Source organism: Mesoplodon bidens, assembly GCF_964165515.1.
Source record: "Mesoplodon bidens genome assembly, chromosome: X".
Classification (NCBI taxonomy): Eukaryota; Metazoa; Chordata; class Mammalia; order Artiodactyla; family Ziphiidae; genus Mesoplodon; species Mesoplodon bidens.
Genome location: NC_138163.1, coordinates 88,349,939 through 88,422,027, shown reverse-complemented (window position 1 = coordinate 88,422,027; position 72,089 = coordinate 88,349,939). Strand labels below are relative to the sequence as shown.

Sequence of the window (72,089 nt, the reverse complement as noted above, 5' to 3'; positions counted from 1 at the left end):
TGTCTTCCTGCTCACTGATCCGTCCTTCTGCCTCACTTAGTCTACTATTGATTCCTTCTAGTGTACTTTTCATTTCAGTTATTGCATTCTTTAATTCTGTTTGGTTTTTCTTTATATTTTCTAATTATTTGTTAAAACATCCAATTTCTCACTCTGTGCATTCATTCTCCTCCCACGTTCTTTGATCATCTTTACGATCATTACTCTGAACTCTTTCCCGAGTAGATTGCCTGTCTCCACCTCACCTAGTTCTTCTTCTGGGGTTTTATCTTGTTCCTTCGTCTGAAACATTTTCCTCTGTCACCTCATTTTACCTAAATTGCTACTTGTATTTTTATGTATGTGGTAGGTTGTCTAAGTTTCCCGATCTTGGAGAAGTGGCCCTCTATAGGAGACATCCTATCTGTCCCTGCAGTGCACTCCCCACTCATCCCCCCAAGGGCCAGGGACCAGCTGGTCCCAGGGTTGTGTCTGGCCTGTGTTTGCAGACTTGATCTGCAGGCTGTGAGACTGTAGTTTTCTTGCTGCTGGTGTCTGCCTCCTGCTGGATGAGGCTGGTCTAGAGGTTTGTGTAGGCTTCCTGGTGGGAGGGGCTGGTCCCTGCACCCTGGTGGGTGGAGCTGCGTCATTGTCCTCTAGTGGACACGGGCTGTGTCCAGGGGTATGTCTAGAGGCGGCTGTGGGATCAGGAAGTCTTTAGGCAGCCTGTCTGCTGATGGGTGGGGCTGTGTCCCCACCCAGTTGGCTGCTTGGCCTGAGGCATCCCAGCACTGGAGCCTTCAGGCTGTTGGATGGAGACAGGTCTTGGTGCCAAATTGACAGCCTCTAGGAGAGTTCACACACATGAATTCTCTCCGATATAGCTGCCACCAGTGTCTCTGTCCCCAGGGTGGGCCACAGCCACCCCCTTCCTTCCAAAACCAGCAGTTAGGTCTAGTTTGGTGTCCTATCAAAGTACTGCTTTTGCCCTTGGTCCCAGTGCACATGAGAATTTGTGTGCGCCCTTTAAGAGTGAAGTCTCCATTTCCCCCAGTCCTGCGGAGCTCCTGCAATCAAGCCCTGGTGTCCTTCAAAGCCAAATGCTCTGGGGGCTCCTCTTCCTGGTGCCGGACACCTGGGATGGGGAGGTTGCTGACATGGGGCTCAGAGCTCTCACTCCTGTGGGAGAACCTCTGTAATGTAATTATTCTCTAGTTTGTGGGTCACCCACCCTGGAGGGTATGGGATTTGCTTATATCATGAGTCTTCCCCTCCTACTAGTCTTGTTGTGGTTCCGCCTTTATGTCTTTAGCTATGGAGGATCTTTCCTGGTAGGTTTCAGTCTTTTTCAACGATGGTTGTTCTGCAGATTGTTGTGATTTTGGTGTGCTCATGAGAGGAGGTGAGCTTAGGGTCTTTCTACTCTGCCATCTTGGCTGCTCTCTCCTGGTCAGAGTGCATGGGATGGCCTCATCCAGGTCCACCTGCAGCCAGGCAGGAGTCTGCCTGCCCATCAGTCCCATCCTGTTTCCTCCTACTGCCCGAGTGAGCCCAGTCTCGCTTCCTCCAGACGGCACTAATATGGTGACTTTAGGCAAATTACTTAACCTCTAATCTTTAGTTCCTTCATCAGTAATGTGGATCAATTAATGCCTAGTTAGAACGATGGTTTGGAGTATAACAGATATTCCAAGTATGTTCACTTCAGAAGTCAGAAAGAACTGAAATGCCAATAGGATGGTCCCTTCAACTCCACAGGAGTATGTTTGCATATGAAACCAAGGAGCCTTCTTGGGAAACAGTTACCCTAAAGGGTGGGAGAGTCAAGAATAATGGCTCAGTGTTCAGTGGAAAGATTCTGAGTACAGTACAGGGTCTGCCACTCACATTTGCCCAGTCTCTGAGAACCCATTCCTCAGTCTCATGAAAGTTGGACTTAGAGATTTCACTGGCAACTTTGCCTGTGTTACATGGAACTAGTGAAAGTAGAGTCTGCTTTTCCTCATAAAACAGGCCAAGTGGCTCAAGAATCAAGCATAGAAAGGGGGCATCACACCAGGGAGCAAGAGGAAAATGAAGTGAAATGACTGACACCAGGTAGTAATCAGAAGGAATATATTAGCAGAACACATGAGAACCTCCTGAGGATTCCCAGGTTTCCTTAGGAGGCATTTCAATGTCCTTGACTTCCCACTGAGGGAGTCTGGGTAGAGCTAGAAAGAAAAATGTTACTATTAATCTGTGGCCCATTTTTTCCCCAGATGATTTTATAATGAAAATTTTCAAGCATATACACAAATAGAGTACAGTGTGATCAAACCTCAAGCACCCACCTCCCAATTTTAACATTTTTCTGCACATGGCCATTCTATATCCGTCTTTACTCTCTCACCTCCTAATTGGAGTAGTCCGTAGCAAAGCCCAAACATCATTTCATTTCATCCTAAGATACTTCAGTATGTATTTCTAAAAGACAAGGACCCTTCTTCTTCCTCCCAAAATTACTGCTGTATCATTATCACAGCTTAAAGAGTTCACAATTTCTAATGTCATCAAATAGTCAATCAGTGCTCAAATTTCCCTAACTTTTCTTACACTTTACAGATAGTTTGTTTGAATTGGGATCCAATCTAAGATCTAGAAATTGCATTTTGTTGATTCATATCTTAATTCTCTTTTAACCTACAAATCATCAGTGATAGGCAGATTAATGGCCCCCCGAACATGTCCACATTCTAATCCCTGAAAGCAATGAATGCATTAGGTTACATGGCAAAGGAAATTAAGGTTGCAGGCAGAATTAAGTTTGCTACTTAGCTGATCTTACAATAAGGTGATTATCCTGTATTATCTGGGTGGATCCAGTGTAATCACAAGGGCCCTGAAAAGTGGAAGAGGAAGACAGGAGAGAAGAATCAGAGGGAGATGTGAGTAGAGAAGAATGTCAGAGAGATTCAACATTGCTTGCTTTGATGATGGAGGAAGGTGGCCATGAGCCAAGGTGTGTGGGCAGTCTCTAGAAGCTGGAAAGCACAAGGAAATGGATTATCCCCTAGAGCCTCCAGAAAGGGAAAGAGCTCTGTCAACACTTTGGTTTTGCCCCAGTGATACCCGTGTTGGACCTTTGACTTACAGAACTGTAAGATAATAAATTTGTGTTGTTTTAACCCACCAAGTGTGGGGTAATTTGTTAAAACATCACATTGAAAGCTAATTCATTCTCTTACTCTCTTTTCTCTCTCTCCATTATTTCTTGGTGAAACCACATTTGTCCTACAGAATCTCCTACATTCTGAATTTACTTGATTGTATTCCTATGGTGTCATTTAACATGTTCCTCTGTCCCTTGTATATCCTGTAATGTGGTAATTACATCTAGAGACTTGATCAGATTCATGTCAACTCATCAACATAGCTACTTCATAGGCATTGAGTGGTCTTCCTTTCCCAGGTGATTCTGCGGCATCCAGTCCATGGACCAGCATTTGGAAACCACTGATCTTGTCTGACTCCCAGGAATATTGAAGCCCAGAGAGAAGATGGGACACACACAAGATCACACAGGAAGTTAGTGGCAGAGATGAGACTATGATTCTGATTTGAAATTCATAATACCACCAGATCCTGAGGCTAGTTGGATCCTCAAACAGTCATTGAGGCAGAGCTCACATAATCAGCTTTTTAGGTGATTCAACATTTAGCTCATAGGGTAGCCTCAATCTTAGAAAAAGATTTCAAGTCTTTCACCCTAAACTGCTGCCAGAATGGAAAAAAAAGAAGAGTCAGTTTAACTGGACCCTGGCTAATCTTGCGGTTTGTTCTTCTGGGGAAGCTCTTCCTCAGAGTGACATCCTAGCATGGTCATCCCAATGCTGCTTCTTGCCACCTTCTGAGTCAGGGTTCAAGAACATAGATAGCCCTTGTGACAGAATACACTCACAAACACACACGCACGCGCACATACACACACACACACGCATGTGTGCAACTAACATGAGGAGTTTGTTAAAATTCGTAAAATCACTTTATCATCCATTATGCCATTTGATCCTCCTCAAAGTCCTGGGAGGTGTTCTGAGCAATAACTATTACCCACATTTTACACATGAGCAAACTGAGGCTCAGAAAGGTAAAGTGACTTACTCCAGGTCACAAAGATTTCAGATCTGTCTGACCCCAGCCTCTACATCCTTGGGTCCCCCAGCCATGTCTTCTTCCCAAACTAAGCCCCTCATGTGTCCACCTGCAGGCTCAGGCCCATCACAGGCCCTGAGCCAGTCCCCATCAGAGTAACAGCTTGGTCAGCAGCTTCTTTGTACTAAGCAATAAGACTTGGAATTAAGATGTATTGCTTCCCAGGTCACTAAGGAATAACAGCCACCATTTATTGAGCACCTACCACCTGCTAAGTATTCTTCTAAGCCCTTAGATAGATTCCCCACCACACTATTTTCCACACTTTATGGAAGAGGAAAATGAGGCTTAAGAGAGATTATTGACTTGCCCAAGATCACACAGCCAATAAGTGGAAGATACAAGATTCAAATTTGAATGAGTCTAACTGTAGACTGTCCTTCTCCCCTGCCCATGCTGCCATAACACATGCAATTCTGAGCACCCATGTGGCCTCTGGGTGGCAGCCCTCACTCCTCTTCACTGAAGGGACAGGAAATGATCGTGGTCAGGGTCTAACTGCACGGTGCTAAAGGCTCAGATGAGGTTAGGGACCATGAATGCTAAGCAGGGCCAAGTTACCCAGGGCTGGGAGGTGCTCCCAGCAGCACTTGGCTTCCCGGGAGAACATCAGCAATGATCTTTGATTTGAGGTTCTCCAGGTAAGGTGGAGGAGGGATGGGGACAAAGAGAGCTGAAGGTATTGGCAAATGAAACGCTGAAGCAATGGACCAGGAGGTCCAGGCTGGAGGAGAAAGGCGGGATGGATCCCAGGCCTGAGGTCTCTGTGGGGTCCAAGAATAGACAGGCAGAAGGAACTGAGAGAAAGGGGAAGGAGACTGGGAAACATGGTAGAGGTGTGAGGGGCAGAAATGGGGACATGGTGTCATAACATTTCAGAGGTTATGAGGTTATCCCTTTTGGATGTGGCCAGATCTTGGAATTCCAAGTTGAGAAGGAGCAGAGATGAAGGTCCAACAAGCTTTGATCTGTAACTCGAGGGAACAAATTCCTTCTCTTGAGATGAGCCTCAGGCAGTAAAGACCATCCTGTTCCTGGAAGGGGTTCAGCCTCAGTCTTCCTAGATGGTATATGGAGCTGGATTTTTCCCCAAACACAGTTGGCTTGTCCCATGGGACTGAGCTCCTTTATGCCCCCTCCCCTCCATCACAGCTCACTGCCATGCAGCAACAATGGCCAGAGGCTACCTTTGGTCACATTGAAGACAAGATCACTTAGGGGTGCCTCAGAGAAGAGGGTATCCAGTAGAAGGACACCTAGCTACTTTGATGAATCAGGGCAAAGGTGGCATCATGAACCTAGAATAGGCTGGAACTCAGGAGGAGACCTCGGTTCTAGCTCTTCCTCTGCAGAAGACTGATTTGTGACCTCGTGCCAGTCCCTTCCTTTCTCTGGGCTTAATGTACCCGTTAGCATGAGGACGAGTTTGAGTAAGGGACTCTAAGTACCTTTCCAGCTCTAAATTCCTAGGCTCAAATCTAACAAGGGATCAGCTGTGTAAGGAATGGGACTTAATGTCTGGCAAGTTATTGAAGGGATTTTAATGGGGTCACACAGGGATTATTGAATTTATTTTTGAAGCTTTAAGGTGTGCTGCCGTTTACTCCTCTGATTGTCCAGGGACAACTGCTGAGTTTCTTCATACCGAAGTTGATCAAGCTGGTTGCATAACAGAGCAGAGGCTGCTAAGAGCCCTAGGCTGGGTGAATACCTATCATATTATTGGGCTCTGAGGCAAAACTGAAACTGGGTTTTCTCCTTCCTTCCCTCCTCCAATCCTGAACTTAAGGAAGAGAAGGAGTGTGTCTAAATTAACATTTAGAAGATGGACTAAATAGATACATCAGGAAACCTCATTAATCTTCCAGTAGTCACCCATCAGCTGGCATTGCAGCATAGCCTTAGGTCCTCCCATCTCACTCAACACCTTCTCCATGCTGTGGTTGATCATGACCCATCCTGCAGAATGCTTTGGGGGAAATTAAAAAGGGAGTTTAGAAGGCTTCTAGAGTTGCCTACAGGAAACAATATGGATGTCTACCAGCATCTATCCCCCTGCCACTAATGGCCACAAAAGAGAGAGTCAGAGAGGGGAAGGGAAGCACTGAGAGATACTGGGCAGTTCCAGCCAGAGCTGTACCACTGTTTGGCTTGGGCAGTGCTTAGCATGATGGGAGGCAGGACAGGGGAAGGGGAATGGAGCAAGTGTATGATTACCATTTTCCTCATAAGACAGGGCCAGGACTGGGCCAGCTAGTCTAAAAAGTCTACCGACTGAGGTCAAAGTTGTATTCAGAGAGGCCACAACCAGAGCATAAGCCCCAAGACAGCATGCCAGTGGATGAGCTGAGGTTCCAGCATTGCTCAATCAACCCCAAACCCCAAGACCCAAGGGGGACCAAAGGTATAATCAAGGTCAAGAGCCAAGAGTGTGCATTACAAAAAGATGAAATTGGGGCAAATGTAGGTCAGGAACAAGCAAGGGGGTGCCTCAGAGACTTGTCGTAAACAGCCTTGTGGCATTTATGAGGCATGGGGTACCTAGTTTGTGCATTTCTCCAGTTGGCTTAAATGGTCAGAGCAAAGATGGAGCACCCCTATCTCCAGCACATACATGCTATTCCCTGGTAAGGGTTGGCCCTTGACTTCACTTTATTGGTGAAGGAATCTAATGTGTTCATGAGCGTTCCTGAGATGGAAGGTGGCTTTTCACAAGCTTTCGCCTGGCCGCAAACCCTTTACTGCACCAGAAACTGGGTCTGACTGTGGTGCTAGTGGAAGTTCAGACTTCCTCCATTCTGCTCTCCAGTTCCCCACCTCAACTAGCTGGGGCTGGACACAGGGCTAGAAGATGGGCAATGTGCTCTAGGCAGGCCAGGTGGAGCAGTGGCAGTGGCAGATAAATGAATCTTCATAGACGTTGGCAGCTGGAAACAGAATGCCATGGGGTTTGTTTCCTTAGTAACTGTTTCCAGATTTTTGCAGGGGTAAGGGTGATAAAGATGGCCTCTCTATGGAGATTGTCTTCTCTGGTGCTCAGGGGTGAGTGTTGGTTTCACATTATTCCTCTGTAAACTCCAGTGGGTCCTATAGAAATTTTTGAAGTTATGCTGCTCATGCAAGTGGCTGACGGCTGCTGGTGGTGCGCTGAGGGGTGAGGTAGTAGCAGAAGTAATTGCCGCCATTGGGGGTAGAATGGAGAACAGCAGCCAGCTATACCCATAGATTCAGCAGTGGTGAATCTAAGCTTAGTGTCAGTAAGAAGTGTAACATCTGAGGTACTCTCTAGCTAGGCTCTGATTATTCCTGGGTTGTGGATGACAGGCTAGAAAGACAAAGGTGGAGAGGGCACTGAACAATACTTTCCAATGTATCATCGCCCAGTCCTGTTGTGGCTTTAGGACGACACTCACGTCAGTTATGAAGTTCATGGTGATTGTGTCCAGGAGCACTTCCATTGAATATCAGATTGCGGATATCTTTGGGAGACTGGTTGTGCACTTGAGTTTTGGTGTCTGATTTCTTAGGTTTGTGCCCCAGCTCTGCAACTCACTGCACGACCTTGGGCAAGAAACCTAACACACGTGGTGCCTCCGATTTTTGTGAAATGGGGATAAATAATCGCACATATCTTTTAGGACTTCTGTGAAGGTTAAATGTGAGCATTATGTGAAGCACACAGTTCCATGCCTAGACCATAGTAAATGCTCACTCAATAAAGAGAAGCTATTATACTGTGTCTCTTTCAGGTCTATCTTCACCCCAATGCATGTGTCACAGAGGGACATACATTAGAAGGCATGGGACCAAAAGCAGAACCATCAAGGGTCCTGGCAATCCATGTTTTTTAAGGGATATGGTGCCATGCCAGAGTAGCATTAGGCAGAAGGAATGTACTTCTATGTACACTTTTCTCTTGGGAACCCGTAAACAGCCATTTGTATTCTTGGGGAACCCCTAGGCTGACTCTTCACTTTTTCCTGGTGCTGCCATGTATGGACATCTGTTCCTTGCTCCTTTTGGATGAATATAATAACTACCTGCCTGCTGTGCAATCATCCTCTCTGCTTTCTGGATGGAACCCAGAGGCCTCCTGGTGGGCAATGTGGTTACTTGGTCAGGATTTGGAAGAATGTCTGGAGTCAGGGTTGGCAGTAGGACTCAGAGATCAAGGGCAGTGTCTCAGGCGCTTGGAGTTGTCAGGGTTATGGAATTTCAAGCTCAGACGGCTAGGACTAAGGTGATGTATGGAGGAGAACGGCAGAGGCATTAACTGCCTCTGCCCTGGGTGTGCACAGCAATGTGGTGGGAGGTTCCATAACAGGTTCTCCCCATCACCAGCAGGGGGCAGCATCTGCCCAGATGGTAGGGTAAGTGGGTCAGGGCCAGATCTGAAACTGTCTGCCCAGAGCCCCTGCGCATGCTATGACATGAATTAGAAACAACAGGTGACAGCTGCCCTTAACACTACCAGAAAGAAAGAAGGCTCACAGTACTGCTGGGCCTACGACTGTGGGATTTCCCAGGATGTAGGACTTTCAGTTTTAAAACCAGAGCAGTCCTGGGCAAACTGGGACAAGTTGGTCACCTTAAGTAGGAACGCAGCGCTGTCTCTCCCTCTCTCTCCATTATCATCTGTTCTACCAGGTGCTCTGCCAATTCCACATGGTGGGGGCGGGGGGTGGTGGTCAGTGAGAGCTATGCTGATTATACAAGAGGTCAAATTAGAAAGTGGGAATGCTGGGGAACAAACCAAGGCTTTTAGGCAGAGAAGTAACATTACCAGGTAGATGTATTATGGCCCCGATATTTTATTATGAAAAAAATTACATATACAGCAAATTTTACAGGTAGCATCCATATGCCTGCACCTAGATCCTACAATTAGCATTTTACTGGACTTCTTTTATCACATATCTATTCTTCTATCCATCCACCAATCCACCTAAATTTTGATGCATTTCAAAATAAATTGTAGACAGCACTACACTCTTCCAAGCATTTCTGAGGTCTAGTGGAGTCAGACAGACCCAAATTTGAAGGCATTTGACTTCTACCAGCTTAAATTTTCTCATCTCTAAGTTGATGACACTGAGTGTTGGTAGGAAGATTTGATTTGCTTACTTTATGAAACACTCAGATAATGCTTTCTGTGTGCAACTCATAAATATTATCTCATTTAATCCTAGTAAAAATCCAATGAGGTAAATTCTGTCATTACCCCCATTGTACAGATGAGGTTTCAAGAAGTTAATGAGCTCCCTGAAGGTCACACGATCAGCAAATGGCATTGGTCAGAGTTGAATCCAGACTCTCTGACTTTGGTATCCACGCCCTTGACCACTACACTATGTTTCCTCCCACAGCACCCACTAAATTATGGACATCCAGTGAATGGTGACCCTCGCCTTCTTTGTTTTTAAATCTTTCACTGCAACCCCACAGAGTAGGTATTATCTCCAGTTTACAGATGAGGAAACTGGAGGTTGGAAATGTTTGATAACTTCCTCAAGAATGCACTGCTAATAAGTAAAGAATTGGGGATTTGAACCCAGGAACGGCTCATTCCTGGGTCAGTGTCATTTCCCTGTACTGCACAGTACAGAAACCACTGAAGTGCACATGAGCCTAGACCACTTATGGGGAATTCTTTTATAGGGATGGTCTTTCCTCTGCCGTAGCAGAAAAGAATGTGGTGAAAAGAGGGGCTTCTGCCTAGTTCCCATGAGGGGCCCGTGTCTTTCTTTTTATAACTATGAAACAGACTCAGTGCCAAGTGGCAGCAGAGCCTCGGAATCTCATCAAGCTCCAGAAAAGGAGCCATGAATCTTAGCTATCAACTCTCCCTCTGAGGGAGGCCTTACATGGGGGCAACCCCTTCCCTATTGTACCCTGCCTCCTCTTCCCTTTTCTCCCCCACGCTTCTCCTCCCCTTCCCTTCCCTTTCTCTTCTTCCTCCTCCTCCTCCTCCTCATCATCTTTGGCCTCTCATGAAGCCAGTCATAATCATTATCATTTTCTTCCTCATAGCTATCATTTACTGAATGCTTCTCAACTGCTGTTCTAGGCACTTTACATATATTATTAGCTCATTTAATCTTCGCAACAATGCCATGAGGAGAGGACTACTACTATTCTTACCTCACATATGAGATATTGGAGCCCCAGAGGGGTTAAGTACCTAACATAAGGGCACCTGGCCCTGAGTTAACAGCCTTCCCAGAGTTCACCTTGGGAGATGTTGATCATTGCAAAGATGCTGATAATCGCTAGGGGAAAGCTGGGGGCATAATAGTAACAGGGAACTGGACTTTAAGAGCAGAATTGCTAAAATTGCCTGGCCTTCCCCTGTGGAGTGAGCACCTATCCTCAGTGTAAAAGCGACCCATCTGTCACAAAGCATGTATACAATCACCCCCACTGTGTCAAAAGTGTAAAGAGAGCCCCAAATCGGGTTATTCCCAGATTGGAAGGCCTGGGTTCTAGTTGTGGCTTTGCTCTTAACCTGCTAAATGACCTTGGGCAAGTCAATCCCCTCTCTGGGTCTCATTTATAAAATGTAATACTACATGCTCTACTAACAGTACAGGGCTACTTAATGTGAGCATTAAATGAGAATGTTGAAGAAGGTGCTTTTTTTTTTTTTTTTTTTTGCAGTACGTGGGCCTCTCACTGTTGTGGCCTCTCCCGTTGCGGAGCACAGGCTCTGGACATGCAGGCTCAGCAGCCACGGCTCACGGGCCCAGCCGCTCTGCGGCATGTGGGATCTTCCCGGACTGGGGCACGAACCCGTGTCCCCTGCATCGGCAGGCGGACTCTCAACCACTGCGCCACCAGGGAAGCCCGAAGAAGGTGCTTTTTACAGCATCTTACCAATATAACAAATAACTTCCCTTACACTCCTCCTCCTCCTTCATCTCTCTCTCTTTCACGTGCCTCGTCTTCGTCTTTTACTCTGTTTTGTTCCTTCTCTTCCTTTCTTTAGTCTCCTCTAACCAGGTCTCAGACTTATCTGAAGAACTGCTCTTAGGCAGAAGAAACACAGGCTTTAAAGGCAGACACACCTAGCTTTGCCTCCTGGCTTTGCCCCTTCCTAGTTGTTTGTTGGGCAACCATTTTACCCTTTTTGAGCCTCAGTTTTATCATCTGTAAAAATAGACCCGCATAATGCCTTCCTTGTAAGGTTGTTTTTGGATGATGTGGTAGGTTGTCTGCAAATACGACCAAGAATTGCCCCCATCTCTGGCATACATGCAGCTCCTCCCATCAAGAGGCGGAGTCTCTTTTCCCCACTCCTTAAATCTGGGCTGGCTCTGTGACTTGCTTTGACCAATAGAGTACAGCAGCAGTTTTGCTGTATGACTTCTGGTCTTATGCCACAAAAGGCCTGGCAGCTTTTGTTTTCACCCTCTGGGAAGACTGCTGCCACAGAAAAAAAAATGTCTCACTACTCTACTTGGAGAGAGAGGCCCAATGGAGAAAGAAAGGCCCTGGAGAGTAAAATACTACAAAGGGAGGTGGGAGGCCCATCCAGCCCACAGCTGTTTCAGCCGCCACAGCTGAGGTATCAGACAAGTGAGAGCACACATCTTGGGTCCTTCAGCCCCAGCCAAGCTGTCTGAGGCAACACCACATGGAACAGAAATAAGCCATTCCCAGCAAGTCCTGCTCAAATTGCAGAGTCACGAGCTAATAAACGGTGGCTGTTTTAAGCCACTAAGTTTTTGGGTGGTTTGTTTCACAACAGATAGCTGAACCGGAAAAATTAAATGAGATAGTAGCACCCCACCCAGTGGCTGGCAGGTATAGGTGCTCAACATTTGATTGTTCCCTTCCCACTCAGAGGTGTTCCCTGGGAAACAGCTGACCTGGCTAGTTGTGCTGCAACTGAATTGACAGATCTGACCTCCAGTGTGCCAAAGATGCAGAGCAATGACCACTTCTCCTATACTTTACAGGGACCTGCTGAGAGCTATACAGGTTAAGGTGTACTCCAAGCTACACAGCTGCGTGTCCTCCCTTTGCCCAGAGTGCGTCTAGGCCACCTTAAAAGCAGGCTTGTAGCTGAACAACATCTGGGGTGGTAGAGTAATGTCAGCTAAGACAAATAGTGTTTCTTTTGACCGCTCATCCAATCAACCTGGTGCCAGAGGCACAAGGGGTAGAAGTACTTACTATATGCCTGGCACTGCTCACAACAGTGCCAGAAGTAGGTACTGTTATTTTCCCCATTTTTCCAGATGAGGACACTGAAGCACAGAGAAGTTGGGTTTCTGGAAAGCATTGGGACAGTTTAATGCACAGGATATCAATTAGGGAGCCCTTGGGATCAACACTTGTAGAAGAAAAGGGAAGAGAAGGAGGCAGGATTGGACAGAGGGAGCTATTGAACTGCAACTCAGGCTTAATGGAAACCACAGTCCACCCATGGGGAGCTCTGAAGCTGGGATGACCCTTCGGAGTTTTTCCCTATTGTATCCTCATGGGGGAACAGGCCTTTACATTCCTGCATCAGTCACTGAATTCCTAGTCTCTGATTTCTAGTTCAGAGTTATTTCACCTACTCCTGTGTTCAAGCCATCCCAAAAGGGAGAAAAGCTTAAAAAAGTGATCCTGGAGAAAACGTAGGAAAAAAATGGACTCTGGTACCAGACAAATCTGTGTTCAAATCCTGAATCTTCTCTTACTAGCTGTCTGTTTAACTCCGTACAAGTTATTTAACTTCTCTGAGCTTCAGTTTACATTTTTGGAAAAGGGCAATAAGAATACTTAGCTTGAAAGGTTGTTCTGAAAATCAAATACAATCATCTATATAAAGCATCTTACATAGAGACTTGACACAGAGTAGTCACTGCATACATGGAAATTATTATAAAAATAGGGTAAATTATTATGCGGCGGTGTGCCTGGTTTTCTCACTTGTAGGGAGGAGTGAATAAGAGTAAAGAAGAGCTACCCAGAAGGGGAAAGGGCATTACATCTTTTCTGTTACCTGGTACTTGTAGGCACTGAGTCAGCATTTACTCCAATGAACAAATGTTTATTTAAAAGGATTTGTACAGACAGAACGCTCTTATTTTCAAAGAGCAGAGGAACCTTTAATATATTATGAACACACGGACAACTGTGGCAACTTAAAACTACAGCTAAGAAAGGAAGGAAAAATACCGCCCCCTCCCCAGCCAGGAGCTAACACTTTTTCAGTCAGCCAGCCCCCATCCCTGTCCCTTAAGTTTGAGAGTGACTTGACTAGAGATGTGGCTTTGGAGGAGGGAAGAGCTGTAGGGCTTGGGGAGCCTGGTGCCTTTTATTTTGAGAGGGAAATCCACCTGCACAATCCACAGGAAAAGGGGTGGCCAAAAGCTGACCTGAGCTGAGGCTGCCTTAGAGAAGAGAGACTGGAGTAGAAGTCCCACCTACCTGCATGTGTAAAGTGATTGGCATTCACTTGAATCTCAACCCACTACTCTGACCTCTAAGATATACCATTTGAGTAAGTACCAGAGTAATGGTTTTGGATAAAAGGCAACACAAATGTCAGCCTGGGGCCTCTCCAGCCTAAGGCAGCCCCGATAGCAGAGCCCTCAGACCAATGACCTAGGCAACGAGTTAGGCGGGACTTGTGGAGTGGGTCTGGCTCCCTGATTTCACTGTGGGGAACATCTGCTACTGATTTTCAAAAGCTAGGGTTTATTATGGGAGAAAAGCCCACAGATTTTAGGATCCCCAGACACATAGCCTGGTAGCTGAGAACTTTAGTATATCTGGGAAACTGCCAGGTGGTGGGGTGGTGAGCTCAATAATAACAGCCAGGCCTCCCAAATGAATATGAAAAGGAGAGCTTGTCCAAGCTACCTCGGGCCTTGAGGATGAGATGAGGTTTCGGGTGGGGGAGATAAATGCACCAAGCCTATTGAAACGTCCAGCAAGAAGACTGTTGTCCCTTCAGAGCCTAAGGCAAAAGTACAGGGAGGGGGCACACTGGAGCCTTCACCTGAAACAAGATATGGGCCTCTCCAGGCCCTCAGACCTTAGGCCCCAGGCCTCAGGCACAAGAGACAGGGAATCACATCTGGGACTTCCACCTTTCCCTTAGCTCCAAACAAGGGCAGGGGTTGAAATGTGGGTGAGAGAGAAGGGATCTTCAGACACAACTGTCATTAGCACCTGAACCACATCTCTTCCTAAACCAGAAACTCCAAGAGCAAAAAGAAATAAAAGAAAAGTGAGAGAGGGGTTGTGCTTCCATCACATTAAATAGGAGACTTTGTAGAGGTGGGGAAGGGTTGTTTCACATGGAGACATCAATCACTCTGGCCAAGGGGAGGGGTTATGAGCAGCAGAGCTCTAAGTGTTCTCCTTCTTTTCATTCATCCTGCTTCCGTTTTGGCTTTTTGGGGTTCCTGGACCGACTCTTGGCTTTGCACAGAGGGCATATAGGTGCATTCCGGTGAATTTGTTGGTGACATGACAAGCAGGCCTGGTGGGGGGCACAAGACAAAGCAAGTTAGTGGTCAGATTCTTCTAGGCCATGGCTCATCTTTCCCAGGGACCCCCACAAGCAATTGCGATTTCCCAACAGGAAGGAGCAAGACCTAAGTAGTGAGTCCCAAGTAGCGAGATCTGTGCTGGATGTAAGGGATGCAAAGGATATAAGGGAGTGAAAGTCAAAGAGGGGTACTGAGGAAAAATATCCAAAATTTGGTAATAAGGCAAAATGTGAATTGCATATTCATTAAGCATTATACTGGAGCATGGTCTAACAGGCTCACTCAAGGATTATTTAATTCTCTAGGACAGGTATCAGTAAACTTTTTCTGTAAAGGCCAAGATAGTAAATATTTTGGACTTTCTTTTCAGGTCATATGATTTTAGTTGCAACTACTCAGCTCTAACTGCCTTACATAAAAGAAGCTATAGACAATACATAAACAAGCAGAAATGTGTGTGGGCCAATAAAACTTTATTTACAAAAACGGGGAGCAGGTCACACTTGGCCTATGGGTTCTTGTTTGCTGACCCTTGCTCTAGGAGACTGTCTCTTTGTTTGACTATTTACTACTTATTTAAAAAAATTGAAGTATAGTTGATTTAAAATGTTGCGTTAGCTTCTGATACACAGCAAAATGATATAGATGATAGATAGATAGATAGATAGATATTCTTTTCTGTTATGGTTTATTACAGGATATTGAATATAGTTCCCTGTGCTATACAGTAGGACACTGTTTTTTATCTGTTTTATACACAGTAGTCTCTATCTGCTAGTCCCAAAAGCCTAATTTACCCCTGTCCCACCCCCTTTCGCCTTTGGTAACCATAAGTTTGTTTTCTATGTCTGTGAGTCTGGTTCTGTCTTGTAAATAAGTTCATTTGTATCATATTTTATATTTCACATATAAATGATATCATATGGTATTTGTCTTTCTCGGTCTGACTTACTTCACTTAGTATGATAATCTCTAGGTCCATCCATGTTGCTGCAAATGGCATTATTTCATTCTTTTATATGGCTGAGTAGTATTCCATTGTATATATGTACCACATCATCTTTATTCGTTCATCTGTCGATGGACATTTAGGTTGCTTCCATGTCTTGGCTATTGTAAATAGTACTGCTATGAACATTGGGGTGCATTTATCTTTTTGAATTAGAGTTTTCCCTGGATATATGCCTAGGAGTAGGATTGCAGGATCATATGGTAACTCAAATTTTAGTCTTTGAAGGAACTTCCATACTGTTCTCCATAGTGGCTGCACCGATTTACATTCCTACCAATGGTGTAGGAGGGTTCCCTTTTCTCCACACCCTCTCCAGCATTTGTTATTTGTAGAATTTTTAATGATGGCCATTCTGACCGGTGTGAGGTGATACCTCATTGTAGTTTTGATTAGCATTTCTCCAACAATTGGTGATGCTGAGCATCTGTTCATGTGCCTATTGGCCACTGTATGTCTTCTTTGGAGAAATGTCTATTGAGGTCCTCTGCCCATTCTTTGATGGGATTATTTGTTTTTGTGTTATTGAGTTGTATGAGCTGTGTTTATATTTTGGGAATTAAGTCCTTGTTGGTCGCATCATTTGCAAATATTTCCTCCCATTCCGTAGGTTGGCTTTTCATTTTTGTTTATGGTTTCCTTTGCTGGGCAAAAGCTTATAAGTTTGAATAGGTCCCATTTGTTTACTTTTGCTTTTATTTCTATTGCCTTGGGAGACTGACCTAAGAAAACACTGGTACAATTTATGTCAGAGAATGTTTTGCCTGTGTTCTCTTCTAGGAGTTGTATGGTATCATGTCTTACATTTAAGTCTTGAAGCTGTTTTGAGCTTACTTCTGAGTATGGTGTGAAGGAGTGTTCTAACTTTATTGATTTACATGCATCTGTCCAGCTTTCCCAATACCACTTGCTGAAGAGACTGTCTTGTCTCCATTGTATATTCTTCACTCCTTTGTCGAAGATTAATTGAACATAGGTGAGTGGGTTTATTTCTGGGCTCTCTATTCTGTTCCACTGACTATAAATACTTTTCCATTAAATAGTATACTATTTGACTATTTACTATTGACCAGGTTCCAGATGCTGTGACTTAATGTTGATAAGGCACAAAAGGTTTTTGCCCAGTAGAGATGCAAATTATTTTTGTTACAAAGAAAAGGTAATCACAAAGATTGCAGTTTTATTTTCCTGTAGGACATTAACCAGTTCTGGATTTAACATTGCAAACTTATTTTGGCATTCCTTTCCTTTCTTGACTATATAATTATCTGTTCCTCTAATGCTTCTGGAACCAGCTTTGTAATGCTGCTGGCTCCCTCGTTAATGACACAGGTTCACTATATATTTGTCTGAGTCACGTTTCTAACGTTCTGAAAATTATACTTTAGCAGAGCCTGCCAATCTCCCTGCATTCTAACCTCTCTGAGAATATGAGGCAACAAGACCAGTGGCTCTACTACAGCACACATACACACCACCCCTTCCTCTGTGTCCCAAGCGAAGGCTGTTTTAGGGAGACCCCAAATAAGTAAGGCCAAAGCTCCAGACCCAACCTTCCATGGGGCTGCTTGAGGATACCTTGCTTCCTCCACCGTCCATACCCAGCTCACTCACCTTCATAGGTGGTGGCTGCTGCCTGAAGGTGGCTGTCTGCCGAGTGTCCTGCTTCCTAGCCACTTGGAGTTGCTGGGCGGCAGCGGCTGCGGCGGCCAAGGATTCAGGGATCGGGGGCTCCTGCGGCTCCGTCTGCCACTCTGCTTTCTGCTTCTCAAAGTAACTTTGGAGATGAGAGACATTAGCTGGATCATTCTGAAAGCAAGGAGAACCTTGCCCCTCTTAAGGACTCCATGCTACAGAACGAAGGGAGTTGGGCTGTGTGTGGCTCACTGTAGGAAGTTCCTGCACCCTCTCCAGCACAAGGCTCTTCTCCCTGGGTACCAAGTCCCCTGTGTGTTGGGAAGGGTACTCCTCCTGCTCCTTGGCTCTGACAGGCCCAGAAAAATTTTTTAAAAAATCCCAAAGCTAGCCAAGTCCTCCAAGGGCATATTTCTACCCTCCATCCCATGTTCCTTTGCAGTATTCCTATTAAGTGTCCTCAAGCCTCTGCTGGCATACCTCTAGGAATAAGAAGCTCACCACTTCCACAGGCAGCCTGCTCTACCTTAAGGAAGTATGTTCCCTTGTATTCCTTCTATTGAACTGAGCTCTGTATCTCTTTAAAGTAAGCTTAGTTCTTAACTCTAGGTCTTAAGATAAAGTTCCAGGCTAGCCCCTGGAGGCCATGAAAGCTCGCCCTTCTGTGTTTTCAAGGTTTCTGGACACCCCTTCTAGACCTTGACTTGGGAGGTGACCTCTTAAGAGTCACAGACGCATACACACACAAAGAGTCATAGACATAGTCTTGTATTGTCAAAATTGCACAAGGAACTTTAAAAGCCATCTAGTAATTCTAGTCTAATCATCTAACAGCCCAACACAGAGACTTACCCAAGGTCATGCAAGGAGTCGGTCGCTGACAGGCCTGGGTCTAGGACTGGGTACCCTGACTTTCAGACCAGGCTTTATGTGTGTATATATACGTGTGTGTATATATACACGTGTGTGTGTGTGTGTGTGTGTGTGTGTGGTGTATGTTGCAGGGACAGGAGGCAGGCAGCTTACTCCAAGGAGAGCTTCTCCTCCTCTTCACATAGGTCAGGGAGCCTCTGCAGGCCCAGAGTCATGCGCAGGGCATCCACATGTTCCTTCAGCGGCTTATACTCATCATGTAGCCGCCGGGTCGACTCTAGCAGCTTGTTTAGGTCATTCTCAGACTGTTTGATGGTGTTTTCCATCTGGAACACAGAGTGAGGCAAGCACAGAGAAAAGACTCCAAGATTCTCAGCGAGGCTGTACAGCTGAGTGGATAATAGCACAGGCTCCAGAGCCAAACCAATCTGTGATCAAGTCCTCAACCCACTATGTATTCTATGTGACTCGTGTCAAGCCTCAGTTTTTTCATCTGTATAATGGTGGTAACAATCATACCTACCTCATATAATCTTGGTGAAGATTCAATGATTGAATTCATATAAGTGCTCAGTACAGGGGCTAACACAGAGTAAAGGCTCAATTAGTGGTAGTTATTATTCAAATATAGCATCTTAGAGCTGGAATGGCCCTTAGAGCTCATGTAGTGCATCCCACCACCATTTTACAGATCAGAGAATTGAGACTCAGAGAGAAGAATTAACTTCCTCAGAGAAATGCTTCCTAGCAGCAAAGTCTACATAAAGACTCAGGGCTTCCGCCTCCCAGGCCGGTGGCTTTTCTCCTAAATCAGTGGTTCCCAAAATGCAGTTACCAGATCAGCAGCATCAGCATCAACTGGGAACTCATTAGGAATGTAAATTCTCAGGTACCACCCCAGATATAAGCAATCAGAAATTCTGGGGTGAAGTCCAACAATTTGTGTTTTAACAGGCCCTCTAGGTGACTCATGAGGCATGTTCAAGCTGGAGATCCACTGGCCCAGATTTTCAGCCCCTCTGTGACTAATACCTTGTTTATTTCTCTATCCTTAGTTAGCTGGCAGCAGAAGTGCCAACTCCTCATGAGACCCTGATATCCTGTGATCTTGTGACACAGAAAATCCCAGGTAACTACTGTCCAAATTGCATTCATATTTCCTTTAAGGCCCTAGGCTTGGCAATATCAGGAAGTAGATATTGCCACAGAAATGAGTTTCCCAAGAATAGAAACTTAGCTCCTTCAAACGTGATTTTTAAAAAAAATCTCATTATCATAGGCTCTAAGGGTTAGAAAGGGCCTTACAGGTCAGCACCTCCAACCTCCCTCTTGGTGAAGGAATCACCAATACTGCAGCCCAGACAGGTGATCATTCAGACTCTGCTTTAATAACTCTAAAAAGTGGGGGACTTATCACCATAGCAGGCAGTTCATTCCCCACATTCCAAGGGTCTCCAAAAGAGAGACTGTAATGAGGGAGTCCCAGTTGGGTAGGCTGGCAGAGATGGTTTGTTTGGCTTAGCTGGAAGCTTCGGAGCCCTAAATGTAAGTTAGATCCCCAAGGCATTCTGCCTCCTCTGCTTTTCCCCAAGGCTAGCTCTCAACTCCTAGACTCCCAGAATGAGAGCACATCAGTGCTGAATGAGACCTCAGAGGTGACTGAATCCCTCTCATGGTACAGAAAAGGAAAATGAGGCCCCGAGAGAAGAAGGAACTTGTCCAGTGATATACAGCCTATCAGTGACAGAACCAGGGCTGGATCTCAGAACTCCTGGATTCTTCCATTTCAACATAACCTGATGCCTACTCCCCCAAGTTGCCCACAGCCACATCTCAAGGAGAATCCACAGCACTCACTACTGCCTATTCCTCCTCAAAGGGCCCAGAAATAGGCTTCAGGCAGCCAGCCAAATACCACATACCACATTGATATCAGCGTGGATCAGTCGGAGTTCCTCCACGTGGGCCATCTTCTCCTGTAGCAGGAGGTCCATCTCCTGCTTGTATTCCTTCAGGTGCCTCTCCTCTGATTCAAGGGCCTCAAACTCAGCCTTCAAACGGGTCTTGATCTTTTCCATCTGCAGGGTCTTGTTCCTGCCATTCCCCCAAAGGAGGAAACAGACCAGCAGGAGAAGGCAGGAAAAGGGAAATGGAGTACAGAGTTAGGCCGTGAGCCAGGGCTAACTGGTTAAGCCATCTTTCTAAGCTTCCCTCTCTTCAGGCAGAGGCAGCCTGGAGACATCCCCACAAAGGCAGGAGATTCTTTCTTCTAAGATAAAAGCTCAGTGTGTCCCGAACAGGGATGATTTTGTTCCTTGATGGAGCAGTTGCAAACGTGGGGCAGGTTTTAGCTGTTAGATTGATTCAAGGGAGAGCACTGCTGGCATTTAGTGGATATGGGCCAGAAATGCTAAACAGCCTCTCAATGCACAGGAAAGTCCCACATCACAAATAACTCCCACCCAAGATGCCAATCATGACCTCTTGAGAAACTCTAGAGCAGCACTATCCAATAAATTTTCTACAATGATGGAAATTTTCTGTATCTATGCTTTCTAATACAGTAGCCACTAGGCACATGAAGCTACTGAACATTCAAAATGTGGCTAGTGCAACCGAGGAACTGAATTTTGAATTTTATTTAATTTTAATCAATTGATTAAAATTAAGTTTAAACAGCCACATGGGGATAATGGCTCTCATATTGGACCGCACAGCTCTATAGGGTCCCCTCATCAGTTCCAGAAGAGGCAGGAGACAGGAAGATCTGCAGCTCATTTCTTTTCCTAGAAAACATAAAACCTATTTCTGGTTGTTAAATCCCAATTGCATACCCTCTGGCTCAGTAATCCCACAACTAGCAATTTATTCTAAGGAAATAAGTCAGGGAAGCAAAATGTTAATACACAGGGATATGCTTTCTGGTCTATGGGCAAAATTGGAATATTTGGCAACCACTAAAAGGAATCATTATGAAGACTTGTGACATGGAAAATGTTGAAGATACTCCATGAAAAAGGTATATACACTAGGATTGCAATTTCAAAATACACATGCATGTGACTAAACAAAAGGAATTGGCAAGAGTACAGTTTCAAGGACTTTTGAGACCACTGAAGCCTGCCTAAGTGAAAGAGCCACAAAATTTTGGAAGGAAGCCCCTCTAGGGCACAATGTTGCCCTCCCACTCACTCTCTACTATCTAGTTCTCAGGTTCTGTCTAGCCATCATCCATTACTCAGATTAGGCAGCTCCTTTATTCTGCCTCAGTAGCTGGCTTTCTCCTCTGCCCCAACCCATCCCATGGTTACTCTTGCTCCACACCCTGGCCTCTGGCCTCTGACCACAGCCTGCTTCTGTGTTCATTCTCTCTCCTTTCTTCAGCATTGCCTGTGGCTCCTGCCTCAAGAGGTGGCCCTCAATGGCACAGAGCCACAGAAAGAATTATGTTAGGTGGGTAGGATGAGAGGCGAAATTTTTCTTTCAATATTCAAAAATCTCTTTTCAAGTTATTAAATTGCTTTTACCTTAGAAAAGGTTAAAAGGATGGGTGTTATTTTCCCATCTGTAAAGAAGGAAATTGGGAGTTCAGGATGGTAAGTTGCAGTAAATGGGATGTTGGGATTTGAACCCAGGGCTCTCTAACACCACCCACTACTACACACTGCCTGACTGGGGTTACCCAGACTAAGGGGCATAAACATACTGAGGGTTCTCGGTATACCTGTTTGACTGCCTTGAAGAGGGATGATAGTGATTTCTACTGGTCAGTTAATCCACTACTTAGAGCCCCCTCCCATCTAGACTTCTATTCTCTTCCTCTAGATTGCATACAGAGCAGTCTAAACTTCACCTATCCCTTCACCTATCCTTTACAGATGGGAAAACTGAGATTCAGAGTGATATAGTGTCTCACCCTGATTCATACAGCCATTTTGTGGCAGTGCTAGGCCTAGAACCCATTTCTGCAGGCAGAGCCATAATTTGAAAGGAACATGGGCTTTAGATTCAGACGTGGGTATAATTCCTGGTTCTGCCCCTGACTAGCTATTTGCCCTTGGACAATAAGAATATCAACTACATTTAGAGTTTAATTATATTCATTGAGCACCGATTATGCACCAATTATAGAAGGCTTAAAGATACATTCATTCAACAAATACTTATGGAACATTTTTCATGTGCCAGCCACTGTACTAGGTGCTAGAGATAGAGCAGAGAACAGGACAGCCTGTGGACAGGAATCTTCATCTAATGAGGAAAATAGACCCTGAACACATGTAAAACTAAATGATAAGTAATATGGATGAAATGCAGAATGCAATGGAAGGACACACCAAAGGGTTCTATCATAGTCTGAGGGACACTGTAGTCAAGGGGGCTGTCACAGGAAGCTCCCCTGAGAAACTAAGAGTGTGACATCTAAGCTAAGACCTGGAGAATGGGTCGGAGGTAGATGGTGTGTAGCAGGTAGACATAGAGGAGAGCAGTCCAGGCAGAGAGAATACTATTTGCAATGGCCCTAGAACAGAAAAGAATATGGCACATTAGAGGAAGGGAAAAAAGGTCAGTGTGGCTGGAACACCTACTGCAAAAGAGGTGTGTGTGTGTGTGTGTGTGTGTGGTGGGGGATGTCTGAGATAAAACTAGGGAAGTTGCCAGAACACAGCCTGGATATTAAGATGAGGAGCAAGTACTTTTATCTTCAGGAGAAGGGGGAATCATTGTAGAACTTTAAGCAGCAGGAGAGTGACAATCTGATTATCTCTTTTCACTTCTCTCAGCCCTCATCTCCTCATCAGTAACACAGGAATAATAATAGCACTTACCTTACAGGTTCTTTGCTGAGGGCTAAATGAGCTAAGACATGTAAAGTCCCCAAGCAGAGTATGTGGCACGTGGTGAGCAGTCAACAAATGATAGTACCTATCCCTCCCCACACTGCCCAACTCTTCTGCTATGGTTATCTCCTTTACCACAGTGGTTTAAATTTTGTTATAAAGAGCCTACAATGGGTAGGATGTGTGTATAATGTGTGTGTGTGTGTGCGCACACATGCATGTGTGCACATGTACTAGCATGAGTAGCAAGGTATATTACCACTTATGAAGACTATAATAATAATCACTAACATAAGTCACCTCGTAATGTCAGTATGAATAATGGCATTTTATAGGGCTGGCCCAAGCCTTCCTAATTTGTAATCAAATCAGTTAAGATGCTAGCAACTACTACTAAATGAAATCAGGGGTGAGAGGTCTCTCTCACTGACACTTCATAGAAATCCACATAGTACATGTTTCCCTGCTTGGATGAATCCCTTTTATCTAATCCTCCCTCCTCCATCCGTGTCCAATTCTGCTTATAGACAACCCCATGTTGTCGGGCAGGGGACACTGCAATCCCAGATTAAATCCAAATAAACCAAAGGTTTTCACCTGGTGGGGTCACAGTTAAAGTGCTGCCTGGAACTGGAAAATCAAAGGCACAAAGGCTTCCTCAAAAGCACCGTGGTAGGGGCTTCCCTGGTGGCGCAGTGGTTGGGGGTCCGCCTGCAGATGCACGGGGCGCGGGTTCGTGCCCCAGTCCGGGAGGATCCCGCATGCCGCGGAGCGGCTGGGCCCGTGAGCCATGGCCGCTGGGCCTGTACGTCCGGAGCCTGCGCTCCGCAGCGGGAGAGGCCGCAACAGTGAGAGGCCCGCATAACGCAAAAAAAAAAAAAGCACCGTGGTATTTCCTCTCCTTCGGGAGGAGGGTTGTCACCAGCAAAATGGCAGCTTTATCCTTTGGGTACGAGGGCCAGGGTAGCCACAATCCAAGGTGTTTTGGAGCCTTTTTCTATTGTCCACTGTGGCAAGAAATGGCAAGGACTAGGGACCCTGACTAAGGGGCAGAAGGGCTAAGACTCCTCGTTATGAGAGGGAAGCAGAGTTAGGAAGATGGAGTTCAGAAATAGCCTCTATTTACTGCTATTTCTAAAGTCAGTTTCTTGGGGGCTGGCGGGGAGCCCGGCCCGTGATTTAGTGGAGGGACAGCGGTGTCACTGCAGCCTTTGATGGTACCACTGTTACCTCTCAGCAGTGGTTTACCAAGGGCCGGGCAGTGAGCGCAGTCCACCCCAGGTGTGGAAAATAAAGAGGTGCATTGTGTGCAGAGAATTAAGAAAATAATAATAGAACCAACTAAAGTTGGTCTGCTCTTTATTATCACCATGCACTGCCAATTCTAAACAATGTCCTCTGAAGGACATCTGGGCTGATTCCAGTTTTTGGCGATTATGAATAAAGCTACTATGAATATCCAACTATGAGTTTAGTGTGACCGTAATTTTTCATTCCTTTAGGATAAATGACCAAGACTGCAATTGCTGGTTTATATGGTAATTGCATGCTTAGTCTTTTTGAGAACTTGCCAAACTGTTTCCCAGAGTGGCTGTCCCATTTCACATGCCCGCCAACAATGTATGAGTGATCTAGTTCCTCTATGTGTCCAGCCATTTTGCTTGAACTGTTTTAAAAGGTATATGGTGAGACCTCAAAGTGATCTTCATTTGCATTTCCCTAGTGGCTAGTGATACTGAACATCTTCTCATGTACTTATTTGCCATCTGTCTGTCCTTTTCCAAAAAAATGTCTGTGCATGTCTTTGGCCCATTGGATTGTTTGTTTTCTCAGGATTGAGTTTTGAGAATTCTTTATGTGTCCTAGATATGAGTGCTCTGTCAGATATGAGGTATGCAAATATTTTCTCCCATTTATTAGCTTGTCTTTTCATCCTGTTAACCAGGTCCTTAGCAGAACATTTAAAATTTTTTTGATGAAGTCCAATATATATATATATATTATGGATAATGCTCTGGTGTCATGTCTAAGAGTCTTCACTAAGCTCTAGGGTCTGCAAATTTTCTCCTGCGTTATCTTCAGAAAGTTTTATAGTTACATTTGTGTCTACAATCCACTCTGAGTTAACTTTGGTACAAAGTTTGAGGTTTAGATTGAGATTCTTTTTGTTTGTTTGTTTTTGCTTATGGAATGCAATTGCTTCAGTACCATTTGTTATAAAGACTGTCCTTCCTTTGTTGGATTACTCTTGCACCTCTGTCAAAAATCAGTTGGCCATACTTGTGTGGGTCAACTTCTGGATTCTCAATTTTGTTCCAATTACCTATGTATCTGTCCCTTTGTCAGTATCACACAATCTTAATCACTGTAGCTATATAATAAGTTTTGAAATCAGGAAGAGCAATTTCTCCCATTTATTTTTATATCTCAAAATTATTTTTGCCATTCTAGTTCTTTTGCCTTGCCATATAAATTTTAGAATAATTTTGTCTATATCTACCAAAAATCTTTCTGGCATTTTGATGGGAATTTTATTAAATTTGTGCATCAATTTCAGAGGATTGGCATCTTTACTATATTGACTCATCTTCCAAACCCTGGATATAGTGTCTCTCTATTTAGATCTCCTTTCATTTGTCTTATTAGCATTTTGTAGTTTTCAGCATAAAAGTCCTATACATCTTTTGTTAAGTCTTTGTTACACTTAAGTATTTCATGTTTCTGAGTGCTTGTGTTTTCATGTTTTGTAATTGTAGTTTCCACATGCATATTGCTATTTTTTTTAATGCTGATCTTACATTCTGCAATCTTGCTGACTCATGTATTAGATGTAGGAGTTTTTTTGTTTTTTTGTTTTGTTTTTGACTTATCAGGATTTCCTACATAGACAAATCATGTTATCTGCAAACAAAAACAGTTTTATTTCCTCCTTTCCATCTTGTACGTCTTTTATTTACTTTCTTGCCTAATTGTCCTGCCTAAAACCTCTAGTGCTATATGGACTAGCAGTGCTGAGAGTGGACATCCTTGCCTTGCTCGTGATCTACGTAGGACAGCATTCATTCTTTGACAAGTAAGTGTATTGTTAGCTAGCTGAAGGGTATTTGTAGATGTACTTCATCAAGTTGAGAAAGTCCCCCCACCCCCATTCCTAGTTTTTTAAAGAGATTTTATCATAAATATGTGCGGACTTTTGTCAAGTGCTTTACCTGTATTAATTGACATAATCATGCAATTTCTCTTCTTTAGCCTTTTGATATGATAAATAACATTGATTTTTGAATAACAAACTAACCTTGCATCTCTGGAATAAACCCCTCTTGGTCATGGTGTCAATTTTTAAAAAATATATTGCTGAATTCTATTTGCTAATAATTTGATAATTATTTTTATATCTATAATCATGAAGGATATTAACTTATAATTTTCTTGTATTGTCTTTGCCTGAAATTGTTTCAGGGTATTAAGGGCTTCATAAAATAAATGGAGATGTGTTCTTTCCACTTCTGCTTTTTGGAGAGACTGTTAAGAAATGGGGTTAATTCTCTTTAACCATTTGGTAGAATTATCCAGTTAAACCAAATGGGCATGGAGGTTCTGGCTTTGAGGGTTGTTACTTTACAAATTTAATTTTCTAAATAGTTTCAGGGTTATTCAAATTATCTATTTTATATCGGGTGAGTTGTGGTAGTGTTTTTTGAGAATCGGACCATTTCATGTAACTTGTTTAATTTACACGAGTAGAAGTGTTTATAGTATTCCTTTGCTATTCTTTTGAAATCTGTGGGGTTGGTAGTGACATTTTCTGTTTCATTCCTGATGTCTGTAATTTGTGTCTTCTCTCTTTTGTCTTTGTTAGTGTTGCTAAAGGTTTTTCAATTTTATATGCTTTTTCAAATATTCAGCTTTCCGTTTCATTGATTTCTCTACTTTTCTTTCTGTTTTTAATCATCAATATCTGCTCTTATCTGTATTATTTCCTGTTTTCTGCTTGCTTCGGTTTTATTTTGCTCTTCTTTTTTAGTTTCTTGAGGTAGGAGCTTAGATTATTAATTAGAGGCACTTCCTATGTTCTAAAGTAGGCATTGGTGCTAAAAATTTCCCTCTCACCACTGCTTTTGCATCATCCCATTTTGATATGTTCATTTTTCATTTTGATATGTTTCATTTTCATTTTCACTCAGTTCAATGTATTTTTTATTTCCCTTGAGCCTTCATCTTTGAAACATGTGTTATTTTAGTTCTTTTTTTATTATTATCCTTTTTCCTGGTATTTTTTCTGACTTCTTGATTTCTAGTTTGACTTTATTAATGTCAGAGAACACACTGTATTTCCTGTCTTTTAAATTTGTTAAGAATTTTTTTTTGTATCCCAGATTATAGTCTATCTATATTGGTATATGTTCCATGGACACTTGAAAAGTATGTGTATCCTGTTGTTGGGTGGAATGTTCTATAAATGTTAATTAGATCCTGTCACTGATGGTGTTGTGGAGCTCTATACTCTTGCTGATTTTCTGTCTAGTTCCATCAAATGATAGACGTATGTTAAAGACCCCAGCTATAATTGTGGCTTTGTTTATTTCTTCCTTTGGTTCTGTCAGATTTGCCTCTCATATTTTACAGTTCTGTTGTTGGTGTATACCCATTTAGGACTGCTAGGTCTTCTTGACAGACTGACACTTTTGTCATTATCTAATGTACCTCTCTGTACCTAGCAATTTTCTTTGCTCTGAAGTCTACTTTATCTGATATTAATATATCCATTCCTGCTTTCCTTGGATTAATGTTTCCATGGTATATCCTCTTTCATTCTTTCAACATACCTATAGCTTTATATTTGAAGTGAAATTCTTGTAGAAAGCACAAAGATGGGTCATATTTTCTAATCATCTTGGCTGATCAGTATTTGAATTGCAGTATTATGGCCATTTATATCCAGTGTACTTATTGATAAGTTAGGACTTAAGTGTATCATTTAATTTTTGTTTACTATTTGATCTCTCTCTTATTCAACTCTCAGTTTTCTTTTTGCTGCCTTCCTATCTTTAATTGAATGTGTTTTTGGATTACATTTTACCTATATTGTTTTTAAGTGTATCTCTTTCTATAGTTTTTTCAGTGGTTGCTCTAGGTATTATATTTCATAATTTGTCATAGTCTTCCGTGTCATCTTCTTATTAGGGTGAGTGAAGAGTAGAAACATTACCTCCCTTTATGCCCCCTTTGCCCTCCACCATTTAAAATATAACTATCTGAAATATTTCTCCTACATAAGGGTTATGTTTGTAGAGAACCATATTACTGCTTCCACCATCAGAAATTATTTAGAAAACTAAACAAGAGAAGGAAAATGTACTGTATTTTAATTATACTTTTACTCTTTCTCTTGGTTTTTCTTCCTTCCTGATATTCCATGTTGTCTTCTTTTAGGAAAGATTCCTTTAGCTATTATTATTTTAGGGTAGACCTGCTAGTGACAGATTCTCTTAATTTTCTTCATCTGAGAATGTCTTAATTTATTCCTCATTCTTGATGGATATTTTTGCTACATGTAGTATTTGCGGTTGATAGTTCTCTTCTTTCAAGACTTGAAAAATCTTGTGCCACTTCCTTCTGGCCTGTATATTTTCTGATGAGAAATTCACTGTCATTCACACCATTTTCACCTATAGGTAAGGTGTAATTTCTCTTTGACTAGTTTAAGGCATTCTTTGTCCCTAATTTTCAGACATTGACCATTATGTGTCTTGGTGTGGATTTCTATGAGTCTATCCTCTTTGATTCAGTTGGAGTATATCTCTTGACAAATCTGGGGAGTCTTCAGCCATTATTTCAAATATTTTTTTTAATTTCACCCTCACTTTTCTCTGTAGACAAGGCCTCTCAGTTGTGTAATTCCTCTTCCTCCCTTCCTTATGCCTTCCTTCCCTTTTATCCCCATTTCCTACACCATTTACGCCCAACATAGGCAACCATTCAAAACTCCTTAATGCCTATTTACTGTGTTGCATGTGTTCTTCTAAATGGTAAATTATTGATGTATATTAAGGAGAGAAAAGGAGAGGAAGAAGGAGAGGGAGAGGGAAAGAGAGTGTGTGTGTGTGAGAGAGAGAGATCTAGAGAGTGTGTGTGTTATGGACTGAATCATGTCCCTCCAAAATTCATATGTTGAATTCCTAATCCCCAATGTGAGTGTGTTTAGAGGGGGGCCTTTAGAGAGGTAATTAACGTTAAATGAGGTCATAAACGTTGGGCCCTAATCCAATCGGACTGGTGTTCTTTGAAGAAGAAGAAGACACACCAGAGGTTGCCTTCTCTCTGTCTCTACATGCACAGAGGAAAGGCCATGTGAAGACATAGTAAGAAGTCAGCTGACTATAAGGCAGGAAGAGAGCCCTCACAAGAAAGCAAATTTTCTTGCACTTTGACCATGGACTTCTAGCCTCCAGAACTGTGAGAAAAGAAATGTCTCTTGTACTCTGTCTGTGGTATTTTGTTGTGGAAGACTGAGCAGATTAACACAGATTTTGGTAACATGAAGTGGGGTACTACTTTAATAAAAACCTAAAAATGTGGAAGTGGATTTGGAACTAGATGAGGAGTAGAGGCAGGGAGAGGTTTCAGGCGCATGCTAGAAAAAGGCTATATTGCATTGAAGTGACTGTTGGTAGAAACATGGACATTAACAATGCTCCTAGTGAGGTCTCAAAGACAAAACAGCAACATGTCATTAGAAACTGGAGAAAAGGTGATCCTTATTATAAAGTGGCAAAGAATTTGGCTGAATTTTGTTCTAGTGTTCTGTGCAAGGTAGAGCCCATGAGCAATGAAATTAAATATTTAGCTGAGGAGATTTTTAATCAAAGTAATGAATGTGAAGTTCAGCTGCGTATAGTAAAATGCAAGAGGAGAGAGAGAAATCAAAAGAATCATTAAGCAAGATGAACCAGAACTTGAAGATTTGAAAAATTCTCGTTCTATCCATATTGCAAAAAATATAAAGCATCTTATGGAGAGAACACCAAGGATGTGGTTAGAAAACCACTCCTTGAGGAGATTACTCATGATTTTAATTAGGTATCTCAGCAGAAGTCAGGAACAGAGATGGGATTATACAAGCACAGACACTGTCAGTATGAACCAAGGGGAGCAGAGAGAGGATGAAATAAAGGAAAGATTTTGGAATCTACAAGGCAGGACAATAGAGTTACTTAGCTGCAAACATGCTTCATCCTTCAAGTAAAGGAAAGAATGACACCAAAGGTGATTAAGAGATCATCAGGGCTGCCATTCCCACCACTGGGTCTAGACCTAATGGGCCCTGGGGGCAAGGCTGTTACCTCCTCAGTTTCAGTAGGACAAGCTTCCTCTGACTAGTGCCTCAGGAGAAAGGCAACAGCAAAGGGCTGTGAGGGTGGGGGTGATACTGCCCAAAGAATCCAGCCAAAGATTATTCTCCAGCCTGAAAAATCTAACGAAATTTGCCTTGCTAAGTTTTGCACTTTCTCGGGATCTATCATCCCTCTCTTCTTTCTGATTTCTCCCTTTTCAAAAGGGAATGTCTATCCTATGCTTGTCCTACTACTATACTTGGGAAGCAGATCATTTGTCTCGTTCCACAGCTGGAGAGGAATATTGCCCTTTAGATGAATCATACCTCAAGCCTCATCCAAACCTAAATTAGGTGATATTTAGATGAGACTTTTGACTGGACATAGGTTCTGCAGTGCATTAAGACATTTGGGGCTGTTAAGAAGGGATGAATGAATTTTGCATGTGAGAAAGACATGCATTTGGTGGGAGGATTAGGGAAGAATGTTATGGAATGTATTGAGTCCCCTAATATACATATGTTAAAGCCCTAACCGCCAAAGTACTTCCAAATACTTTGAGGGAACTTTCAGGGAGGTATAAAGTTAATCTCCAAAATATTTGGAGAGAGAATTTTAGGGAGGTGTAAATTTAAAGGAGGTCATCACAGTAGAGCCTTAATCTGGTTGTATTGACGTCCTTATAAGTAGAGGAAGGGATGCATGAGCTCTTTCTTTCTCCACACAAGACCAGAGGAATGACCAAATGAGTACACCGGGTGGAAGCAGCCATCTACAAGACAGAAGAGAGCCCTTACCAGAAATCAAAATTTCTGGTATCTATATCATGAATCTCTAGCCTCCAGAATTGTGAGAAAATAAATGTCTGCTATTTAAACCACCCAGAATGTGTTATTGCTTTGTGGCCGAATAAGCTGATTAATACACATGTGCCTGGGTGCAGGCGTGCATACACACACACAGACACACACACACACACACACACATGCACACACACGGTATAGACTAATGATAACATATATTTTTCACATGGCACTCTGATGTTAAGATCCAGGATTCCTTGCTTCGAAGTGTGGTCATCCACTACATTTTACCCGTCCACCCTTCCAAGGATAAACTCTCACTTTGCTTCTATCTCCCCCCTCCACAAACAATACTTTGATGAATATTCTTGTACCTGTCTGAGTAAATTTAGGGGGCTATATCCCAGGAGTGGGAAATCTGGTGCACAGGTAACGTGTATTCTTATTTCATGTAAGCAGTGCCAATTCGCTGTGCAAGATGGCTATACCAGTTCACACTCCAACCAGTAGTGCATGAGGGCACCTGTTATCTGTGCTTGAACTCAGAACGGAGGAGCAATGGGGAAGCTTAGGGGATGCCCCAACTGGAGACCTGTAACAGAATGCACCCTAAGCTGGTCTCATTTCTCTCTTAAACAACCACTGCCTGACTCACCTAGCAGCTCTATCTTACCACCATCAAGATCTGATTAAGAGCTTTGTCTAGTTATTGCTGCTCTGCCCACCCCATGCCCCATCCCTGATCTCTGGGGGTTAAATAGAATTTTATCTGTAGGTCTTTGTATGTATTTGGGCATTTTCAGTGAAGCCAAAGCCTTGGCACAGACAGCAGCCAAGTGATTCACATAGAGCCAGTGGGACTCACAGACCAATGTTGGTAGGACCTGAGCACATGTGACTCTCCAGGCTGGGAGGGACCTTCGAATGCATCTATCTTCCCTTTGCCAACCACTGCTTAAGTGCTTTCTATAATATCACTTCCAAGTGTTCAATTAGGCCTTCCTTGAACAACTTAGTCACAGAGCTCTCACTGTTTCTCTAGAAAATCCATTCCTTCTATAGGCAGCTCCAACAATTTGAAAACCCTATAGTCACACAGAGCACAGATCAGATGTTCCTTGTTCCCCCACTAACCACACTCATTCTCTCCCCCCCCTCCATAATAATAGAGCCTCTGATTTTCATCTGGGCATGTGACACCTGGACTAAGGGCTGTGTTTCCCTCTCTCCTTTGCAGCTGTTTGTGGCCATGTGACAATGTTCTGGCCAATGGGATGAAAACACATGTGATATGTGCAACGTCTAGGCTGTGACCCTAAAGGGAAGGAGTGTGCCATTCACTTCTCCTTTGCCCTCTTCCCACTGCCTAACATGTATACACAACACCAAGCCATCTTTAACCCTGTAGATGAAGGCTACACCCGGCACATGGTGAAGCAACAATATAAAAAGAGCCTGAGTCCCCAACACGCAATAACAACACAAACCACCGGTCACTTGTTCCCAGACTGTTAATGTGAGAGGGAAATGAAGTTCTGTCTTGTTTTAACCACTGTTAATTTGGAACCAAGTTGGATTAGCTTTACCAATAAACACCCCAGTTAATTGGCTACTGTATTTAATTGAATCTAAAATACCATTGGATATAGGGTACACGTTATCTTATGGACTACTAAGCGAAAAAATGCTACCTATTATATTATGACAAAATGTTTTCTTTTAATTTAAATGTTCGTTTAATAGTTTTTGAAAGAGCTCTGGTAGACTGATTTAAGACATTATTTTTGTCAGACTTTTCTAATCTGAGTCATTTCTCATACACAATAACTTTTTATTTCAAGGGAAAACCGTGATGAAATCTTTTTGAAGATACTTTAAATAGCAATTAAACTCAACACATACAGTGATAATCATGCATGTCATTCAATTGAAGGGATGATAATATGAACAGCCATGGCCAATTTCGCATGTGCTCATGCATGAACAATAACACAATTCCCTCTTGGCCAATGGCAGTTGTAAGGTAGAATTGTATTTAAGACACATCCTGACTTTAGATTTTTGAAATATAAAATATGTGTGTATTAAATGGTGAAATCTGGTCCTTTAAAACCAGATTTGGGGAAAAACTTTCACTTCTACTCTAGTCAAGATAGAGTAACAGGGACCTGATTTACCCATCTGTGCAAAATAACTAAAAGCAAAACAAACAAAAACACCAAGACAAAATATATGAAAAAAATGGTGCTCAAGTCATTGGACATCAGGCAAGTAAGGTAAGTGATCTATGAGAGATAGAAAAGCTTAGATGAGCCTGAAGTTTGCCCCGTCCTACTGCCTAGAGAAATATTCTAGACTGCCAGATGGGGACGGGGAACTCAGACAGAGCCTGGCCATCTCCCTCAATTGAGGAAATGGAGCTATGAGTCTGGAGAAGCCAAAGAACCTGGAGTTCACAGGAAAGAGTTTTGGAGAGGGGAGACCTGTGTAGAGAGAGAATGATTACAATTTTCAGAGGCTCCCCCTCCAGTACTCACTGAAATATTGATCAGCACATGTGTGTAAGGAAACTTACTACCTGAAGCCAAGGAAAGAACCACCTCAAAGGATTAGAGGAAACAGTGACCAGAGTCCACAAAGGGCTGAGAATAGTGACTGTTCCAAACAACCAAGGTAGAAAATATTAACAATTTGTATAGCATTAGAATACAAAGACAAGTTTCTTCATGAGTAATGAGAAAAATGAGCTCTACACTAAATGCTGCTATGGTCCCACTTAACTAAGTTGAAAAGCAAGGCCCAGAAGGATAAAACAGATTCCAAGTGTCTTAATGACATGCCATAAGGAAGCTCAAGAATATTTATAGGAATGCAAAAATATGCAGTCAACAAGGTAAATTTGAAAATGTCTGGTATCCAACCAAACCTTGCCAGGTGTGCAATTTGAAGCAGGAAAAATGCAATCCACAATGTTGAGAATAAAAATCAAAACTGACCAAGAAATTACACAGTTGATAGAATTAGTAGCCAAGGATACAAATAGTTATTATAAATGCATTTCATATGTTCAGAAAGCTTGAGGAAATACTGGCCACATTAAGTACAGTTGTGAGAGAGATGAAAAATACCCAAATAAAATATCTAGAGATGAAAACTACAATGTCTGAGGTGAAAACTACATTAGTCAATTTAGACAATAAAGGAGAAAAGATTAATGAACATGAAGACATACCAATAGAAATTTTCCCAAATGAAATATGTAGAGAAGAATGGTCAAAAAATAAACAGCATCAGCAAACTGTGGGACAACTTCAAGTGGCTAAAAGTACAAATAACTGGAGATGAAGAAGGAGGAAGAAAAGAAAAATATTTGAAAAATTAATAACTAAAAATGTTTCAAACTTGATTAAAACTATACATGCACTGATCCAAAATGTCCAACAAATCTCAAGCATGGGAAGCAGGAAGAAAACTACACCAAGTCTTATCACAATGAAATTGCTCAAAACCAATGATAAAGAGAAAATCTTAACAGCAGTCCAAGGAAAAAAGTCATGCTACCCAAGAGGAATGAAGTAGGATAGAATCAAGATGACAGTGGCATATTATTTTTAAAGTAATGGGGAAAAAAGAAAAATAAAAAAAACCTTTGCCGATATAGAATTATTTACACATTGAAAATAACTTTTAAAAACAAAAGTGAATAAAGACTTTCTGAGACATAGAAAAGTTGGGATGCTACATCACCAGCAAACCTGCTCTATGATAAATGTTAAAGTATGCTCTTCAAGCAGAAGGAAAATAGTAGCAGAGGAATACAGAGCATCAAACACAGAAAAATATAATGACTCTTTTTCTTGTTATTTAAATTCATTAAAAAGATAATCAACAGTTTAAACCAAGAAGTGCATCAATGTAATAGCACAGAGGGCAGAAAGGGAGAAATAAAAATACAGTGCTGTAAGTTTCTTATACTATATCTGCAGTAGCATGAGATCACTTGAAGATAAACTGTGACAAGTAGAGATGTATATTATGGACTCTAAAGCAACTAGTAAAATAATAAAAACCAGAATAATATCTAATAAGTCAGAAAAACAGATCAAATGGGACCATAAAATATACTTAATCCAAAATAAGGCATAAAGGGAGGGGAAAGGGAACAAAAAACAAATGAGATAAATGGAAAACAAAAAGGTGGTAGATCTCAACCTAACCATATCAACAAGCACATTAAATATAAATAGTCTAAACACCCTCAATTAAAAAGCAGATTGCCAGATTGGAAAAAACAAGCAAACAAACAAACAAACCAAACTGTGGACTGCCTATCAGAATCCCACTTTAAATATAAGGGAACAAGTAAATGTGAGAAGACACACCATGCTAACACTATTCAAAAGAATACTGTCTAAATGCAGTGTGGTATCTTGGAAATCCTATCAAAATCTCAGCAGGAATTTTTGTAGAAATTGATAAGTGAAACCTAAAATTCACATAGAAATGCAAAGGGCCTAGAGTAGCCAAAACAACTCTCAAGAAGAATAGCAAAGTTGGAGAACTTACACTGCCTGTTTAAAGAATTATTTTAAAGCTGCAGTAATCAAAACAGTGAAGTATAGGCATAAAGATACACAAATAGACCTATGGAGCAGAACAGTGAGTCCTGTAATAAACCCACAAATATATGGAAAGCTGATTTTTTACAGTGATGCAAAGGCAATGCTGTGGAGAAAGAATGGCTTTTTCACCAAATGGTCCTGAAACAACTGGATATCTACATGCAAAAACAAACAAAGAAGCAAAAAGCTTCAACCTATACTTTGCATCATATACAGAAATTAAGTGAAAATGGTTTATAGGCCTACATGTAAAACCTAAAATTTCTGGAAGAAAATATTTGTGACTTTGGCTTAGGCAAGGTTTTTCTTTATGTGATACAAAAATCACAATCCATAAAAAAAAGAATACTGATGAGTAAGACTTCTTTATCAACATTAAAAACTTCTGCAATTCAAAAGACACTCTTAAGAGAATGAAAAGACAAGTTGCAAACTGGGAGAATATCTTTGCAAAGCATGTATCTGATGAAGGCCTTGTATCCTGAATACATAAGGAACACTCAAAATTCACAATAAATAAATATATAACCCAACTGAAAAATGAGCAAAATGTTTGAATAGACACTTCGCCAAAGAAGATAGATGGGTGGCAAATAAATGCATGAAGAATATGTTCAACAGGATTAGAAATTGGAACCTTCATACTCTGCTTCTGGGGATGGAAATTGGCACAACCAACTTGGAGAACAGTTTTGCATTATTTTAAAAAGTTATACACATGACTGTCATATGACCCAGAAATTTCACTCTAGGATTCTAACCAGGAGAAATGAAAACATATTTCCACACAAAGACTTATATGTAAAGGTTCAGAGCAGCATTCATAAGAACCAAAAGGTGGAAACAACCCCAATGTTCATGTGGTGAGTGAATAAACAAAATGCAATATATCCATACAATGGAATACTGTTTGCCAATAAAAAGGAAAGAAATACTGATATATGGTACAATGTGTATGAGCCTAAAAAACAATGTGCTAAGTTATGTGCAATGTCCTGAAAAGGCAAATCTACAGAGACAGAAAATATATTACTGGTCGCCTAGACCTGTGTGTGGGAAGAGAGATGGACTGATACTGGGCATAAGGGCTCTTTTGGGGATGCTGGGGATATTCTAAAATTGTATTGTGGTGATAGTTGCACAACTCTGTAAATTTACTAAGAGTCACTGAATTGTACAGTAAGTCCCCTACATATGAACAAGTTCTGTTTCAAGAGCACGTTCGTAAGTTCAATCTGTTCGTAAGTCCAACAAAGTTAGCCTAGGTACCCAACTAACACAATTGGCTATATAGTAAAGTACTGTAATAGGCTTATAATACTGTTCACACAAATAATACATAGAAAACAAACACAAAAAAATAAACATTTTTAATCTTACAGTACAGTACCTTGAAAAGTACAGTAGTACAGTACAACGTTTGGTGCTTCTTAGCAGTATCAGCTGCATCACTGCGGCTTTTATGCTTCTGGACATCCTGGGCTTGAAATAAAGATACTTACTACTGTGCTCTATACAGTACTGTACAGTAAAGTACACAAAAGCACAACCACTTGCAGAAGATGCGCCCACATAACAATGCACGCCAGACACGTGAACTAATTTATATGATTGGACATGTGAACACAGGTTTGCATCTTTGAAAGTTCGCAACGTGTAGGAACTTACTGTATACCTAAAATGGATGGTTTCTATGGTATGTAAATCACAACTCAATAAAGCTGTTAAAAATACATCCTCCAATGTCTTCTTACTGTACCCAGAATTAAATCTAAACACACAAATTCTAAGCTCTTTGTACCCCTCTGCCCCTGTTTTCCCAGGAAAATGAATAATTCATCAAAAAACTTGTGTAAAAAAAACAGATTTTAAATAGATTTGGACAAATGAGGTACCCGGGAGGAATGGGAAGTGGGTTAATGATGAAAAAAAGAAATGGGGACTTGTTACCCTTGTGGTTGATTGTCTACACCATGCTGTTCAGGCTTAGGATCTAATGCCCAGCCTTCCATGCTCTATCCAGCAACTGGGTAGTTTGGGCTAAGATTAAATGTAAGTAAAAAGTCATTCCTTTCACAGATCTACAGAGTGGGCATTATGCCAGCCACTGCTTAAATGCGCACACACACAATAGCTTCCTTCTCTTTTCATTTTCTATCAATCTTGCAGACAAAAAAAAAATGTATTAAGCAAGTGCCACTTACCCAACAGTGTGCTGGATCCTGGGGGTGACTGAAGAGAAGACCCCTTCCTTCAAGTAAAATTATTGATTGTGGTCCAATATAGAAAATAGATCAAATCATAACTATTATGGTTCAAGTGGAAGTGGGTCCCAGAGTATTTATTCTCTCCTCAAATCCAACCCTGCCGGACTCTACCAGAGTGGCCCTTGATGCACCTCCCTGCAACTTCCAGGGCTCCTCAGAACATTACTTCAAAGCCACCAATAAAATCTATCCTCTTCATTTCAGAGATGAAGAAACAAATGTCCAGAATGGGAAAGGAACTAGCCCAAGAGCATGCAGCTATGGTCCTCTGGGTCCTCTACATGTACAGACTTTCACATGAAACAATTTGAAATCTGGATAATTATATATATAAAAGCCTTCTAGAAACTGATACTATACCATATTTCTCTCTGTAAACTCCATATCATCTATCACACTGCTTTGGCTCAAAAATTACATTTGGAGTGACAATGATGAATGCAAATAAGTGGTAAGTCCAGGGTACTGACTGTAACCTCAGTAGACTCAGAGAAAGAAAGATATTACCATGGGTGGGGGACTTTAATTCATTCAGTTAACATTTACTAAGTGTATAAGTTCCAGAAACTTGGAAGGAATTGGGTGTTAAGAAGGGATTTATTTAATAAAAATAGCTATCTATCTATCTATCTATCTATCTATCTATCTATCTATCTATCTATTTTTGGTGTCTACTATGTTCCAGCAACTGTGCTGGGCACTTGATACGCTATCTAATTTAATCTTCATCATGACCACATAAATAGGTATGTTTAGCTTCATTTTTACCGATGAAGAATTTGAGGCTGTGAGAAGTAAAGTGACCTGTCCAACATCACAAAGCCAGGAAGTGCAGAATCCAGTGTGCTGAACCTGATGACCTTTCCACCATACCAAGGAACTTTCCTCATATGATTTATTTCAAGCCATGGAAAACAAGCCAATGTGGTGAATCTTGTCCTGGATCACTAAGTCACCAATATTAAGGGTGAAATAGGGCACATCATGGAACCTCTTGGAAGCTTGGAAATTCTATCTACCTGAGAAGTAGGACTCAGTGTACCCCTGCACAGAGTTGTTGGATGACTCCATGAGATGGAATCTGTGGAATGTTTGGCCCTACAAGTGAGAAAAGCATCCAAGTCATTAAAGACCCAAGTTTATATGGAAAATTTCCTAATGAAATCATCCCAAGAGGCTAAGGCACAGCTAGTATGGCCATGGAATCCCAGGAAATCTACAGAATACTTCCTTAGGGTTTCCCACAATCACTGGGGCTACAATCTTACTTAAATCTTGAATGAAAATTCCTGACGTCCCTAGGCCACAGCCTCTCCAGACAGAGTCCTGGGCCAAGACAAAAATATTCAGCTGGCTAACTTCTTTCCAATGGCTCTTTGCTGACTAATGTGGAGAAGGAAGGGTAGAGAGCAGTAGAGGTTCTAGAGCAACGGATCATCTATTCCTGGGACAAACTTGGCAGGCTCAACTGTCACCCAGCTTAAGGGGTGACTTAGCCCCAACACCCACTCAACAAGCAGAGTAGGAAAGCTGGGACCTGTAGGATTTGAGGATGGGCAGAACAAGTGAAGACACTGGCTAGCAGAGTTGGATGGAAAACTGCCCAGATTTGTTGATGAGCTAAGGGAATGATGGGAAGTGGACAGATGCAGAATATATTATATAGGCATAATCCACCAGGTCTTACTAATGCAGTGGTTTTCCCAAGTGTGTTCCCTGGACCGGCAGCAACAACATTGCCTGGGAACTTGTTAGAAATGCAAATTCTCAGGCCTTCCAAATAAGAGACTCTGGAGATGGGACCCAGCAATCTAGGTTTCAACTGCCCGCCAGGTGGAGCCTACTGCATGCCCAAGTTTGACAACCACTGTGCTAGTGTTTTGGATACATGGAGTAATAGAGGGAAGAATGAAGAATGATTCTGGATTTGGGGATGGGGGTGGTATTTACTACTGATGGGGGAGACTAGGAAAGGAGACTGGGGGTGGGGATGCAGGTAAAGTTGAGAGTTCTCTTGGGGTCTGTTTAAGGTGCCAGTGATATATCCAGTGGGATTGGTTAAGTGGGAAGTTGGATATGTGAGTACAGAACTCAGGGGAGAGATCAGAGCTATTCACCTTGATTCTAAGATCCTTGAGAACAGGTCTAATTCATCTTAGACTCTGAGAATATCCCAGCCCGTTGTATGGCTTAGAACAGGTGCTTGGTAAATGTAGCTGAATGAAACAAAAAAAAAGGAGCCAGCTTTTCCTGCCTACTCTAGTCTGATGAGAACACTGCCAAAGTACCAAGTGTTCTTTCATTTAATATCTATTTGTGCATCTGGAAAAGCAGCTACTGTTGGAAAAGAAGTTTTCTTCGAACAGTTCACCTTGAAGACTTTCTTATAGCTTAGCACCAAATGTCAACTCACTTGCATTCTCTCTCCTGTAGACAGAATTGGCTTGACTTGCCCATCCTTAAGCCCCAGAGTTGCCAGCTGTTCTGTGACTTGTTGTTGAGAGAGCATTGGGGCCAAAGCTGACTTAGTTTTCAAGCGAGGTGACAGTGGAGCCTGCTGAAGCTGCCACAACAATGACAGAGGGAAGGAAGGAAGACTCATGTCAATTCAAAACTTTACCATAGGGGGCTTCGCTGGTGGCGCAGTGGTTGAGAGTCTGCCTGCTGATGCAGGGGACATGGGTTTGTGCCCTGGTCCGGGAAGATCCCACATGCCGCAGAACGGCTGGGCCCGTGAGCCATGGTTGCTGAGCCTGTGCGTCCGGAGCCTGTGCTCCACAACGGGAGAAGCCACAACAGTTAGAGGCCCACGTACCACCAAAAAAAAAAAAAACTTTACCATAAGGCAGAATAACTTGAGTGCTATAATAAATCTCCCTGTGAGAGCCCAAAGTGGTAAGTGATTCATTTGGACTAGGGAATTTGAGGTTTTGAACAAGAGGTGGTGTTTGCTATGGGTCTTCCTTGAAGAATAAGTAGGATTTACAGGCTTGGAATAAGGGAAGAGCATTAAGAATGAGGAATCTGCCAGCTACATGTAAAAGAATGAAATTAGAACACTCCCTAACACCATACACATAAATAAACTCAAAAGGGATTAAATACCTAAATATAAGACTCGACAGTATAAAACTCTGAGAGGAAAACATAAGAAGAACACTTTCTGACATAAATCACAGCAAGATCTTTTTTGCCCACCTCCTAGAGTAATGAAAATAAAAACAAAAATTTAAAAATGGGACCTAATGAAACTTAAAAGCCTTTGCACAGCAAAGAAAACCATAAACTTAACGAAAAGACAACCCTCAGAATGGGAGAAAATATTTGCAAATGAAGCAATGGACAAGGGATAAATCTCCCAAATATACAAACAGCTCATGTAGCTCAATACCAGAAAAACAAACAACCCAATCAAAAAATGGGTGGAAGACCTAAATAGGCATTTCTCCAAAGAATACATACAGATGGCCAAGAGGCACATGAAAAAATGCTCAACATCACTAATTATTAGAGAAATGCAAATCAAAACTACAATGAGGTATCACCTCATGCTGGTCAGAATGGCCATCATCAAAAAATCTACAAACAATAAATGCTGGGGAGGGTGTGGAGAAAAGGGAACCCTGTTGCACTGTTGGTGGGAATGTAAATTGATACAGACACTATGGAGAACAGTATGGACACTCCTTAAAAAACTAAAAATAGAATTACCATATGACACTGCAATCCCACTACTGGGCTTATACCCTGAGAAAATCATAATTCAAAAAGACACATGCACCCCAATGTTCCTTGCAACACTATTTACAATAGCCAGGTCATGGAAGAAACCTAAATGGCCATTGATAGATGAATGGATAAAGAAGATGTGGTACATATATACAATGGAATATTACTCAGACATAAAAAGGAATGAAATGGGGTCATTTGTAGAGATGTGGATGGACCTAGAAACTGCCATACAGGGTGAAGTATTGTTTTGGCCAAGAAGTTCATTCGGCTTTTTCCATAACATCTTACAGAAAAACCTGAATAAACTTTTTGGCCAACCCAATAAGTCAGAAAGAGAAAAACAAATCTCATATATTAATTCATATATGTGGAATCTACAAAAATGGTACTGATGAACCTGTTTGCAAGGCAGCAATAGAGACACAGACGTAGAGAACAAATGTATGAACACCAAGGGGGGAAGGAGGACGTGGGTTGAATTGGGAGATTGGGATTGACATATACACTAATATGTATAAAATAGATAACTAATGAGAACCTATTGTATAGCACAGGGAACTCTATTCAGTGCTCTGTGGTGACCGAAATCAGAAGGAAACCAAAGAAAGAGGGGATATATGTATATTTATAGCTGATTTACTTTGCTCTACAGCAGAAAGTGACACAACATTTTAAAGCAACTATACCCCAATTTAAAAAAAAAAAGAATGAAGGACTCACATTAGCAAAGGCGTGGAAGAATGGAAATATATAAAACAGTGAGGAACTTCTGTGTGGATAAAGAATATGGTGAATGAAAGTGAGAGGTAGTAGATAAGATTGGAAAGGTAGGTCTGGGACAGACTTGTGGGGGAGAGGGGCATGAGTGCCATGACAACAATTATAGGCAAATGTCTATGGACGTACAGTAGGAAATGACTTACAATGAGAAATGAATCTTATATTTTGACCGAATACACACAAACACAGATAGAAAACTGAAACAAAAATTCCCACAGAGAATACCTACCATTTCTTATGCAATGTATGCTGATATTTTCTATCTTATTTTAATTTTTTTTTTACAAATCCTACTAGCAGCTAATTCAATTCATGACCTACTAATGGTTCACAATCTGTGTTTTGAAAAATACTGCTACAGGCAATGGGAAGTCGGTGCATGTGTTTAAGGAATAACACAGTAATCCCAGTGCTTTAGGAAGGTAGTTCTCATAGCAGTGTGGATGGAATTAAAAATAGGGGGCAGACTGAAGATAGGAAAGCAATTCTATAGGTAGAAAGTGATACAATATTATAATTATCCAGGTTGGTCATGATGAAGGCCTAAAACAGAACAGTGTGGAGGTTGAGAGTGGGGCATGAATATGAGTCAGATGTTGAAGGTGGGACTTGCTAACTGATCAAAGGTGAGTTATAAAAAAGCAAGGGTAATCAGCATCAATATCCAGGTTTCAATCTGAGGTAACTGTGCAGAGAATGATGGCATTAAACAAGTGGTTTAGTGGGAGGAGCTGGATTGGGGCAGGAAGAGACAAAGTCTTAAGGGTTGATTGACTTCAGCTGTGTCTGTGGAACAACCAGGTGGACAAGCCCAGTAGACTGTGGGACATATCAGGCTGAAGCTTGGAAGGAAGTTAGGGCGTAGAGACTGGAGATATGAAGATAATATTTGAAGCTGTAGGAGTATAAGTGGTAACACAGGAGAATGTGTAGAGAGAGAAAAAGAGAAGACTTAAGAAAAAGACTTAAGAGGACCTACTTAATGCTACAATATTTACTTCCAAAATGAGTTTTTCCTTTCTTAAGTGAGGAAAGTTTATTGTGTATGGATATGTGTGCACTGGGGCATGGATGTGTGCAATGTGTGTGTATGAACGGCATGTGCATGCTAAGGAAATATTAGTATGCATTTGGGGAGCTGGTGAAGGGCTCTGGTTGCTCTAGCAGTGGCTACACTCACTTCCTTTGCCTCATGGCTTCTTCTCCTTTCTTTCCCTCTTTTCCATCTCTCCTCTTTTGTTCCATTCTTTCCTTCTCCTTTCCACATATCCAGATGCTCCTTCATCACCACTTGGAAGCCCAAGAAATTGATGGGCAAAATAGACCAGTATGGGACTTGGGGCCCAAGGTCTGCAGCATAGTGTTGGAGTGTGGTTGGGGTTAGGAGGAAAGACAGGGCTGTGAGCATGTGGTCAGAGTCAGAAGTGGGGAATGGTTTGTGGTGGGAGAATCCATTCCTGAGACATTTTCCACTTCAAATTCTGCCATCAGTGTGTATGTACATGAATGTGTGTGACTATGAATGTGTATATTTCTGTGCTTGTGCCTGGGGGTGTGTCTGACTCTTAGCTTGACTTAATCAGGTTTTTGGGCGATATTATCCTCATCACTGCTACTTCAGTGCAGAAGTAAAATTATTTTTTAACAGAAATAGGCTGCTTTGTTTATATCTTTGAGGGATTTAGGATTAGAGCAGTTGAAGAACTGTGAATAATGCTTAATTAGATTATCAGCATTTGTTGAAATGCATATGCCATGTGAATAGGAGGATACATTCTCTCTTCCTTTCCTAGCTGTGTGACCATAGATAGGTTACCTAACCTCCCTGAGCCTTAGTATCCTTATCTGTAAAATGGGGATAATAATTCCTACCACAGATTTCCATTAGCAAGAGTTGAATATTAAATGAGCTAAGAGCTTTGAAATCAGTAGGTGTTCAACCAATGTTAGTTCCTTTCTCCAGTTCCTTCTACCCCTTCCTTCTCTCCACCTCTCATACATGTTTTACTGGTCCACATGTGAAAAGCGAGTTGTATTTGTAATACTTTCCCTATTTTCAGTTCTTAAACCAAGTGATATAACATTTGCATATTACTGTAAAATTATCAAAAGAAGGCTAATTTAAATCACTTTTGGTGCATACACATCTAGAATTATGTCTTCTTCTTGGATTGACCCTTTCTCATATAGTTCAGTCACATTTTTAAATCATTTCATTGGTGTATTTAGACCATTTATATTCAACATAATTATTGATATGTTAAGGCAAAGTCTGTCATTTTATTTTTTGTTACCTGTTTTTTCTCTCTGATTTAGTTTTTCTCTTTTCTTTGCCCTGCCTTCCTGTGGGTGACTTGAACATTTTTTTCAAATTTCATTTTGATATGTCTATATTTTTTTAACTAAAGCATAGTTGATATGCAATATTATATTAGGTTCAAATGTACATCATAGTGATTCAATATTTTTATAGATTATACTCCATTTGAAGTTATTATAAAATACTGGCACTATTTCCCTGTGTTTTACAATCCTTGTATCTTATTTATTTTATATATAGTATTTTGTTTCTCTTAATACCCTACCCCTTATCTTGCCCCTCACCCACTTTCCTCTCCCTGCTGGTAACCACTAGTTTGTTCTCTATATCTGTTAATCTGTTTCTGTATTTTGCTCTGTTCATTCATTTGTTTTATTTTTTAGATTCCACATATAAATGACAACATACAGAATTTATCTCCTCAAAAAACTAAAAACAGAACTACCATATGATCCAGTAATTCTACTCCTGTGTATATAATCCAAAGAAAATGAAAACACTAATTTGTAAAGTTACATGTACCCCAGTGTTCATAGCAGCATAATTTACAATAGCCAAGATATGGAAGAATCCTTAGTGTCCATCAACAGATAAATTGATAATTAAGATGGAAATTTACCTCCCTTTTATATTCCTTTATACTCCCTGCTTATAATATAAATGTCTTAACTATTTCCTCTGCATACATTCAGAACCACATGAGACAGTGTAATAAATTTTGATCCAATCATCAAACAGCATTCATACAACTCAAGAGGAAAAGAAATTCTGTTGTATGTACCCATGTTTTTGCCTACTGTGCTCTTTCTTCCAAGGTTCCTCCTTTTATTGTTTCTTTTCTGTTTTAAGACTTACTATTTTCATTCTTATAGGGTAGACCTCCTACTGATAAATTCCCTGTTTCCTTTCATCTGAGAATGTCTTGATTATCCCTTTATTTCTGAAGGATATTACCACTGCACATAGGATTCTGGGTTGATGATTCTTTTCCTTCAGCACTTGAAAAATGTTGTGCTACTTCCTGCTAGGGCCTCATCAGTTTCTGCTGACTTTCTATTTTTTCCCCTGAAGGTACAGGTAAGGTGTTTTCCCTCTTTGGCTGTTTCCTACATCTTTTCTTTGTTTCTGATTTCAGAAGGTTGACTATAATGTGTCTTGGTATGAATTTCTTTGGTTTTTTCTTTCTTTTTTTTTTTTTTTGATGGTGTTTGCTTAGCTACTTGGATCTGGAAATTTATGTCCTTTGCTCAGTTTGGGAAGTTGTAAGCCACTACTTCTTCAAGTCCTGCCTTATTTCTCCTCTCTTTCTGAGATTCTGTTGACATGACTGTCAGATCTTTTGTAATACTCTCACAAGTCTAGAGGATCTGGCTCTGCTCAATTCCTTCTTTTCTTTTTTCTTTCTTTCTTTCTTTCTTTCTTTCTTTTTTCTTTTTACATTTAATTTCCCTCTGTTGTTTACACTGGGTTATTTCTATTGTTTTATGTTTAAGTTGTCTGATTCTTTCCTCTGTCTTCCCCGTCTTGCTGTTGATCCCATCCATTGAGTTTTTAGAGATTTTTTTCCAGTTTTCAAACTTCCATTTGGTTCTTCGTTGTGTTTTATATTTCTTTTTGAGACTTTCTATTTAAATGCTGAGATTTTCTATTGTATCATTTGTTGCAAGTGTGTTGTGGTTGCTCCCTGAAACATTTTTATGATGGCTGCTTTAAAACCCTTGTCAGATAATTCCAACCTCTGTGTCCTCTCAACCCTGGCATTCTTCCTCTTGCCACTGAAACTGATAATCTTGGTATGGCAAGTACTTTTTTTCAATTAATTTTGGACACTCTGGATCTCTCTGAACACTTTTGTCTTTGCAGGCCTCCTCTGATGTGATACTTTTGCAGGGAAGGGGGGCAGTATAAGTCCAGGTTCTCCACTGGGTCTCTGATTGACATCCAGGTTGGGGAGAGGCTCTTTGTTTTTGCTGGTTGAGGGTGAGAGTTCTGGCCTCTCTTAGGCCTCTTAGGATCCCATCCCAGCTAGTAGTGGTAGGAATGCCAGGTTTACCACTGGTGAGGGTCGAAGTCATGGCCCCCCATTTGGTCTGTACTAGAAGGGGTCACTTTTCCTTGTTCCCAACTGTTCCTTCCCTTGGGGTTGGGTAGGGATTCCTTTAAAGTCTGGTAAAAATAAGTCTAGGCTCTTCACTTGCAGGCATAAGTTTCTTATTAGTTGCACTGTTATTATGACAGCTGACTTTTTCCTGCACCAAGGTGTCTCACTCCCTATATCCTGATTCTTTTGCAGAAAAAAAATTGCAATATACACCCTGTCTACCCTTTCCTAGGCCCTGAAGGGATAGAGTGAGAAGACCAGAGCCTCTGCACACAAATAGACTGGGTTCTTGTCAAAATCTGGCATTTTCCAACTGTCTGGCTCTGGAAAAATTACTTAAATTTTTTGAGCCTCCATTTTCCCAGTTGTAAAGGAAGTGTAGGAAGTTCTCAGGATTGCCGAATGCACAATAGTAGGTCAAGCGGCTTGGCACACCAGGGGCTCAATAAATAATAGTCCCTTGCTTTTATTCTCCAGCAGAAGTAGAAATATAACCCCTGCAAAGGACAAAAAAGCCAAGGTGCTTCCCCACCACCACCATCATGTGTGAGTCTCACCCAAGGCATTCATTCCAAGAGTTAAATCTCTTGGTCAAAGTCTTATTTCTTAAAGGGACACACTTGATATCCTCTCTCATTTTTCTTCAGGTTCCTGGAAAACACTAAAGGGAACGGCCCAACCCAGGGCACCCTCAGAAGGAGGGTGGAAGCCGAGGCAGAGTCAGGTCGGTGGGGGGGAGGGGGTCCTGGCAGAGAAGAGCGGGTGAAGGAAGGCCTGGAATTGGCACAGGCAGTCCACCCAACTGGCCTTATTGTGCTCTGAGCAAGGACAGTATCATCACCTAGCCAATGCCACTCCTGGAGAAAAGGGGTAGGGGACACAGGCAGCACGCACTTTGCATCCCGCCCATTAGCCCATCACCTCTGGGGCCTGAGAGCAACTGTTGCAGGCGGCAACTGCCTCCCCAGTCTCCATCACTCCCATCCCCCTTCCCAAGCACCGGGTAGGAGAGGAAGAAAGTGGTAAGTGAAAGCAAAAAATACATAAGAGCAAGTGCTGTCTGTCCTCCCTGTCCTGGCCTGCAGGGATTCCTCCGCATCCCCAGTCTGCAGCCCCCAGCAGCCACCACCAGCCCCGATGTGTTAGACTCTGCTTTCAAAAGGCTCGCCCGAGCTGGAGGTCCTGAAGTTGAACAGAAGACTGAAAAAAAAAATCTAGACACCTAAAGAGCAAGGAGGCAAATACATCTTGGAGCCTACAAACACTTTAAAAAATAATGGGTCCAAGAATGCCATTCCCCCAACTCCCACCCAAGAAGCATAAAGCTGTCACCCACCCACCCCCTTCCCCCCCCCAACACAAACACACTTACACCGTGTGTCTGCCTCTGGCTTTCTCAGACACATCTGGCAAGAGATCCCTCTCGGTCGGTCTGTTTCTCTGTCTGCCTCTCTCTCTCTCTGCAAGTCTCAGTACCGATTCTCCCCTGCCTCATTCCCAGTCTTGAATTCTGTGGTGAATGGGATCCTTTTCAGTCCCCCTCCGCAAATAGCTCAACAATAGACACTTTCCGTAGCTAGCAGCCCTCTCCCGCAGTGAGGGATTTGGGTAGCTTCGGAGGGGACTGGGAGGGTGCTGCAAAGTTCCACTTACCTGATCTCTTTAATGCTTTCCAATTTGCACATGATTTCTTGTTCATCTGCCATGCTTTTCACTCTCACTTTCACGTCCTGAGAAATGTACAAACACACAAGCCCAGGGATACAATAGACACAATGTAACCACCTCCTCCCGGCATGGGGCTCTGAGCCTGTGCGGTAGGGACATGCAGAAGGCCTGGGAGCTGTAGTCCGCAGCTCCAGGACCAGCCAGGCAGCCCGGGGGCCTGCAGGACTACAACTCCCAGAAGGCCAAGCGAGACATTCCTGTTTCTCTTCCTGCAGCTGCACTTTAAGTCAATTTGTCACAGATAATTGTGTCAAAGGTCGTGAGGAGTACAAGGGAATAGTGATATTCGTTTGGCCCGTGTGAGCGAGAGGTTGAGTGTTCTGGCAGCTGTCTGGGAACTCGTGGCTTTGGCATTCAGATGGAGGTGGAGAAGAGGTGGAAGGGAGGAGGGAGCAGCTGCTAAGGCTGAAGGATGGGGAGGGGTTGACCACGTTCCTTCCAGCCCTCCATCCATTCTAGTTACTGAGTTCAAACTTTGTCAGTCAACGAAGGAGGTACTGGGGGAGGCACTGGGTGAAGCAAAGATAAATAAAAGCAAGTCCTTGCCTTTGAGGAGCAGGAGAGAATGAAAAGTAACCCATTAATTACAGTGCACTGTGCTGTCGTAATACAGAAATGGATAAAGTATAATCTGAGCAGAGATGTAAATAGATCTCAAAGTATAACTGAGAATTTTCCAGTCCACTGGGGAGGACTGACTTTCCAGGACAGGGCACGACACATATAGAAAGGAAAGGACAAGTGGGCCAAGGTTTTTGGAACATAAGGTTCATATATGGAGTGGGGAGGTGGGAAAGAAAAATGGGAGATGTACCTAGAAAAGCTACGTTGGAACCAGATTGTGAAAGACCTTTAACTTAATCTAAAATAGAGTTTGGATTTAATCGTATAGGCACACATTCATCCAATACACATTTATTAAGTGTGCTAAATAATGCCAAGTTATTTTATGTTTCAAAGCACGGGAGTGATAAGGTTGGAAGGATGTCTTAGGGAGGTAACTCTAGAGGCAAAGCGGAGAATGACTGGGAGGAGATGAGAGCATGTGAGAAGAGGTAATTGCTCAGAGAGAATGGAGAGGCTCAGAGAGCTGGGTTTTGGACACATGGAGGACTTTGACTCACTCCCAACTAAAAGTAAGCTGAAGCTCTCTCTGATTGATCTTGCCCTTTCTTTTTCTAGGCCTCAGTTTCCTAATCTGAAAAATGGACCTACTTAGCCCCACGTCAAAGGCCCATTGTAAGTAGTCAGTGAGATCATTCCCAGATAGAGCTAAATACAGGGCTTCATATTTTGGGGAGTGGGACAATAGTAGAACATGAGTCTCCTGACATTCTGGATATCCACACTGATTTTAAGAGTGTTCTAGGGAAGGAACTGAGCCTTTCTCTTCTTTGGATCCCAGACATAGTAACTTTTACAACCAGGAAATTCTCCATGGTATCCTGCCTAACAGTTTCCTTGTGGTCTTGAAGATCCTTGTTTTGTAGTGTCACTAGCAGGCATTTGAAGACTATTGAGTTGGTTGGTCAGAAAGACTGTGGGTCTGAGCTACTCTACCTTGGAGTCCAGAGCCAAGAATTTGCTGCAGCCCTGTTCTATAAGAGGAGGGGGAAGGGAAGAAATCCATGTAAGTGCCTGGCACGTATCAGCTACTGTGCTGAGAGCTGTATGTACAGTCCCTCATTTCATTCTCTCAATCTCTGTGAAGGGGATAAGTATATTTATCTGTTTTTACAAGGAAGAAAACTGACTCTGGAAAACTGGCTTGACCAAGGCCAGAAAGTAAGTTACAAAGCTAGAGCCTGGGCTCAGGTTGGACCAAGGGACTTGGGAATATCTATGAAAAAATATGAAGAACAAAAGTAAAATGGCATCTTAAGTGTATATATTTATGTCAAAATATCACTTTATAATTTAACTCTTGTTTGAAGAGAAATGGAAGGTGTGCATGGGGATGTGGAGGGAAAAATTTAGGAATGGCCTCTGAGGTTTTAAAACTAATTTCTCTTCTTCTGCCATCCACTTCCTCTTAAAATCTTTACCTCATGCTGTGTTCACACGTCTGGTAAGGGTCTAGAGATAGCTTTGGATCTGTTTGAATTAAATGTGTTAATAGATTTACAATATGATTTTCAAAGTAATTTAGCAAATGTCTATCAAGCCTCACCAAAACCCTATTTCACAGATGAGGAACAAGGCCAAGAGAGGCAATGGACTTATCCAAGGTAACCCAGACTGTCTGATGCAGAAACAGAACCCTGGACTCAGGGACTTGTGCTCTTCCCATAGCCCCACACTACCTGTATCAAGCTGTTGCTACCCCAATGGAATCCAAACTCTTCTGTTACTTGGGCCAGATATTACACCCAATAAAGGGAGCCTGCAGAGAGCCAAGTGTGTTCCATGCTCCCAATCCAAGGACATTAAAGGTAGATGACAGTTAATCTAGGTAAAGGGGCCCTGGAATCATCTGGAGCTTGGAATAAGTTTTGTGCTATTTGTAACAGTTAAAGTATCCAATTAAGAAAAGGGTCCATAAGCTTTGTAGCTTTCATGGATTTGTCTTGGCTTCTTGACATCCTTAACAACAGGTGTCTCACCTGCACCTTGCTGAGTTGTAAGAAATCAGGCTAGCAGTGAGAGGAAGGTAAATATTACAGGTAAAGAGAGGAGACTAGAAAGAAACCATACCTTCTGCTCTTGCTCCTGAAACTGTACTTCAAACAGTATCTTCAAGCCAAACTGGTAGCCATATAGTAAGAGGGGTTCAATGACTCTCGATTGATTGGAAGGCTGTAACAGATGAGAGAATATTTTGGAGTTGTGCTAGCACTGAGTTATAATGTGTTATTTTATTAGAAAAAGTTCATTGATTTGAGGTGGTGGGAATAAAATAGCTCAGTCCTATCAGGATCAATATTCTCTGTATTACTAAGAAACAGATAAGGAGGCAGGATTTGTTGGGATGAATACCATTAAAATGTAAGGAGTTAGCAAAGGGGAAGTGAGCCAGTTTCTTCTTAACTTGATACTTTCAGAGAACAGATCAAGATTTAAAGAGTGGAGTCCAGAATGTTTGAATTCATACAACTTTTCCTCTGTTTCAATAATGAACTGAACTAAGACAGGAAGCAGAGATGCAACAACAGCTTTCAATCTGAATTGCCTTTCAAAGCGTGATGACAAAAAAAAAAAATTGAAGAGGGAGGAACACTCCCAAGCTCATTTTATAAGGCCACCATCACCATGACACCAAAACCAGATGAAGATGTCACACAAAAGAAGCAAAATTACAGGCCAATATCAATGATAAACATAGACACAAAAATCTTCAACAAAATACTAGCAAACAGAATCCAACAACACATTAAAAGGATAATACACCATGATCAAGTGGGATTTATCTCATGGATGCAAGGATTCTTCAACATACACAAATCAATCAATGTGATACACCATATTAAGAAACTGAAGGGGGCTTCCCTGGTGGCGCAGTAGTTGAGAGTCCACCTGCCGATGCAGGGGACACGGGTTCATGCCCCGGTCCGGAAAGATCCCACATGCCATGGAGTGGATGGGTCCGTGAGCCATGGCCGCTGAGCCTGCATGTCCGGATCCTGTGCTCCACAGTGGGAGAGGCCACAACAGTGAGAGGCCCGCGTACCACAAAAAAAAAAAAGAAAAAAAGAAACTGAAAAAAAAACATATGAAAATCTCAATAGATGCAGAAAAAGCTTTCAAAAAAAATTCAACACCCATTTATGATAAAAACTCTCCAGAGAGTGGGCATAAAGGAAACCTACCTCAACACAATAAAGGCCATATATGACAAACCCACAGAAAATGTCATTCTCAATGGTGAAAAACTGAAACCATTTCCTCTAAGATCAGGAACAAGACAAGGATGTCCACTTTTGCCACTATTATTCAACATAGTTTTGGAAGTCCTAGCCATGGCAATCAGAGAAGAAAAAGAAATAGAAGGAACCTAAATTGGAATAGAAGACGTAAAACTGTCACTGTTTGCAGATGACATGATACTATATATAGAAAATCCTAAAGATGCCACGAGGAAACTACTAGAGCTAATCGATGAACTTAGTAAAGTTGCAGGACACAAAATTAATACACAGAAATCTCATGCATTCCTATACAATAACAATGAAAGATCTGAAAGAAAAATTAAACAAACAATCCCAATTACCATCACAACAAAAAGAATAAAACACCTAGGAATAAACCTACATAAGGAGACAAAAGACCTGTATGCAGAAAATTATAAGACACTGATGAAAGAAATTGAAGATGATATCAACAGGTGGAGAGATATACCATGTTCTTGGATTGGAAGAATCAATGTTGTGAAAACGACTATACTACCCAAAGCAATCTACAGACTCAATGCAATTCCTATCAAACTACCAATGGAATTTTTCACAGAATTAGAACAAGAAAATTTACAATTTGTATGGAAACATAAAAGACCCTGAATAGCTAAAGCAATCTTGAGAAAGAAAAACAGAGCTGGAGGAATCAGGCTCCCTGACATCAGACTATACTACAAAGCTACAGTAATTAAGACAGTATGGTACTAGCAAAAAACAGAAATATAGATCAATGGAACAGGATAGAAAGTGCAGAGGTAAACCCACGCACCTATGGTCACCTAACCTATGACAAAGGAGGCAAGAATATACAATGGAGAAAAAAACAGTCTATCAAATAAGTGGTGCTGGGAAAACTTGACAAGTACATGTAAATGAATGAAATTAGAATACACCCTAACACCATACACAAAAATAAACTCAAAATGGATTAAAGAGCTAAATGTAAGGCTGGATACTATACAACTCTTACAGCAGAACATAGGCAGAACACTCTATGACATAAATAATGACAAGATCTTTTTTGACCCACTTCCTAGAGTAATGAAAATAAAAATAAACAAATGGGACCTAATTAAACTTAAAAGCTTTTGCACAGCAAAGGAAACCATAAACAAAAGGAAAAGACAACAGTCGGAATGGGAGAAAATATTTGCAAACGAAGCAACTGACAAGGGATTAATCTCCAAAATATACAAACAGCTCATTCAGCTCAATATCAAAGAAACAAACAACCCAATCCAAAAATGGGCTGAAGACCTAAATAGACATTTTTCCAAGGAAGACATACAGATAGCCCACAAATACATGAAAAGATGCTCAACATCACTAATTATTGGAGAAATGCAAATCAAAACTACAATGAGGTATCACCTCACACCAGTCAGAATGGCCATCAACAAACAATCTATAAACAATAAATGCTAGAGAGGGTGTGGAGAAAAGGGAACCTGCTTGCACTGTTGGTGGGAATGTAAATTGATACAGCCACTATGGAGAAGAGTATGGAAGTTCCTCAAAAAAACTGAAAATATAACTACCATATGACCAAGCAATCCCACTCCTGGGTATATACCCAGATGAAACCATAATTCAAAAAAAAAAAACACATGCACCCCAATATTCATTGCAGTACTATTTACAATAGCCAGGACATGGAAGCAACCTAAATGTCCATCAACAGAGAAATGGATAAAGAAGATGTGGTACATATATACAATGGAATCTTACTCAGCCATAAAAAAGGAACGAAATAGTGCCATTTTCAGAGACATGGAGGGACCTAGAGACTGTCACACAAAGTGAAGTAAGTGAGAAAGAGAAAAACAAATATTGTATAATATCGCTTATATGTGGAATCTAGAAAAATGGTACAGATGAACTCATTTGCAAAGCAGAAATAGAAACACAGTTGTAGAGAACAAACTTATGGTTACCAAGGGGTAAGGGGGGAGGTGGGGTGAATTGGGAGATCGGGATTGACATATATACATTATTATATATAAAATAGGTAACTGATGAGAACCTAATGTACAGCACAGGAACTCTACTCAATGTTCTGTCGTGACCTAAATGGGAAGGAAATCTAAAAAAGAGGGAATATATATATATATATATATATATATATATATATATATATATATATATATATATATATATATATAACTGATTCACTTTGCAGAACAGCAGAAAGTAAGACAACATTGTAAAACAACTATACTCCAATAAAAATTAATTTAAAATGTGCTGCAAAATACTAAATTTCTCAAGTCATGTTTCTTAATCAGCATTTCTAAGAGAAAAATGAGCCAAAGTTTTTGAGTCATTCAGCCAAGAAATATTATTGTGTACATTTCGTGTCAGGCACTATGCTAGGCAGCAGAGATCCCATAGTAGATATGACAGACATAGGCCCTTCCCTCACAAAACTTGTAGTTAAAGAGACCAGTTATAACAAAGATCACACACACATAAATATACAACTATACCCAGCAATTAAGGATTGCAAGAAGTCTGGGTTCTGTGAGCACACAAAATAGGAGAGCCAATTTAGTCCTAGAAAGTAAGGAACAGTCAGAGAAAGCTTCCTGAAGGAAGAGTCATGAGGGGAAACTAGACAGGAAAGGAGGGAAGAAGCAGGAGACATCAGGATTCAGTCAGCCATTAAATACTTCTTAGGCACCTGCTACATGCCAGACACTTTTCTAGGCACTAGAGATAGAGTGCTTTGCATGTATTAATTCAGTTTAATCCTTGCAACGACCCTATATAGTATTACTATTACTGTCCCCATGTTAGAGAAGAGGAAGCTGAGACATAAAGAATTTAAGTTAATTTCCCAGGGTCACTCAGCAAATAAGTGGCAGAACTGGGATTTGAATTAAGACAGTCCGACTCCAGAAGCCATGTTCTTAACCACTATGTTCTATTGCTCCCTTCATGAAGTTTAGTTTCTAGTGGGAGGTGCCACACAATAATCATGGAAAAGAAAGCAAACAAATAAATGTGATAATTTTAGGTACAGATAAGGCCAATAAAAAAACTAGAAGAAGATAATGGAGACAAGGGCACCCTCCTACATTGTTGGTGGGAATGCAAACTGGTACAGCCACTATGGAGAACAGTATGGAGGTTCCTTAAAAAACTGAAAATAGAGCTACCATATGATCCTGCAATCCCACTCGTGGCCATATATCTAGAGAGAACTGTAATTTGAGAAGATACGTGCACCCCAATGTTCATTGCAGCACTATTTACAATAGCCAAGACATGGAAGCAACCCAAATGACCATCAACAGAGGAATGGATAAAGAAGATGTGGTACATATATACAGTGGAATATTACTCAGCCATGAAAAGAAACGAAATTGAGCTATTTTTAATGAGATGGATGGACCTAGAGTCTGTCATACAGAGTGAAGTAAGTCAGAAAGGGAAAGACAAATACCGTATGCTAACACATATATATGGAATATAAGAAAAAAAAACAATGTTATGAAGAACCTAGGGGTAAGACAGGAATAAAGACACAGACCTACTAGAGAATGGGCTTGAGGAAATGGGAAGGGGGAAGGGAAAGATTTGACAAAGTGAGAGAGTGACATGGACGTATATACACTACTATATGTAAAATAGATGGACCTAGAGATTCTCATACTGAGTGAAATAAGTGAGACACAGAAAGACAAATATATGGTATCACTTATATGTGGAATCTAAAAGAAGGCTACAAATGAACTTATCTACAAAGTCGAAATAGAGTTGCAGATGTATAAAATAAACTTATGGTTACCAGGGGGTAAGGGAAGGGGGAGGGATAAATTGGAAGATTGGAATTGACACATACACATTGCTATATATAAAATAGATAACTAGTAAGGACCTACTGTATAGCACAGGGAACTCTATTCAGTACTCTGTAATGGCCTATATGGGAAAAGAATCTAAAAATGAGTGGATATATGTATTCATATAACAGATTCACTTTGCTGTACACCTGAAACTAATACAATATTGTAAATGAATTACACTCCATAATAATTTTAAAATTTTAAAAAGGAAGATAATAGAATAGAATGGTGGCAGAAAAAGAAATGTTTAAGTTAGGATGTTAGAGAAGGATTTTCTTCAGGGATGACATTGGATTAGAGACCTGAGAAGGAGTCAGTCATGCAATGATCTGGAGAAAGAGTATTTCAGACAGAGGGAATAGCCAGTGCAATGGTCCTAAAGCAGGAACATGCTTGGTCTATGAAAGAAAGTAGGCAGGGCTCTGGCTGATTGAGGAGAACAGTAGTAGACTGAGGAAGGCAGAGACAAACAGTATTTTGTAAATCATGGTGAGGAGTTTGGATTTTATTCTATTTACAATAGGCAGCCACTGAGTGTTTTAAGTAAGGGAGTAACATCATCTAGTTTTTAAAAATCACTCTGACTGCTCTGAAAATAGATTGCATTGGGACAATAATGGCAGCAGGAAAACCAGCCAGGAGATTATTGCAGTTATGCAGGAAATAGATGATGGTGACTTGGATTGGAGTATAACAGTGCATATAAAGAAAAATAGATTGATGGGAAACATATTATTGGATGCACAACTGATATGATTAGCTCACGGATGGGATGAGGAAGTACAGAGGGAAAGATAGGGGCATCTAAAATGACTTCTGGATTTTTAGCCTGGGTAAGAGGGTAGTGCCATTCACTGAGACAGGAAAGACTGGGAGATAACCATAGTATGTTAGAATTTGAGGGACCCCACATGTGGCACATGGAAAAACTGAAGAGCAGAAATTGTAATTGACCTGCTTTGGGCCAACCAGTGAGTTAGGGGCAGAGATAGGTAATCCCATTTTCACTCTTCCAGAAACTTGCACGTCCTTCATCCTTTCAATTAATCTGGCCTATTAATTCATATAATGGGGGGGTAATTGAAGCCTTAACCAAGATTCCCCTAGTAGATGGGAATTGTGAGTAATTAGCATATAATTTGCTTCTGCCTACATGGATTGTGCTAGGTATTTTCAGGCATTGTTTCAGCTGAGATTTTTGCTATTTTTGATGGCTTTGTGTCACTGAACTTTCTCACTTCTCTATCCTTTCTCAACTACCCAAAGTCACTGACCTAGATCCTCCACATGTAAAGTGCAAGGTATAAAGAAGAGCTGGTAGAGTAGGGGAGCCTCACTCCAAGTCTGTAAACCCTATTGTGAAAAACCCTATTAGAAAAGTAACCTAGTATATATCTACTGAATTTTCTTAATAAACATTACCAGCTTCCTCCAGAACGCAAGGGAGGAGAAGAAACACTGGCTGCAAAGTCCAGGACCTTGGATTCACATCCCAGCTCTGACACTGCCTTAGTCTTACCATCTTTACAACAATAGGATAGAACTCTCTAATGTCACCTGGAACTTAAAATAAAATACCTAACAGAGGATACATGCTTAAAGCCTCATTTTCTAAGCCCAAAAAGATGTAAGCCTAAGGTCCTCTCTGGTTTATTTCACTGTGTCATCCATCCTCCCAACCCCCAGTGGATGTGAGTCATTTAGCCCATCTACCCTTGTCCTTTTTTATTTATCCTCTTCTAAATGATGTAGTCATTCTCTCATTTCCTTGAACTTTTTGTCCCCACAGCACTTGCATTCTGATCAGGAGAGGTGAGGAATCATGTGAACAACTACTTTTGTTGTATTTGTTTCTTAAATAAATGTATGCAGGTTTTCTAAATCTGTGTTGATCAGCTTCCATGAAGAGGTAGACTAAGAAAGCAGAAGAGTTATGTTGAGGGACTGGCTGCACCACTAAACAGCTAAGCCTTCTCTGGGTCTGTTTTCTCATTTATAAAATAGCATCATACTAGATGATGAACTCTAGGGACTTCTGTAGTGCTGACATTCTTGAGATTCTATTTTTTACCAGATATGCTTTTAAAAATTCATCAACTTGGGACTTCCCTGGTGGCGTAGTGGTTAAGAATCTGCCTGCCAATGCAGGGGACGCAGGTTCGAGCCCTGGTCCGGGAAGATCCCACATGCCGCGGAGCAACTAAGCCCGTGCGCCACAACTACTGAGCCTGGGCTCTAGAGCCCGCAAGCCACAACTACTGAAGCCCACGCACCACAACTACTGCAGCCTGCCCACCTAGAGCCCATGCTCCACAACAAGAGAAGCCACTGCAATGAGAAGCCCATGCACCACAATGAAGAGTAGCCCCCGCTTGCCGCAACTAGAGAAAGCCCACGCGCAGCAACAAAGACCCAATACAGCCAAAAATAAATAAAATAAATAAATTTATAAAAAAAAAAAAAATTCATCAACTTACTGGAAACATTTGCCACCAATCCTTTCCTCATTCATTTCTCATTTGCTCAGAATCACTCAAATGGGAGGAAGAGGAGGCAGGAGACCTGGATTCTCTGTCCAGCTTTGCCATTAACTCCCTGTGTGGCCTTGTGCAGGTCTGTTCCTTTCTCTGGGCTTTTGTTCCCACATTTCTAACACAAAGGGATTGGACTAGTTGGTCTGGTATTCTAGCTCAGTCATTTTGGGATTCTATGATGCTGTAAATAGTATCCTTTAGGACTGCTGGGCAGCAAAAGGAGCTGGTTAATTATCTTTGTAATTTTTCTGACTCCTTGGATAATTCCCTTCCCCCAAAAAATAAGCTGGTAATGGTCAGAAGAATTTGCCAAGACATGTGTTCACCTGTGTGTGAGAATATTTACTGTTCACCAAATGCTTTCATCTGTGTTTCATTTTTGTGGCAATCTGTCCTAGTTCTTATTGGCATCTATGGTAGCAGAGAAGCAGGCTAGCTACTGGGCTCTGTCTGTATTGTTGCCAGAGGAGATGGTCACAGCCATGTTCCCAGAGTGATGTCATGCTGAAATGGGGTTTCTTCCCTTGACTATCAAGCCACAGCACTGCCCTCATCGCCTTCTTCTCTGAGTGTGCTTTTCCTTCTTTAGTTCCTTTTCTTTCTCCTGACTTCAAAATAGAAGTAATCGCCAAGGTACTGACATCAAATCTTTTTTTCTTCTGCTTTCTCCCTCAGGGAACTGACAGTACCCCTTCCATCATCCTTCAACTCTTACTTCTTTGAGGATGACCAAACTGTATGTCTTTCTTCCAATAACGTTCAGATCCTCATTTTAACTGCTTTCTTTATATTGCCAGGACCGGGTATGCATCTGGGCTTCCAGAAGGGCTGAATCTTGCCAGGGTCCCCTGATACCTTTCCCAGTCTGGAACACCCTGAAACCACCTATATAGGTCCCTACTCCCCCTCATAGAGATCTTTAAGTATTAGATGAAAAGAGATAACGTGTGAAAAAGCACCTAGCACAATGGCTGAAATATAGTAGGAATTCATGTTAATACCTTTCACCTTATTCTCCACTCCTCCTAATTCTCAGTCATTTTGTGCCCCCAAATTTGGAAAGGATTCAGTGAACAGAAACAGAATCCGAGCATGAAAAATGATAAGTTGTTTTGATTTATGCTCAAGAAGAAAATGATAGAGGCTTTATTTAGATATCTCAAAGTGGACATTGCAACTTATGATGTGAAGGTTGGAGTTTGTCTCCCCTCAGTCCAGGGCAAAAACAGCTTTAATTATAGTAGAGGTTTAGAGGGATGATAAGTTGTAAAGCCACAGTGACATATGGAAAATATGGAGAGATTCAACTATATAAAGATCAAAACTGTACAATGAAAAGTGACACTCATAAAATAAAAATGAAAACAGACTGGGAAAATAAAAATAACTCCTAGGTCTTGGTGTTACCTCACCTAGGGGTTGGTTGCATTATAAACAGTGGGCCAAATCTTAAGTCAAATAAATGAATCACAATAAATGAAACACCAGGCATCAGAAAGTAAATAGTTAGGGAGGTGAGTGGGAAGGCAAATGTCCCTTCCCTGAGCCTTCAAAATCCCCTTGCATAGACTCCATATAATTGCCTAGCTTGGCTGCCCCAGATATTCCTTCGTTTCTTAGCACTGGTGGAAGTATGCAGAGTAGCGAGGCACCCAGACTCCACTGTCAAGCTGCCTGGGTTTATGTCTGGGCTCTGATATTTTTAGCGGTTTGACAGATGGACAAATCATTTCCTTTCTCTGAGTTTTAGTCTTCTCATCTGGAAAATGGAGATGATGATAATTATAACTACCTCTTAGGGTAGTTATAGGTGAGAATTAGATTGAGTTAATATTTGGAACTGGCTTAAAATTAGATCCAGTTCCTGGCATAATAAGCACTATAGAAATACTGTCTATTATTATTAAGATAGATATTCTTCAATAAACTTTCTTGTCACCTCCTTGTTTTCCACTATTAGCAGCCTAGCGCTCCCCACCAGGCAGGTTCCAGTATCCTCTAAAACTTAAGAATTAAAAGAAAAATATGTGCTTATCTGCTTAGGAATGGAAATACCAATTAAGTGTGCTGTTGATATGGTCACCAATCTGTCATAAAATTGAGGATACAAAAAATTTAAACCTCAGTATTGTTTAGAAATGGGAAAATAATATTCCCATTCCTATAAAGTTGTCATAATTTTACTATACACATTGATTACATGATCTACTATTAATATTAATTAATTTCATATAAATCCTACATATAACACATTTGCACATAAAAATATATCTCAACTATATCATAAATCAGATACAAATTAATATATTAGCTCTATTGAACACTATTTAAACATTTAATTAAAATAATTTTGCTTCCTTAAAATTTAGATATCTCAATTGGGGAATGATTTGGGTTTCTTGGGGGAAAAATAAATTCAAGGAACAAAGGAATTCAAGAAATGATTTCTTCTTGATCCAATATTTCACTTTGACATATGTTTATTTATTATTATTATTATTATTTATTTTTACATATGTACTCTTTTTATTCAACTGTTACAGTTGAGGAAACAGACTCACAGAGGGTAGGTTACACCCAAGGTCACACATCTAGGAAATGGCTAAGCCAGGGTTTAAAACCCTGACTGATTCCAAAGCATATGTTCTTTCCACAAATAAGAGCAGTGTAGCTTCTTCTAGTTCCTACCCCATAAAATTGGGAGTGAGTGTTGACAACAGGCTTGCTCCACCAGAAACATATTCCCAGCAGAACCACCTTCGACTGGAAGTAAATGTTGTCAGCATTGTCAAGCCTGAGAAAATAATCTTGGCACATCCAGCAGCCTTCTTACAGACGTCCTCTCCTTGAGGGAAACTGATCTGTGCCAAAATATGACACAACTGGGTACACATATCTGTTCTTTTGTTTGTTTGTTTGTTTATTATAGTTTTCAAAAATCTTTGAAAAGAACATGTACATGAACATTTAACATCTGGATTAAAAATTATATAATCATAAAACTTGGTCTTACTGCATATTGAAGGCAAAAGGATAAGATTACAGAGTAGGCAAGTATTTGTGAGGGATATACAATGATAAGACATTTATGGTATAAAACACACAATGCCTAATGAAACACAGATTTTAGTTATAATATCACTACATATTTAAGTGTGTATAGATCAAATAACAACTGTTAGAACCAAGTATAGTAGTATGATTTTTCCTGTAATCAATTAATTTTATTGTGAAAGACATATAAAAAGGAATAATAAGTTTATGATGTAAAAGCTTTCTTAAATGCTTGTGGGAATTGAACACATTAGATGTCTAAATAAAAGGAAACAACTAGATAACTGGACATGAGGAGGCCCAATTTCCTTGTTTACTACCAACCAGCTATGTGACTTAACAGAGTCACCTAAAGAAATTACTGTTCATGGAGCATAGATGATGTACAGAATGCTTTACAACTGCATTGAGTTTTTACAGTAGATTTATGAAGTAAGAATTATCCCAATGTTACAGATAAGACACTGAGATTCATTAACTATTCAAGGTCACACCATAAGTAAATGGTAGAGTCATGTTTTGAACTGGAGTCTAACTTGTAAGCTGATACACTCTTTTCATGACTTAATGCCTACCTTTCTCAGGATCTTTTTTTTTTTTTTTTGAGCAGCCAATCCTTTTTATTTTTCTTACTGTTTGGTAAACACTAATCTGATCCCAAACCAATTTGTTGAGCATCTATTGCAAAAGTGAACTCAGATCATATTTTTAAGTACTCATCAGACATTCATGGGCACCCATATATGTTTTTCTCCAGGTAAATATAGGCAACCTAAGTCATCCCTGAGCAATTTTCTTCTCTTTTTTAAAAATATTTTTTATTTATTTTTCTTTTTATTTTTTCACACACACACACACACACACACACACACACACACACACACACACTGTATTTTATTTTTACAAGAGAGAAATAAACTGACACCAAGCATTGTAAATGGATGACCACAACAAAAGCAACAATGATTGCAATTACCAAAGACAAGACACACTCACAATGTCATAATATTGACATTCAGTCCAGTAATCCTCCACGGTAACAGCTCCTTTACTTTGCAGTGAGAATTGACTTGTATATTTTTTGCCTCTGAGTCCTTGTGGAATTTTTTTTTATTCAAACAGAAAGTCACAAAAAATAAAATCATCCTCATCAGTTCACTCAGTCCGATGTAGTTAATTTTTTTTTCATCTTGGTCTTTGTTAGCACTTTTATGAATTCATCAGTCTTCCATTAGAGTTCTGAAAATGCTTATTCATTCTGCTCAGCAGCGTAGTCAGTTACCAGAAACCTGTACTTGTCAGGGTCTTTTCCATGAATTCCTTGAAGATGAAAACCTTTTATAGGAACATTTTTGCAAAAGCATCATAGTACACACAAAACTATCTGTAAATGAAAAAAGACTTAAAAATGACCACGGTTAAAGATTTGATGAAAGTTCATAATAATGCAATTGACAAGGAAAATTAGTTATTTTTGAGATATACATTTTAAAGTAATAACTAGAATTATGACTTATAACGTTATACCAGAACATATAAGATTTTTAGAAATTTCATGTAATGTCTGAAACATTTATATTAACATATTTCCATAAAAATAACCCAAAGAAAGTTTAGTATCAGTTGTATTTTTTGTTTGTTTTTTTATACTGCAGTTTCCTATTAGTCATCAATTTTATACACATCAGTGGATACATGTCAATCTCAATCGCCCAATTCAGCACACCACCATCCACAACCCACTGTGGTTTTCCCCCTTGGTGTCCATAAGTTTGTTCTCTACATCTGTGTCTCAACTTCTTCCCTGCAAACCGGTTAATCTGTACCATTTTTCTAGATTCCACGTATATGCGTTAATATACGATATTTGTTTTTCTCTTTCTGACTTACTTCACTCTGTATGAAAGTCTCTAGATCCATCCATGTCTCAACAAATGACTCAATTTTGTTCCTTTTATGGCTGAGTAATATTCCATTGCATATATATATACCACATCTGCTTTATCCATTCGTCTGTCGATGGGCATTTAGGTTGCTTCCATGACCTAGCTATTGTAAATACTGCTGCAATGAACATTGGGGTGCATGTATCTTTTTGAATTATGGTATTCTCTGGGTATATGGACAGTAGTGGGATTGCTGGATCATAAGGTAATTCTATTTTTAGATTTTAAGGAACCTCCATACTGTTCTGCATAGTGGCTGTATCAACATGCATTCCCACCAGTAGTGCAAGAGGGTTCCCTTTTCTCCACACCCACTCCAGCATTTGTTGTTTGTAGATTTTCTGATGATGCCCATTCTAACTGGTGTGAGGTGATACCTCATTGTAGTTTTGATTTGCATTTCTCTAATAATTAGTGAAGTTGAGCAGCTTTTCATGTGCTTCTTGGCCATCTGTATCTCTGCTTTGGAGAAATGCTTATTTAGGTCTTCCACGCAGTTTTAGATTGGGTTGTTTGTTTCTTTAATATTGAGTTACATGAGCTGCTTGTAAATATTAGAGATTAATCCTTTGCTGTTGATTCGTTTGCAAATACTTTCTCCCATTCTGAGGGTTGTCTTTTAATCTTGTTTATGGTTTTCGTTGCTCTGCAAAGGCTTTGAAGTTTCATTAGGCTCCATTTCTTTATTTTTGTTTTCATTTCCATTACGCTAGGAGGTGGATCAAAAAAGACCTTGCTGTGATTTATGTCAAAGAGTGTTCTTCCTATGTTTTCCTCTAAGAGATTTATAGTGTCCAGTCTTACATTTAGGTCGTTAATCCGTTTTGAGATTATTTTCATGTATGGTATAGGGAGTGTTCTAATTTCATTCTTTATATGTACCTATCCAGTTTTTCCAGAACCAGTTATTGAAGAGATTGTCTATTCTCCACTGTATATCTTTGCCTCCTTTTCATAAATTAATTGACCATAGGTGCGTGGGATTATCTGTGGGCTTTCTATCTCGTTGAATTGATCTGTGTTTCTGTTTTCATGCCATTACCATATTGTCTTGATTACTGTAGCTTTGTAGTATAGTCTGAAGTCAGGGAGTCTGATTCCTCCAGCTCTGATTTTTCCCTCAAGACTGCTTTGTTTATTCGGGGTCTTTTGTATCTCAATACAATTTTTTTTTTCTTTTAGCAAATAGGCTTATTTTGTTTATCTTTTTTTTACAACTTTATTAGAGCATAATTGCTTTACAATGGTGTCTTAGTTTCTGCTTTATAACAAAGTGAATCAGTTATACATGTACATATGTTCCCATACCTCTTCCCTCTTGTGTCTCCCTCCCTCCCTATCCCACCCCTCTAGGTGGTCAAAAAGCACCGAGCTTATTTCGCTATGCTATGCGGCTGCTTCTGACTAGCTATCTATTTTACATATGGTAGTGTATATACGTCCATGTCACTCTCTCAATTTGTCAAAGCTTTCCCTTCCCCCTTCCCATTTCCTCAAGTCCATTCTCTAATAGGTCTGTGTCGTTATTCCTGTCTTACCCCTAGGTTTTTTTTTCTTATATTTCATATATATGTGTTAGCATACGGTATTTGTCTTTCCCTTTCTGACTCACTTCACTCTGTATGACAGACTCTAGGTCCATCCACTTCATTAAAAATAGCTCAATTTCCTTTCTTTTCATGGCTGAGTAATATTCCATTGTATATATGTGCCACATCTTATTTATCCATTCATCTAATGATGGACATTTAGGTTGTTTCCATATCCTGGCTATTGTAAATAGAGCTGCAATGAGCTTTTGGTACATAAATCTTTTTGAATTATGGTTTTCTCAGAGTATATGGCCAGTAGTGGGATTGCTGGGTAATATAGTACTTCTATTTGTAGTTTTTAAGGAAGCTCCATACTGTTCTCTATAGTGGCTGTATCAATTTACATTCCCACCAGCAGTGCAACAGTGTTCCCTTTTCTCCACACCATCTCCAGCATTTATTGTTTCTAGATTTTTTGATGATGGCCATTCTGACTGGTGTGAGATGATATCTCATTGTAGTTTTGATTTGCATTTCCCTAATGATTAATGATGTTGAGCATTCTTTCATGTGTTTGTTGGCAGTCTACATAACTTCTTTTAGAAATGTCTATTTAGGTCTTCTTGCCATTTTTGGATAGCATTGTTTGTTTTTTTGTTATAGAGCTGCATGAGCTGCTTGTAAATTTGGAGATTAATCCTTTGTCAGTTACTTCATTTGAAAATATTTGCTCCCATTCTGAGGGTTGTCTTTTGGTACTTTTTATGGTTTCATTTACTGTGCAAAAGCTTTTACGTTTCTTTGGTCCAAATTTTAAATTTTTGTTTTAATATCCATTTCTCTAGGCAGTGTGTCAAATTGGATCTTGCTGTGATTTATGTCATAGAGTGTTCTGCCTATGTTTTCCTCTAAGAGTTTGATAGTGTCTGGCCTTGCATTTAGGTCTTTAATCCATTTTGAGCTTATTTTTGTGTATGGTGTTAGGGAGTGATGTAATCTCATACTTTTACATGTACCTCTCCAGTTTTCCTAGCACCACTTATTGAAGAGGCTATCTTTTCTCAACTGTACATTCCTGCCTCCTTTATCAAAGATAAGGTGACCATATGTGTGTGGGTTTATCTCTGGGCTTTTTATCCTGTTCAATTTATCTATATTTCTGTTTTTGTGCCAGTACCATACTGTCTTGATTACTGTAGCTTTGTAGTATAGTCTGAAGTCAGGGAGCCTGATTCCTCCAGCTCCGTTTTTTGTTCACAAGATTGCTTTGGCTATTCAGGGTCTTTTATGTTTCCATACAAATTGTGAAATTTTTTGTTCTAGTTCTGTGAAAAATGCCAGTGGTAGATTGATAGGGATTGCATTGAATCTGTAGATTGCTTCTGGTAGTAGAGTCATTTTCAAAATGTTGATTCTTCCAATCCAAGAACATGGTATATCTCTCCATCTATTTGTATCACCTTTTATTTCTTTCATCAGTGTCTTATAATTTTCTTCATGCAGGTCTTTTGTCTCCTTAGGTAGGTTTATTCCAAGATATTTTATTCTTTTTATTGCAATGGTAAATGGGAGTGTTTTCTTGATTTCATTTTCAGATTTTTCATCATTAGTGTATTGGAATGCCAGAGATTTCTGTGCATTAATTTTGTATCCTGCTACTTTACCAAATTCACTGATTAGCTCTAGTAGTTTTCTAGTAGCATCCTCAATATTCTCTATGTATAGTATCATGTCATCTGCAAACAGTGACAGCTTTACTTCTTCTTTTCCGATTTGGATTCCTTTTATTTCCTTTTCTTCTCTGATTGTTGTGGCTGAAACTTCCAAAACTATGTTGAGTAAGAGTGGTGAGAGTGGGCAACCTTGTCTTGTTCCTGATCTTAGTGGAAATGCTTTCAGTTTTTCACCATTGAGGACGATGTTGGCTCTGTGTTTGTCATATATGGCCTTTATTATGTTGAGGAAATTTCACTTTATGCCTACTTTCTGCAGGCTTTTTATCATAAATGGGTGTTGAATTTTGTCAATATTCATCAGTGATATTGGCCTATAATTTTCTTTTTTTGGTAATATCTTTGTCTGGTTTTGGTATCAGGGTGTTGGTGGCCTCATAGAATGAGTTTGGGAGTGTTTCTTCCTCTAATTTTTTGGAAGAGTTTGAGAAGAATGGGTGTTCGCTCTTCTCTAAATGTTTGATAGAATTCACCTCTGAAGCCATCTGGTAGTGGAATTTTGTTTGTTCAACTAATCACAGTTTCAATTTCATTACTTGTGATTTGTCTGTTCATATTTTCTGTTTCTTCCTGGTTCAGACTTGGAAGATTATACCTTTCTAAGAATTTGTCCATTTCTTCCAGGTTGTCCATTTTATTGGCATAGAGTTACTTGTAGTAATATCTTAGGATGCTTTGTATTTCTGCTGTGTCTGTTGTAACTTCTCCTTTTTCATTTCTAATTTTATTGTTTTGAGTTCTCTCCCTCTTTTTCTTGATGAGTCTGGCTAATGGTTTATCTATTTTGTTTATCTTCTCCAAGAACCAGCTCTTAGTTTTATTGATCATTGCTATTGTTTCCTTCATTTCTTTTTCATTTATTTCTCCTCTGATCTTTATGATTTCTTTCCTTCTGCTAACTTTCCATTTTGTTTTCTTCTTTCTCTTGTTCCTTTAGGTGTAAGGTTAGATTCTTTACTTGAGATTTTTCTTGTTTCTTGAGGAAGGCTTGTATAGCTATAAACTTCCCTCTTAGAACTGCTTTTGCTGCATCCCAAAGGTTTTGGATCGTCATGTTTTCATTGTCGTTTGGCTCTAGGTATTTTTTGATTTACTGTTTGATTTCTTCAGTGATCTCTTGGTTATTTAGTAATGTATTGTTTAACCTCCATGTCTTTGTGTTGTTTACATTGTTTTTTTCCCTGTAATTCATTTCTAATCTCATAGCATTGTGGTCAGAAAAGACGCTTGATATGATTTCAATTTTCTTAAATTTACTGAGGCTTGATTTGTGACCCAAGATGTGATCTGTCCTGGAGAATATTCCATGCACACTTGAGAAGAAAATGTAATCTGCTGTTTGGGGATGGAATGTCCTATAAATATCAATTAAATCTATCTGGTCTGTTGTGTCATTTAAAGCTTCTCTTTCCTCATTTATTTTCATTTTGGATGATCAGTCCATTGGTGTAAGTGTGATGTTAATGTCCCCCAGTATTATTGTGTTACTTTCGATTTCCTCTTTTATAGCTGTTAGCAGTTGCCTTATGTATTGAGGTTCTCCTATGTTGGGTGCATATATATTTATAATTGTTATATCTCCTTCTTGGATTGATCCCTTGATCATTATGTAGTGCCCTTCCTTTTCTCTTGTAACATTCTTTTTTATAAAGTCTATTTTATCTGATATGAGTATAGCTACTACAGCTTTCTGTTGATTTCCATTAGCATGGAATATCTTTTTCCATCCCCTCACTCTCAGTCTGTATGTGTCTCTACGTCTGAAGTAGGTCTCTTGTAGACAGCCTATATATGGGTCTTGTTTTTGTATCCATTCAGCAAGCCTGTGTCTTTTGGTTGGAGGTTTCAATCCATTCACGTTTAAGGTAATTATCAATATGTATGTTCCTATGACCATTTTCTTAATTGTTTTGGGTTTGTTTTTGTAGGTTATTTTCTTCTCTTGTCTTTCCCACTTAGAGAAGTTCCTTTAGCATTTGTTGTAGAGCTGGTTTGGTGGTGCTGAATTCTCTTAGCTTTTGCTTATCTGTAAAGCTTTTGATTTCTCCAACAAATCTGAATGATATCCTTGCTGGGTAGAGTAATCTTGGTTGTCGGTTTTCCCCCTTCATCAATTTAAGTATATCATGCCGCTCCCTTCTGGCTTGTAGAGTTTCTTCTGAGAAATCAGCTGTTAACCTTATGAGAGTTCCCTTGTATGTTATTTGTCATTTTACCCTTGCTGTTTTCAATAATTTTTTTTTGTCTTTAATATTTTCCAAGTTGATTAGTATGTGTCTCAACCTGTTTCTCCTTGGGTTTATCCTGTATGGGACTCTCTGCACTTCCTGGACTTGGGTAGCTATTTCCTTTCCCATGTTAGGGAAGTTTTCGACTATAATCTCTTGAAATATTTTCTTGGGTCCTTTCTCTCTCTCTTCACCTTCTGGGACCCCTATAATGCAAATATTTTTGCATTTAATGTTGTCCCAGAATTCTCTTAGGCTCTCTTCATTTCTTTTCATTCTTTTTTCTTTATTCTGTTCTGCAGCAGTGAATTCCACCATTCTGTCTTCCAGGTCACTTATCCGTTCTTCTGCCTCAGTTATTCTGCTATTGATTCCTTCTAGTGTAGTTTTCATTTCAATTATTGTATTGTTCAACTCTGTTTGTTTGTCCTTAATGCTCCTAGGTCTTTTTAAACATTCCTTGCATCTTCTCAACCTTTGCCTCCATTCTTTTTCGGAGGTCCTGGATCATCTTCATTATCATGATTCTGAATTCTTTTTCTGGAAGGTTGCCTATCTCGCTTCATTTAGTTGTTTTTCTGGGGTTTTATCTTATTCCTTCATCTGGTATATAGCCCCCTGCCTTTTCATCTTGTCTATCTTTCTGTGAATGGGTTTTCTGTTCCACAGGCTGCAGGATTGTAGTTCTTCTTGCTTTTGCTTTCTGACCTCTGGTGAATGAGGCTGTCTAAAAGGCTTGATGGGAGGGACTGGTGGTGGGTAGAGCTTACTGTTGCTCTGGTGCCAGAGCTCAGTAAAACTTTAATCCACTTGACTGTTGATGGGTGGGGCTGAGTTACCTCCCTGTTGGTTGTTTGGCCTGAGGCAACCCAACACTGGAGTCTACCTGGGTTCTTTGGTGGTGCTAATGACAGACTCTGGGAGGGCTCACGCCAGGGAGTAATTCCCAGAACTTGTGCTGCCAGTGTCCCTGTCCCCATGGTGAAAGAGAGCCACCCCTGCCTCTGCAGGAGACCCTCCAACATGAGCAGGTAGGTCTGGTTCAGTCTCCCGCGGGGTCACTGCTCCTTCCCCTGGGTCCCGATGTGCACACTACTTTGTGTGTGCCCTCCAAGAGTGGAGTCTCTGTTTCCCCCAGTCCTGTCAAAGTCCTGCAATAAATTCCCACTAGGCTTAAAAGTCTGATTCTCTAGCAATTCCTCCTCCCATTGCTGGACCCCCAGGATGGGAAGCCTGACGTGGGGCTCAGAACCTCCACTCCAGTGGGTGGACTTCTGTGTTATAAGAAGTGTTCACCAGTGTGTGTGTCACCCACCCAGCAGTTTTTGAATTTGATTTTACTGTGATTACACTCCTCCTACCATCTCATTGTGGTTTCTCCTTTGTCTTTGGATTTGGCGTATCTTTTTTAGTGAGTTCCAGTGTCTTCCTGTTGATGATTGTCCAGCAGCCTGTTGTGATTCTGGTGTTCTCGCAAGAGGGAGTGAGAGCACATCCTTCTATTCCACCATCTTGTTTTCAACATATGTTTATTGAATAACCTCTGTCTTTTGTGTGCTATTCTAAAGGTTGGAAGTCCAAAGAAGTAAGGACAGTTCCTGCTTTCAGAGATTTCATCGCTTAATTGGAGATGGGCTGGTAAATAAATAATAGCAGTGCATTTTGAGTATAATAATATCAATAGCAATACATTGTGAGTATAATATTAATAAATAACGGCAATAAATGGGGGGGGGGTGAATAGTATGCTCTGGGATTGCATAGAAAAGACTAAGGAATTCCACATGGGAAGATCAAGACTGGTTTCCCAGAAAGGTATTATCAGAGCTGGGTCTGTTTCAGGTACCATTGGAAAGCTTGAATGAGTTTTCCTGTGGCAAGCAAAAGCATGCAGCTTCCTATAGCCCATGCCCTTCCAAACCAACACATCTTGTATAAAGACTGACCCAACATTTCTCCTCTTGACCCTCTTACTTCCTCAGCTTATTTAATGCTACAACGGCTAGTGAATGTCAGTGCTGGAAAGGCCTCTTAGAAGTCAGCTAGATCAATGTTTTTCAAACTGGGTTTGACAGAGCCCTAAAATTTCAAAGTGAAGGGGAGCCACCCCCATTCCTGCTTAGTTGAAGCTCAGCTGGTATCATTTTCATATTTGGGGTTTTCATGGAAGAGATTTTTCAACATAGTGTTCTGTTGTTTTAAAAATATTTGAAAACCAGTAAGTTAGTCCTACTTGTCCTTATTTTAAATATAGGGAAACTGAGGATTAGATCAAGAAGGACTTGGCCAAAGACCAAAGAAATGCAACAAGAAAGCAAGTGCTATTAAGACAAACCTGCTTATCCTTTACTTGTCAAAGACAGCTTTAACAAAGTGTATTTTTAATCTATGACTCATTCAGTCCCAAGCTAGAAGCCCTGCCTGCCATATTTCAAGACATGTCCTGGTATGGCCTTATTAGCAGTGGAAGGCTAGGTAAGATTGGAGGGGGTCAGAATCCAGAGCCAAGCATTCCCCCTATTCCCCTGCTACCACCTATTTGCATTGGAATTAGTGAGTGCCTGGGGAAGACTCAGACCCCAGGTAGAAGGTTGGACTAGGTACATTAACTGACAA

The 72,089-nt window shown here is 40.8% G+C and overlaps 1 protein-coding gene across 3 annotated transcripts; it reads right to left on the bottom strand.

Moving 5' to 3' along the window:
• Positions 1–13,192: 13,192 nt before the first annotated feature.
• ZC4H2 (zinc finger C4H2-type containing) lies at positions 13,193–48,779 on the bottom strand. 3 transcript variants are annotated; one of them, XM_081222212.1, is made up of 7 exons: positions 48,634–48,779; positions 40,461–40,610; positions 37,985–38,031; positions 20,103–20,274; positions 18,334–18,506; positions 17,287–17,449; positions 13,193–14,653 (listed from the first exon to the last, which is right to left on the bottom strand). In XM_081222212.1, exons 2-7 carry the CDS (start codon positions 40,554–40,556, stop codon positions 14,540–14,542), a joined length of 765 nt encoding a protein of 254 aa, XP_081078338.1. In that variant the 5' UTR covers positions 40,557–40,610; positions 48,634–48,779; the 3' UTR covers positions 13,193–14,539. The 3 variants fall into 3 exon arrangements, with proteins under 3 accessions (XP_081078338.1, XP_081078339.1, XP_081078337.1); XM_081222213.1 differs by lacking the exons at positions 37,985–38,031; positions 40,461–40,610 and having other exon boundaries at positions 13,193–14,697; XM_081222211.1 differs by lacking the exons at positions 37,985–38,031; positions 40,461–40,610 and having other exon boundaries at positions 48,634–48,747.
• Between the last annotated feature and the right edge of the window lie 23,310 nt (positions 48,780–72,089).

Excerpts from the sequence above, each read along its gene's own strand:
- ZC4H2 (XM_081222212.1), bottom strand. The coding sequence starts at position 40,556 with ATGCTCTCTCAACAACAAGTCACAGAACAGCTGGCAACTCTGGGGCTT. Across the intron at positions 38,032-40,460 it reads CTACAGGAGAGAGAATGCAA|GAAGGGGTCTTCTCTTCAGT; the intron begins GTGAGTTGACAT and ends TTTTACTTGAAG. Across the intron at positions 18,507-20,102 it reads TCCACGCTGATATCAATGTG|ATGGAAAACACCATCAAACA; the intron begins GTATGTGGTATT and ends TCTGTGTTCCAG.